This window comes from Lampetra fluviatilis, chromosome 33, assembly GCF_964198595.1.
Source record: "Lampetra fluviatilis chromosome 33, kcLamFluv1.1, whole genome shotgun sequence".
In the NCBI taxonomy this organism is placed as follows: domain Eukaryota; kingdom Metazoa; phylum Chordata; class Hyperoartia; order Petromyzontiformes; family Petromyzontidae; genus Lampetra; species Lampetra fluviatilis.
In genome coordinates, this window is record NC_136307.1 from 9,211,406 (window position 1) to 9,283,494 (window position 72,089).

Consider the following 72,089-nt stretch of genomic DNA (forward strand, 5'->3'; position numbering starts at 1 on the left):
CTGTATGTATGTGTGTGTATGTGTGTGTATGTGTGTGTGTGTATGTGTGTGTATGTATGTGTGTGTATGTGTGTATGTGTGTGTGTGTGTGTATGTGTGTGTATGTATGTGTGTGTATGTGTGTATGTGTGTGTATGTGTGTGTATGTGTGTGTATGTGCGTGTATGTATGTGTATGGATGTGGATGTATGTGTGTGTATGTATGTGTGTGTATGTGTGTATGTGTATATATGTGTATGTATGTGTGTGTATGTATGTGCGTGTATGTATGTGTGTGTATGTATGTGTGTGTATGTATGTGTGTGTGTATGTGTATGTATGTGCGTGTATGTATGTGCGTGTATGTATGTGTGTGTATGTGTGTGTATGTGCGTGTATGTATGTACGTGTATGTATGTGTGTGTATGTGTGTGTATGTATGTGCGTGTATGTATGTGTCCGGCAAAACAACCTCCTACCTCCACGCGGTGCCGGACGGGCAACACTGTCGTGGGCAGTGCTGTGGGGGGAGGGCCAATGCCCATTGGCCCTCTCCCCTCATGGCGTCTGTGACCACCACAGTGGCTAAACGGGGGCTCTGGACGGGTGCGAGGGGCTGGTAACCCCTCCACCTTCAATTAACCACCACTAAACTACGAATTAAACATAAACCTGTAATTAATAAGCTTGTACCGGAGGCCCCGGGGGGTCAGGCTTTTATGACGTCTCCTGACCAAACCCCATTTGGCGGAGCCAGGAGATTGAATTTTCACCCTCGGGGCTCCTCCAGAAACAACGAAAAACCATTGCGGATGGCCACGTGGAATGTTCGAACGCTCACTGCCGAGGAGAGGCTGCCACTCCTCTGTCGGGAGCTGGACCGGTACCGCCTGGATCTCTGTGGCATTCAGGAGGTCCGGTGGACCGGTTCTGGCTCCTGCAACCATGAGGGGTGGACAGTCCTCTACTCGGGGCAGGAGACTGCCAAACAACAGGGTGTGGCTCTTCTTCTGAACAAAAGAATGAAGGGGGCGTGGGAGCGTGGCGGTGAGGTGTGGGAAGCTGTAAGCCCCAGGATACTTTGGGCTCGCCTTCCCATCAACCAGAGGCGAGGAGTGGTGGTCGTGGTTACTTACGCCCCCACCGAAGACGAACATCCGTGGAGGGATGCAGGCAAAGCCGATGAGTCAGACGCTTTCTATGACCTCCTGTCACAGGTGCTGGCTAAAGTGGCCACTCGGGACAGAGTCATCTTGTTGGGTGACTTCAATGCCCGAGTTGGTCATGATGCTGGCACCTGGTCTGGAGTGATTGGAAGGCATGGGCCAGATCAGCTCAATAATAACGGTAGGAGGCTGCTAGATTTTTGTGCAGCCCATGGGCTTGTAATTACCAACACGCTCTTCCGGCATCGGCGCATCCACACAACATCATGGATACATGCCGGGTCCAAGCAAGAACATCTGCTGGACTACATAGTGACGGACCAGCGGATGCGAGCCCATGTCCTTGACACCAGGACCTACCGTGGAGCTGATCTGACCTCTGACCATCGACTAGTCATCTGTAAGATGCGCCTGCCATTCTTCCACTCCGGTGGTGGGTGTACACCCAGGACCCCATTCCAACCAAAAGTGGCCTGGTCTCAGCTAGCTGATGAAAGTTGCAAGCGAGAATTTCATCATTGCTTGCAGCTGGGGTTGGCATCGTCCCCCACTCCACCTGATGTCGAGGGTAAATGGGCGAGGTTTAAGACTGTGACTCATGCAGCTGCAATGGCTGCTTTGGGTACGCGGTCCAGACCTCCCCAGAAACCCTGGCTGACGGAGGAGGTGTTCAGGTTAATTGAGAAAAAGCGACAGGCGCACTCTCATCGCCTACAGCATCCCACGTCAGAGAATGAGGAGGTTTACCGCAGCCTTCGCTCGGAGGTTCGGAGAGCCGTGAGGCGCTGTAAAGATGGGTGGTGGTCGCGGGTTGCTGAGGAGATGGAGTCTGCCTCAGTGGCCCGCGATCACAAATCACTATTTAACTCCATCAAAAAAGTAACCTGCAGCGCCACACCTATTACCATCATTAGAGGAAAAAACGGTGATCCAATCTCCGACCCCCAGGAACAGGTTTGCAGATTTGCTGAGCATTTCTGTGAGGTCCTGGGGGAGGGAAAATCTCTCAGCCAGGAAAACATCATGGCACAAAGTGGGGATAACCCTGCTGAGGCTGCGGTGCCTCAAATATTGGAAGAGGTCACCCCCTGTGAGTGGCTGGCTGAGGTGCCAGTTGTTGAGGAAGTACTGAGGGCGATCCGGAGTCTGAGACCAGGGAAGGCACCGGGCAGAGATGATCTCCCAAGCGAAATGCTGAGGGAGGGTGGCGTTTGTGCACAGACTGCCCTACATGACATCATAACAACAGTCTGGACCACTGGACGGGTTCCGCAGGACTGGAAGGATCCCCTGGTGGTCCCCCTCTTTAAGAAGGGGGACCGTACCGACTGTAACAACTACAGGGGCATCTCACTCCTCAGTGTGCCGGGTAAGGTCCTGGCAGGGATTATTCAACATCGCCTTGCTAGGCACGCTGAGGAGAGGCTTGCGGAGCCCCAATGCGGTTTCAGGAAAGGGCGGTCCTGCACAGATGCCATATTTTCTGTCCGTCTGCTACAGCAGAGGTGTAGGGAATTCCAAAAAGACCTACATCTCTGCTTTATTGACCTGGTCAAGGCCTATGATACCATCAGTAGGACTGGGCTCTGGGTTGTTCTTCGTGCTTTCGGAGTCCCTGACCCTCTGCTCACGATTATTAAGGACCTTCATGATGGTGAGCGGGCCCGGGTAAAACTACATGGCCGGGAGTCGGAGCCTTTCCCTGTACACCTTGGGGTGCGACAGGGATGTCCTCTGGCTCCCACATTATTTAACATCTATTTCGACTGCGTAGTTCGTGAAGCCTTCAATAGCTGTACCGGGGGAATTTCCATTTGGTACAGATATAATGGGAGGCTGATCGACGCCCGGGTGCGATCAAGGGATGGCTCCCTATTGGTCAACCACGTTATGTATGCCGATGATTTGGTAATAGCTGCTCATTCAGAAGAGGAGTTGGAGACGCTGCTGCTGAGACTGGAGCGTGCCACTAAGAGGTGGGGCCTTACCATCAGCCCCACCAAAACTAAGCACCTGCCTGGGTATTTTGTACCATCGGACACTCCACCCCCACAACTCCCAATTGGTGATGGGGCAGTTGTGGAGAGAGTGGAGAGTTTCCCATACCTGGGCAGTGTGCTTATGACCGGCTCCAGTTTATCAGCAGAGGTCTCACTCCGAATCAGTCGAGCGGCAATATCTTTTCATCGGTTGCGTAACGCTGTGTGGAAGCTACCTGGTCTGTCGCTCCGCACGAAGCTTCAGGTCTTTTCGGCCACGGTCATTCCCTCCCTTCTCTACGCTTGCGAAACGTGGACCCCCCTAGTGGAGCATCTTCGCCGGTTGGAAACATTTAGGCTGGCCTGCCTACGATCCATCCTGGGTTTAACCAGGCTGGATTGTGTGAGGAGCTCACAAGTCCTTGAAAGATCTGGGCAAAGTCCCATCAGTGAGCTCCTCCGGCAGGCAAGGCTGCGTTGGCTGGGTCATGTAGCCCGCATGCCCAGCCACCGCATGCCTAAGCAGCTTTTGTTCGGCCGGATCGAGGGGGCTAAACGGGCGCGGCACGGGCTAGAGAAGAGATGGAGTGATGTGGTACAGGAGGACGTGGAGCTGAGTGGACTTGCCGATGACTGGTACCAGCGGTGTCAAGATCGGCCTCAGTGGAGGAGGCTCGTGAAGGACGCTACTGGGCAGTTGGAGGCAGTCGCCCTCCAACAACAACGGAGGGCGGAGGAGCGACGCTCACAACAACGAGCAGAGCGCCGGGTGGCTAAAGCACAGCAAGTTGGCACAGTAGGGGGCACAGGTGGTGCATCAGTCAGTCATCTCGGTCATCTCGGTCAGTCGACCCGTGGCACCTGGGTCTGCCCCGTGACCTCCTGCCAGCGGGCGTTCGACACTTCACGTGGCCTCAAGGTGCACATGGCCTGGCACAAGCGTCGTGGTGACGTCACCGCCACTTAGTGGCGAATGGCGGTTGTTGTTGTTGTTGTATGTATGTGTGTTTGTGTATGTGTGTGTATGTGTGTATGTGTGTGTATGTGTGTGTATGTGTGTGTATGTGTGTATGTGTATGTATGTGCGTGTATGTGTGTGTATGTGTGTATGTGCGTGTATGTATGTGTGTGTATGTGTGTGTATGTGTGTGTATGTGTGTGTATGTGTATGTATGTGTATGTGCGTGTATGTATGTGTGTGTATGTGTGTGTCCTGTTGAAATTCTTTCGCACCGTTACGCAGCCAACCGCGCTCATCGGAGGCGATTTCTTCCCTTCCCGCTCCTCCCCCCGTGCCCGAGTGACTGCCTCTCTCTTTGCAACCTCTGGGGTTTGTCGAGGGGTCGGGGTCGGGGGGTCGCGGTTGGGTTAAGCGACGTTTCGGACAATGAACCTTCTTCAAAGCACGTGATCTCTTTTTTTTCTCCCTTGTACGGCCGCGCTCGTGACGATTGTTGCGTGTTGCAGTTCTTGCCTAATAAAGTAGCGAATTGTTCAGTCAGCGGGAGGCACGCGTGGACAAATTGCACGATCCCCCGGGAGGGAGGGAGCGAACCCCGGTATGCCCTGGTCTGCCCTGGGCCCGCGATTCGATTTTGTTCAGATCGTCACCGACGCTCATTGCTTCCGTTCGTGTTCCCGTAAGCGAACGCTGCCACGAGGCTTGTTTCACCACCCCCACCCCCCATCCCGCAAAGAGAAATTACAACAACATCACCAACATCACCAACGTCACCAACGTCACCAACGTCACCAACATCACCAACATCACCAACGTCACCAACATCACCAACATCACCAACGTCACCAACATCACCAACATCACCAACGTCACCAACGTCACCAACGTCACCAACATCACCAACATCACCAACATCACCAACGTCACCAACATCACCAACGTCACCAACATCACCAACATCACCAACATCACCAACGTCACCAACATCACCAACATCACCAACGTCACCAACGTCACCAACATCACCAACATCACCAACGTCACCAACATCACCAACGTCACCAACATCACCAACGTCACCAACATCACCAACATCACCAACATCACCAACGTCACCAACATCACCAACGTCACCAATATCACCAACATCACCAACATCACCAACATCACCAACGTCACCAACATCACCAACGTCACCAACATCACCAACGTCACCAACGTCACCAACATCACCAACATCACCAACGTCACCAACGTCACCAACATCACCAACATCACCATCATCACCAACATCACCAACATCACCAACATCACCATCATCACCAACATCACCATCATCACCAACATCACCAACATCACTAACATCACCAACATCACCAACATCACCAACATCACCAACATCACCAACGTCACCAACATCACCAACATCACCAACATCACCAACATCACCAACATCACCAACATCACCATCATCACCAACATCACCAACGTCACCAACATCACCAACATCACCAACATCACCAACATCACCAACATCACCATCATCACCAACATCACCAACGTCACCAACATCACCAACATCACCAACATCACCAACATCACCAACATCACCAACATCACCAACGTCACCAACATCACCAACATCACCAACATCACCAACGTCACCAACATCACCAACATCACCAACATCACCAACGTCACCAACATCACCAACATCACCAACATCACCAACGTCACCAACGTCACCAACGTCACCAACATCACCAACATCACCAACATCACCAACATCACCAACATCACCAACGTCACCAACATCACCAACATCACCAACATCACCAACATCACCAACGTCACCAACGTCACCAACGTCACCAACATCACCAACGTCACCAACATCACCAACATCACCATCATCACCAACATCACCATCATCACCAACATCACCAACATCACTAACATCACCAACAACAAAACGTGCCGTCAACCTATTATGTCTGGGCACGCCGAGGGTCTAATTGGGCATTACAACCAAACATGATAATACTAATATTATACTAATAACATACACACACTGGTGGGCTAGGAGCCAGGCTCTATAGTGATAGGGGCTGGGTGGGCTAGGAGCCAGACTAGTTAGTGATAGGGGCTGGTGGGCTAGGAGCCAGACTAGTTAGTGGTAGGGGCTGGTGGGCTAGGAGACTAGTTAGTGATAGGGGCTGGGTGGGCTAGGAGCCAGACTAGTTAGTGATAGGGGCTGGTGGGCTAGGAGACAGACTAGTTAGTGATAGGGGCTGGGTGGGCTAGGAGCCGGACTAGTTAGTGATAGGGGCTGGTGGGCTAGGAGCCAGACTAGTTAGTGGTAGGGGCTGGTGGGCTAGGAGACTAGTTAGTGATAGGGGCTGGGTGGGCTAGGAGCCAGACTAGTTAGTGATAGGGGCTGGTGGGCTAGGAGCCAGACTAGTTAGTGGTAGGGGCTGGTGGGCTAGGAGACTAGTTAGTGATAGGGGCTGGGTGGGCTAGGAGCCAGACTAGTTAGTGATAGGGGCTGGTGGGCTAGGAGACAGACTAGTTAGTGATAGGGGCTGGGTGGGCTAGGAGCCGGACTAGTTAGTGATAGGGGCTGGTGGGCTAGGAGCCAGACTAGTTAGTGGTAGGGGCTGGTGGGCTAGGAGACTAGTTAGTGATAGGGGCTGGGTGGGCTAGGAGCCAGACTAGTTAGTGATAGGGGCTGGTGGGCTAGGAGACTAGTTAGTGATAGGGGCTGGGTGGGCTAGGAGCCAGACTAGTTAGTGATAGGGGCTGGTGGGCTAGGAGCCAGACTAGTTAGTGATAGGGGCTGGGTGGGCTAGGAGCCAGACTAGTTAGTGATAGGGGCTGGTGGGCTAGGAGACAGACTAGTTAGTGATAGGGGCTGGTGGGCTAGGAGCCAGACTAGTTAGTGGTAGGGGCTAGTGGGCTAGGAGACTAGTTAGTGATAGGGGCTGGTGGGCTAGGAGCCAGACTAGTTAGTGATAGGGGCTGGTGGGCTAGGAGCCAGGCTAGTTAGTGGTAGGGGCTGGTGGGCTAGGAGACAGACTAGTTAGTGATAGGGGCTGGTGGGCTAGGAGCCAGGCTAGTTAGTGGTAGGGGCTGGTGGGCTAGGAGCCAGACTAGTTAGTGATAGGGGCTGGGTGGGCTAGGAGCCAGACTAGTTAGTGATAGGGGCTGGTGGGCTAGGAGCCAGGCTAGTTAGTGGTAGGGGCTGGTGGGCTAGGAGCCAGACTAGTTAGTGATAGGGGCTGGTGGGCTAGGAGCCAGACTAGTTAGTGGTAGGGGCTGGTGGGCTAGGAGCCAGGCTAGTTAGTGGTAGGGGCTGGTGGGCTGGGAGCCAGACTAGTTAGTGATAGGGGCTGGTGGGCTAGGAGCCAGACTAGTTAGTGATAGGGGCTGGGGGGCTAGGAGCCAGACTAGTTAGTGATAGGGGCTGGTGGGCTGGGAGACAGACTTGTTAGTGATAGGGGCTGGTGGGCTTGGAGACAGACTAGTTAGTCCACTCACCATCCACTCACCCATCACTCACCCTCCACTCACTCTCCACTCACTCTCACCATCCACTCACCCACCACTCACCCACCACTCACCCTCCACTCACCATCCACTCACTCTCCACTCACTCTCACCATCCACTCACCCACCACTCACCCACCACTCACCCTCCACTCACTCTCCACTCACTCTCACCATGCACTCACCCTCCACTCACCCTCCACTCACCCTCCACTCACTCTCCACTCACTCTCACCATCCACTCACCCTCCACTCACCCTCCACTCACCCTCCACTCACTCTCCACTTACTCTCACCATCCACTCACCCTCCACTCACCATCCACTCACCCTCCACTCACCATCCACTCACCCTCCACTCACCATCCACTCACCCTCCACTCACCCTCCACTCACTCTCACCATCCACTCACCATCCACTCACCCACCACTCACCCTCCACTCACCCTCCACTCACCCTCACTCTCACCATCCACTCACCCTCCACTCACCCTCCACTCACCCTCACCCTCCATTCACACTCATCCTCCACTCACCCTCCACTCACCCTCCACTCACTCTCACCATCCACTCACCCTCCACTCACCCTCCACTCACCCTCCACTCACTCTCACCATCCACTCACCCTCCACTCACCCTCCACTCACTCTCACCCTCCACTCACCCTCCACTCACCATCCACTCACTCTCACCATCCACTCACCCTCCACTCACCCTCCACTCACCCTCACCCTCCATTCACACTCACCCTCCACTCACCCTCCACTCACCCTCCACTCACTCTCACCATCCACTCACCCTCCACTCACCCTCCACTCACCCTCCACTCACTCTCACCATCCACTCACCATCCACTCACCCTCCACTCACCCTCCACTCACCCTCCACTCACTCTCCACTCACTCTCACCATGCACTCACCCTCCACTCACCCTCCACTCACCCTCCACTCACTCTCCACTCACTCTCACCATCCACTCACCCTCCACTCACCCTCCACTCACCCTCCACTCACTCTCCACTTACTCTCACCATCCACTCACCCTCCACTCACCATCCACTCACCCTCCACTCACCATCCACTCACCCTCCACTCACCATCCACTCACCCTCCACTCACCCTCCACTCACTCTCACCATCCACTCACCATCCACTCACCCACCACTCACCCTCCACTCACCCTCCACTCACCCTCACTCTCACCATCCACTCACCCTCCACTCACCCTCCACTCACCCTCACCCTCCATTCACACTCATCCTCCACTCACCCTCCACTCACCCTCCACTCACTCTCACCATCCACTCACCCTCCACTCACCCTCCACTCACCCTCCACTCACTCTCACCATCCACTCACCCTCCACTCACCCTCCACTCACTCTCACCCTCCACTCACCCTCCACTCACCATCCACTCACTCTCACCATCCACTCACCCTCCACTCACCCTCCACTCACCCTCACCCTCCATTCACACTCACCCTCCACTCACCCTCCACTCACCCTCCACTCACTCTCACCATCCACTCACCCTCCACTCACCCTCCACTCACCCTCCACTCACTCTCACCATCCACTCACCATCCACTCACCCTCCACTCACCCTCCACTCACCCTCACCCTCCATTCACACTCACCCTCCACTCACCCTCCACTCACTCTCACCCTCCACTCACCCTCCACTCACCCTCCCCTCACCCTCCACTCACCCTCACCCTCCACTCACCCTCCACTCACCCTCCACTCACCCTCCACTCACTCTCACCCTCCACTCACCCTCCACTCACCCTCCACTCACTCTCACCATCCACTCACCCTCCACTCACCCTCCACTCACCCTCACCCTCCATTCACACTCACCCTCCACTCATCCTCCACTCACCCTCCATTCACTCTCACCATCCACTCACCCTCCACTCACCCTCCACTCACCCTCCACTCACCCTCACCCTCCTTTCACACTCACCCTCCACTCACCCTCCACTCACCCTCCACTCACTCTAACCATCCACTCACCCTCCACTCACCCTCCACTCACCCTCCCCTCACCCTCCCCTCACCCTCCACTCACCCTCACCCTCCACTCACCCTCCACTCACCCTCCACTCACCCTCCACTCACTCTCACTCTCCACTCACCCTCCACTCACCCTCCACTCACCCTCCACTCACTCTCACCCTCCACTCACCCTCACTCTCACCATCCACTCACCCTCCACTCACCCTCCACTCACCCTCACCCTCCATTCACACTCATCCTCCACTCACCCTCCACTCACCCTCCACTCACTCTCACCATCCACTCACCCTCCACTCACCCTCCACTCACCCTCCACTCACTCTCACCATCCACTCACCCTCCACTCACCCTCCACTCACTCTCACCCTCCACTCACCCTCCACTCACCATCCACTCACTCTCACCATCCACTCACCATCCACTCACCCTCCACTCACCCTCCACTCACCCTCCACTCACCCTCCACTCACCCTCACCCTCCATTCACACTCATCCTCCACTCACCCTCCACTCACCCTCCACTCACTCTCCCCATCCACTCACCCTCCACTCACCCTCCACTCACCCTCCACTCACTCTCACCATCCACTCACCCTCCACTCACCCTCCACTCACTCTCACCCTCCACTCACCCTCCACTCACCATCCACTCACTCTCACCATCCACTCACCCTCCACTCACCCTCCACTCACTCTCACCCTCCACTCACCCTCACTCTCACCATCCACTCACCCTCCACTCACCCTCCACTCACCCTCACCCTCCATTCACACTCATCCTCCACTCACCCTCCACTCACCCTCCACTCACTCTCCCCATCCACTCACCCTCCACTCACCCTCCACTCACCCTCCACTCACTCTCACCATCCACTCACCCTCCACTCACCCTCCACTCACTCTCACCCTCCACTCACCCTCCACTCACCATCCACTCACTCTCACCATCCACTCACCCTCCACTCACCCTCCACTCACCCTCACCCTCCATTCACACTCACCCTCCACTCACCCTCCACTCACCCTCCACTCACTCTCACCATCCACTCACCCTCCACTCACCCTCCACTCACCCTCCACTCACTCTCACCCTCCACTCACCCTCCACTCACTCTCACCCTCCACTCACCCTCCACTCAATCACAGCGGGGCAGACTGTGCCAGGAGGAGGAGCATGTGGGTGGGCGAGGAACGAGAGAGGAGGAAGAGGGAGGTGGATGATGAGGTGGATGATGAGGTAGAGGAGGAGGGAGGAGGACGATGTATGAGGAGGGGGGAGTAGGAGGAGGGAGGAGGGCCGGATTCCGCTGTGATTTCTTTCGGCAGCTCCTGACGTAATCCCCACGCGCACGCCGCGTTTTACCTTCAAATGGACATTGTCTTCACCAGCGCGTGTTGCGGCATTTTCTTAATCCCCCTGCCCACGTTACAGCTCCCCCACCTCCCACCACCACCACCACAGGCGAAGCCAAAGCCAGAGCGCATATCATGGACGTAGCGGCGCGCTGAACTGTTTATAATAACCGTGATGTGCCCTGGCAACGTGTACTTGGGTTGGGATGTGAAGTTATTTGCAGTTTCTCTGAACGGGTTACTTGTGAACCCATTGGCTGCTTGCGCGTGGCCCAAATAACCTTCTCGAATCGGCCCGATTTGGGAAGCTAAGCAGGGCCGAGGCTGGACCGTGCCCCGATGGGTTAAACACCAGACGCAAACAGGTCCAGGTTTATGTTTATGTATAATTTGTTTTGCCACGTGGGAGCTCAAAGGTGACGAGGATACATCTCGGACGCAACAGTGACCTGGGTTGCCCATGGACCGCGTGGATTCTTGTTGAGCAGAGCGGGAAATAATACATCCACGGTTGTATTGTACTCCTATGCTGCCGCGCCTATGCCCCCACCGATAAACAAACTAACGACCGGCTATTCTATTGTGGCAACAGAGCTGCGTTCAGGGCGGCCTTTAAACGAGAGACAAACACGTAACGCCGGCATAGGCACAGTGGCTAGACGGGTGTGTGGGTGTGTGCAGGCCACCACGAGGTCTGTAGGCAGGCAAGGTGGGCAAGCAGAGAGGCACACAAACACTTTGCGAATGTAAACAAAGAACCCTTGTGAATGTACAACCCTGGAAACACGTGGAAATTAGTCCACCTGCTGTAACGCCTTCTCCTAAATTATTCGTATTTTAGTTACAATTATTATTATTTTGCCACACTGAGTGATAGGAGGGTCCTGCTACTACATTGGTTTATTTTATTTTAATATATTTTCAGCCAATTAATCATGAGTTGTGTTTATTATTATGATTATTATACACGTGGGGAGGAAACCGGAGCACACGGAGAAAACCCCACGACTCGCGCGAGGGGGCAACACTCGATCCCCGTACAGATGGACACAGATGGCGATTCGTCCTCTTGCTGTACCGCCTCCTCGCCGCATCCACGGGAAGGGAGTTTCACCACAACATCTGTGCGGCGGTGATCCACCAACCTTCACTGGATCACAGGCAGCTGCCACGTGCAGCCGCGTAGCCACCATCTGGGTGCCCTCGCATTGATCTATCGGGTCACCGTGGTCAATCCACTGCTGGATGAGGGCCTCCCCACACACGACGCGCTGTCCATCGTGGGCCGGTGTTTGAGCGTATTTCACGGCGCGGCGCGGGAAGCAATGACGTGAGCCATGGCCGCGGATCGAACTGCCGCACCCACTGACAAGGGAGGCAGTTTAGTTATCGGTAATCACGAGTTAGATATTTGTAATCACGAGTTAGTTATTGGTAATCACAAGTTAGTTATCGGTAATCACAAGTGAGTTAGTTATTGGTAATCACAAGTTAGTTATCGATAATCACAAGTTAGTTATCGATAATCACAAGGGCGAGCGGGTGGGCAGGCGTGTGATTAATAACGGTCACACGCCGCCTGTTCGGGTAGAGCAGAGGTGGACGTGGGGAGGTGGATGCGGGGAGGTGGGCACGGGGAGGTGGACACGGGGAGGTGGACACGGAGGTGGACGCGGGGAGGTGGACGCAAGGAGGTGGACACGGGGAGGTGGACACGGGGAGGGTGACGCGGGGAGGTGGACGTGGGGAGGTGGACACGGGGAGGTGGACGCGGGGAGGGAGAGGTGGGCACGACCCCGCGCTGCCGCAGTTGCACGCGCGTTGCTTGGCCCTGGATCGAGTTACGAGAGCACGTGTGAATAATTAACCACTCTCTCTCTCTATTGTCTCTCCTCCCTCTACCAACAACTCTCTCCTCTAGCCCCCCCCCCATCCTCTCTCTATACATTCCCATACATCTCCCCCTCTCTCATCTCGCTCCATTTGCCTGCACGCACCACCAAATATCTCCACCCCGCCTCACTCCCCCCCCCCCCCCCCCGTGTGTCTTCTCCCTTAACCCAGCCTCTCACCCGTATCTCTCCCAAATCTCCTCTTGCATTTCTCTCGCACTGCTCTCCCCTCTCTTCTCACTCTCCTAACTCTCCCATCTCTCTCCTCTCTCTCTCCTTTTGTTTGCTGGTGACTGTGTATTTCATATTGAAATCGCCTCCAGTGCTTTTTCTGCTGGCGGCAATAAAAGTTGTTTAAAAAGTCTCTCCCTGCCCTATCTCTCCCTTCCCTTCTCTTCTATCGCTCCTACCTATCCCACCTCTCTATACTTTACTCGTCTCTGTCTCTCTCCTTAACTCTGTTAGGGGAATCACGCTTCGTATCCCCCCCCCCCCCCCATCTGTTTTTCGAGTTGTGACCAGCGTCGTGTCACGATATTGAGTGTTCGTGTCATTCGGAACGCTCTCGCAGGGCTATCTGTGCATCAACGCCGTGCGCTAGAAACGGCCCGCGGAAGGAGACATCGCAAAACTACTCCTGAGATCCCATCGACTCACACGCTGTTACAAATAAGAAGAGAAAATAATCTTCGTCGCATTGTAGACAAACGAACAAACTAAATTGTAGACACGTTACGTGAGAGGCATTGCGATGATTAATACGCATCGCAGATCTGGACTCGGAAAGAGCTGATTATTATATTCTGAAGGGGGCCACCTTTGCCAAAAAATATTCATAAAAAAAGCTCTCTCGCCTTCCCTTGGCCGTGTTCCCGAGCCACAACCTGCGCCAACGCGCCCCCGGGATTATCGCGCGCGGACCAGAGATTTGCAACAGCGACCATCGTACGGATCGACTCGTCTCCGTCACGAAAACGTGGGATTTTTCCACCGCGAGCAAGTGACGCAAATAAAAATAAAATCAAGAGTTGTTGTGCTGCACTGCGATCCCGACGTCTATGCTCCCCATCAAACCGGAGTGGTGAAGGATTATTTCTGACCAGCAACGCACGTGTCGTGTTCATCGACGCCCCGGACACCGTTGCCAACGGAATGTTCCATCGTCTCAGGAGATCATCCGGATTAAATATTTTAATGACTTAAATCAATTAAATGTCAGCACAAGTTTCCTCTCGCTTTGAGCGAAATCGCAGACAGTACGCACACCTTACACACGTGGTCACAATTCCGACAGCAAAAAGCCACACAACGAGTGAATTCAAACCGCATATAGCGAATTTTTGGGGAGGAAATATGTTCGCCTGCACGCACGCGAAATCGCACAAACCGAATCCGCGTAGAGGGAGGGAAACGCGTGCAATGTTTGAGCGAAGCGAATCAGCTGACGGGGGGGGGCGGCCGGGACTGTCTGAAAGCCGAGACACGTTCAAACATTCCAACTGATATTTATTGTTTTACATTTAACGTTCTGTTATTCTTATTCTAGTTTGGGGGCAGGGGTGGGGGGGGGGAGATGGGGGCGGGGGGTCGAGCGGTGGCGCAATGGTTAGCAAACTGCACTTACCAACCCGGCGACCTGAATTATCATCTCGGCGTCGGGGAACATCAGCGGCAAGTGAATTCTGCAACCGTTCCTGCGTGACGCCCCTCCCCTAAAAAAAATCGCACCAAGTTGTGGGGAATTCAACAGGAAGTGTCCTTTGGATATACTCTCCACCGCCACGAGAACGTGGAATTTCCACCAGTGGCTCAGGGCTGTCAGTAGAGGGTGAGAACTCGATGGGGAGACCGGCTGGTTCCAAGCCGACCACTTTCTTTATTTTGGAACTTCTATTGTAGTTGTTGTTGTTATTGTTGTTGTTGTTTGCTGTTGAAACGTTGCTGACCCGCCCACACTGGACATCTGTGAGACGAAAATAGAGCTTCATTGCTCTTCGGATTTCCTCCGGATTCTGATTCTGAGCACGTGGCACTGAGTGACCGGGGTTCGGTTCGCGGGGGGGGGTGGGGGGGGGCAGCGTCGGCGTTTGGGATTTGGGATCAAACAGCTCCGGGAGGTCTCAGGGGATGGGGGGGGGGGCTCAAGGGTGGGGGGGGGGGTTCTCGGGATTGTGATCTCCGTGTAATTTGCGGTTGATGAGAACCCGCCACAAGCAAATTGCCCCGCATGGAAATTGTATCCCCAACATCTCACCGTCCCCCTCCCTCCCCACCACCAACCAACCCCCTCTATAGCTTCCTCCCTTTGCACGGACGTTTGGAGCCAACGGGGCCACGGTTTTGTTGTTGGCCACGGTGGCGAGATGTTAACTACCTCGCCCGGTATACGGGAAAGAGGTCGTAGGTTCGATCGCGAACCTGACGCCTGCTGTATATTTGAAGTTTGTATTTTCTCTCTCTCCCCGTGGCCGCGTGGATTTTTGTCCGGGTCCTCCGGAGAATAAACATGCGGTTTAGAGTTTTTGGCTGCTATAAATGTCCATCTTCTTGGTTCTTTCGGTAAAGTCACGTAGAAGGGAAGTAATAAAATAAAAATAAAACATAATAACACTAAACACAAACATAATAAAATAATTCTCACAACGTTTCGGCCACAACGCAAGCAGCCATCCTCAGGTGAAAAATGAAACACCACCATCTTCACCTGAGGACGGCTGCTTGCGTTGTGGCGGAAACGTCGTGAGAATTATTTTATGTTTATTTTTATTATTTTATTACTTCTCTTCTACGTGACTTTACCGAAAGAACCAAGAAGATGAATCCCTGCAGTCACGAAAGCTTTAAATCTAAATTTATAAATGTCCACGCGATGCGCCACTGCGTTGGGCTCTAATTTTCGGCCAGATCCTTCTGATAAACAATTATATCGCTCAGTGGGCCTTACTTGGAAAAATAAAAAATAAATTGTTTTAATAGTTTAGAGAGTTAGCCAGCTTATAATTAGGTGCACGAGGCTATCGATCGGTCTTCGTTCCCTTTGACACACACACACGCGCACGCTCGTGCACACAAGACATCAACCAAAGATCCCCCATATAGGCCTAACAGAATGTTGGGTCAAGTGCTGTTAGCGAGCACCTATGAAGGCCGGCACAGCAGACAATGGGGTGGGTGGCCCGCCCGCCTTTGTCTCCCTAAGTGACGATGTTCACATATCGCACCAGGTACTCGTTGAAGACTGAGTCGACCTAGAGGAGGTCCAGGACCGATTCAGATAATTGTCACTGGTGGCCGTGAGTGGGAATCGAACTCGGGCCGCCGGGTCCAAAAGCTCAACGTTTGAAACCGGCGACCCACATTCGCTCGCGCGCGCGCACATAAATACATGCGCACATGCCACGTGCATGCATGTATGTACACAAAGACCCACGGACTGTTTTAAATGGCCAATGGGTACGGGCTGTTAGCGAGCACCTATTATTGAGTCAGCCACGGCGCACGTAGGGGTGGTGTGGCGAGAACCACGCCCGGCTGTCTTTGTCTCTCTCTCTCTCGAGCGTTCATGTGAATCATACTCAGAATCTTTATTTAGACAGCAGGCGGAATCCGATGAACTGTCCAGAATGGGCGGGTCAGCAAGTTACAACAACAAACAATACAACAACAACAAATGTTTCTTTATGCATCGCGAGAGGTGCTCATTTAAGTCTGAGTCGACCTAGGCGAACGTCGAGAACCGGTTCTTGATATCACTTTGATATTAGAAACCTGCTGTGTCCCACTACCGAGCGGTGGCTCAGTGGTTCGCGCACTGCACTACAAACCCAGTGGGACAGCAGTTCGATTCCCGGCCACGGCGGAAAGTCATATCTGGCGCGCTGTGTGCAAACACCATCGCTGGGGAAGACAAAGGCGGATGGGGAGGGGGGGCTAGATGATCTTGATAGGCGCTCGCAAACAGTACAGTACTTGCGCCAACAGTTCATATAGCTCAAAGGTCGGGAAACCAAAAGCAACGAGGCATTTTTTTTCGAATTCTGTAAAAAAAAAAACTCAAAATTTCAAGAGCCGCAATTCGCGTGATGAATACGAGACGGTGGTGGTCCTTGATACATATCGCCACGACGCGGTCCTTAAAGAGCCGCATGAGACTCATGAGCCGCAGGTTTTCGACGCCTGGTCGTGCTCAATGCGTGGGAATCTCTGTCTTTGACATTCGCTTGCCAACGCATAGACCCGTAACCAAGAAGAACACCCAACCACCACCACCAACACCACCACCACCGTTTTGCATCCAGCAGTAGATAGGCCATGGGCAGTGATGACGTTGGAGCACGTGGTCGATGTCTAATTGCGCGAGCGTTCACGCTGCGCTTCTATAATCCTGTAGTGATAATCATTTAAATAAAGCGATATTAAATGTCAACTATAAAAACTGTGGAGATTGCAGCAGCAACTGTTGTATGGATTGACTCGTCTCCGTCACAACAACGTGGAATTTCCACCGCTAGTTCGTGCAGCAATATCAATTGTTCAAAATAGAGGTATGTTTTTTTCTTTCAATTATTGTACTACACTACGATCCGACATCTATGTTCCTTCTCTTCACCAACCGGGACTGACCAGCGTACATCTTTACAACGTACATCACGTGTTCATCGTTAGGTATTATCCGGGTAAAATATTTTCACGAATAAAGCCAATCATTAAAAGTACAGGGGTGGCCTCGCTTTATGCGGTAGTAGATGCGCCCCAAAACAAGGGCCGCACAAAGCGAAACCGCACGAGGAGATAGCTGCTTGCCGAGTAGCGCACACAGCACACACAGTACACACATACAGTACACACACAGTACACACAGTACACATATACAGTATACATATATAGTTCACACAGTACACACATACAGTACACACAGTACACACATACAGTACACACAGACGGCACACACAGACAGTGCACGCAAACACAGGACGCACACAATGTTGTCCCACGTTTGACCGCATAGTCGCATATAGAGTGAATTCAAACCGCAGATAGCGAATTTTGGGTAGAAATAGGTTAGCTGCATGAACGCGAAATCGCACAAACCAAACTCTCACAAAGCGAGGGAAAAGAGCGAGGGGTGATCGAATCAGCCACATCCAGGTAACGCGCTGTGCACGGACATATACAGCGTTGGAAATTACTTGTGGTTTAACATTGACATGCGGAATATTCGCGTTACTTAATCCCGATAAGGATGGTGATGATGGGAGTGATGATGATGGTAGTGATGATAGTGATGATGATGGTAGTAATGATGATAGTGATGATGGTAGTGATGGTGATGATGATGATAACAATGATGAAGAAAGAATGATGATGGGAGTAATGATGAAACTCGCGATGATTATGGTATTGATTATGACAGTGATGAAGATCGTGATGATGATGGCGGTGATGATGATGGTGGTGGTGATGATGGTAGTGATGATGATAGTGATGATGGTAGTGATGGTGATGATAACAATGATGAAGAAAGTATGATAATGGGAGTGATTATGAAGCTCGCGATGATTATGATTATAGTATTGATTATGACAGTGATGAAGGTCGTGATGATGATGGTGGTGATGATGATGGTGGTGATGATGGTAGTGATGATTATAGTGATGATGGTAGTGATGGTGATGATGATAACAATGATGAAGAAAGTATGATAATGGGAGTGATTATGAAGCTCGCGATGATTATGATTATGGTATTGATTATGACAGTGATGAAGGTCGTGATGATGATGGTGGTGATGATGATGGTGGTGGTGACGGTCACGTGTGCGCATCGCTGGGCACATGGGCGAACACGTGCCGCCTTGTCTGCGAGAAATTGGGACAACTCGGAGCAGACAGCGGTGGCGTGGGGAGGGAGGCAGGAGGGGAGTGGTGGCAGGCGATGGGGAGGGAGGAGATGGGGAGGGAGGGGGGAATGATGAGAGAAAGAGAGGGCAGTGGGGTAAGGGATAGAAGGAAATGGGAGAGAGAGAGAGAGGGGATTCTTCTGGGGCAATGAAAGGAAATTAGAGAGGGAGGGAGGGAGTAATGGGAGGGATGGATTGGATGGAGGGATGAGAGGGCAGGGGAGGGACGGTTGGAGGGACAGATGGATCTGAAGAGGGGAAATAACAGAGAGGGGGGAGAGGAGTGGAGGGAGGGGGGGCTAGGGACGGGGGCTGGAGGGTGGAATAATCGGCCATGGACTGGAGGCACGGGGTGGGGCTGGTGGGGCGCTGCCGCGGGGATGGAGCACGGGGAGAGGGGAGGGAGGCGCGGGCTCTTCTGGAGGCGGGGCTGGGCGACTGTTGGTGAGTGGGGTGGGGGAGAGTGGGGGGGGCGGTGGAGGGGTGGGGGATGGAGGGGTGGGGGATGGAGGGGGGGCGGTGGAGGGGTGGGGGATGGAGGGGTGGGGGATGGAGGGGGGGCGGTGGAGGGGTGGGGGATGGAGGGGTGGGGGATGGAGGGGGGGCGGTGGAGGGGTGGGGGATGGAGGGGTGGGGGATGGAGGGGGGGCGGTGGAGGGGTAGGGGATGGAGGGGTGGGGGATGGAGGGGTGGGGGATGGAGGGGGGGCGGTGGAGGAGTGGGGGATGGAGGGGTGGGGGATGGAGGGGGAGCGCCACTGCGCAGCCGCGCAGTCGCCCCGTTTCAAAGGGGCCCCGCCCGCTCCCGTAGCCCCAGTCTGACGGGGCGGGGAGATGTGAGTAGACCCCCATCGCCAGAAAAGCCCCCTCCGCTCATCCTCCCCTCTCTGCCACCGCCACCGCCCTCGCTCGCCGCTCGATTCCAAGCGACGGCTGGAGCCGACTCAGCCCACCCGCGTGCCACCGAGACCGAAACATCACCGACAATGTCCAAGTGCCCGAAATGCGAGAAGACGGTGTATTTCGGTATGTAAAACCCGCTACGTCGCTCTCTGTCTCTCACTCTCTCTCTCTCTGCGTGTGTGTGTGCGTTCGTGAATTCATTCATTCGCACACCCAGCCTCTCATTCGTTATATTCATTCACTCACTCGGTCGCTGTATTCGCCGCGCGCTCAGTCGTACATTCAATTCATTTGCCAATCGACCGATCTCGCTCGTCCGTTCGCTCATCCGCGCGCGCGCCTCATCCGGCTGTCCATTCATTCGCTCCACCGTCAATGTCCGACCCGTCTACGCAATCACGGATTGGATCGCTTACTCGTGCATCCGTTCTCTCCCACGACCAATTCGCTCATTCATTCGCATCCGACGGCCGCCTCTCAGTCGCTCATCCGCCTGCGCGTGTGACTCATTCATTCGGTCTTTCGTTCGGTCTTTCATTCGGTCCGCGCGTGTCTGCAAGTGAGCGCAGCGACGTTGGTCAATTTTAGTTTTGTGTTGACGTGACGCGTCTCTGTATGTAGCGGGGAGCGGTCGTTAGTCATTCATGCTGGAGGAATACGAGGAGCTATAAAGATTTTTTTCACACATGTCCAGTAGGTCCTGGGCCTCCCCTGGGTTGACTCAGCCTCAAATGAGTACTCTACCTGGTGCGATGTGTAAACGTCACCACCGGAGGGACAAAGGCGGCCGGGCGTGGTGCTGGCCAGCAGTTACCACAGTAGTCTGTTAAGGATATACGGGGATTGTTTGTCTTTGTGCACAATTCACACACTCGTACACACAGTTTTCAGTTTATTTTCAGTTTTCAGTTTATTAGGTATAGCCCTGTGAGCCATTCGGCTCTTGAATCGGGTGCAACCGCAACAAACAAAAAACAAAAACATAAACAAGAAAACATCTTAAAGCGACTATTCGTCCGTGCATACGCACGTGTGTACACAGAGACAAATATCTACCCTCCCCCCCATAGCCTTAACAGACTTTTGGGGCAAGTGCTGTTTGTACACACAGACACACACACAACACGTTGCCGTCCGATTCCCTGGAACAAACCGCGTGTTTGTTATCGTCGAAGGTGGAGTGGTGGCGCTTCGCGCGCGTCACCACGAACCCGGCTACCTCGATGATGATGATGCGCGCGTCACGGCCAAAATCAGTGTCGAGCGATCTGTGACACCGGTATTCTGAACTTGCGACAAATAAAGCACCTCGTGTCAACAACAGCAGTGGGGAGACAAAGGCGGCCGGGTGTGGTGCCTTGCGACGCCACTGGCTCGTTCTCCGCGCCGGCATTCAAAGGGTACTCGATAACGGCACCTGCCCCCAATTGCCGGTGTGGGCTAGACGGGGCCCCTTTGTCTTTGTCACGTTGCGATGCAGAATTGGCCGATGCGTCGGAGGCGTAACCATGCACATAATCGATTTATTGTCGATTATTAAGCACCGTGGTGCATTAATCGAATCGCGAATTGCCATCCTAATTTTATCACATGATATGCATGGATGCAAATCGCATGCTCGTGTTACATTTAGAAAAGGCGAGTGATCTGAGATGCACAAACTAGAATGTGAAAGACAACAAAAACAACAACAAAAACTACAACAAAAACAATCAACAAAAACAATCAACAACAACAACAAAAACTACAACAAAATCAACAGCAAATATCGCAAACGAGCAATGGAACGCGTGCGGGAAAGGTCCCTTCCACGTGGAGATGGAGCAACGCAGTCAGATCGTGTTGGTGTCATTCCGTGCCCGGGTGGATGATTGATTTCCATCGCAGGAGCGTTAATGGTATCGACGGCATATGATGGGCAGGAGAGCATTCATCCAGCAGTGGATGGACCACGGCTTCAGGACGAAATAATGCGATACGGGCGAGATTGGTTAAACTAAAAAAAAACGCACGAATTGATAATTGAATGAATTAATCGAATAGCCACAAATGTATCTTATCGCCGTGTTTGAGAAGTCCTAACCCTTTACTATATATGGCCATGGGGAATGCGTGGGTCTCTCTCTGTGTGTGTGTGCGTGCGTTCACGGATGACGTAATTGTTTTTACGCATTAAAATCTGGACGAGTGGCCCCGCCGTTGGGGTGCTTGTAACGGTTCAGCAGCCACATCGGGGCGTTGCTTCGGCCATACTTCACCACGCTGGTCAATGCAGGTTGCTGAAGCGGTGGATGCGGCGTAGGGGAGGGGGGGGGAGGTGCGTCGGCTGTGATAGGGGTGATCGATATCGGTTCCAGACATCACTCGCCATTCATGTTGGCCGTGACCGCGAATCGAACTCGCCGGGTAGTTCGTATCTCACGTTATGATCATCGTCGTAATTTTTCAGCCGTGATCCATCCACTGCTGGATGATACCCCCCCCCCCCACCCCCGTGTTGTTTGTATTGCGTAATGCTGCATGGCTTTATTTGAGCCAGCTCGTCCCCGCGGGGCCACGCGTTCGTGTGGGCGCGGTTGTATGCGGCGCCCAATGTGAACACAGCAACCACCCAAACAATCACGGCCAATCAAGCTACGAGCACGAGCAATACCCCTATCCCTAACCACGTGACGTGCGATGTGTTCACTACGCGCATCGCCGCTTTCGAAATGACTGAGAATTTTTTGTTTATTTTTTACCAAATTCGAAAAAAAGTCTCTTCTCGTTATTTTGGTTTCCGACCTCCGTACGAGCCTCGAGCTCCATCCCACCGACTCTAACCAACTCGTCAACCAAGCCGCTCGAATTACCCCTACATAAATAAGCCATTGGTCCCACAAGTTCACGCCCTGGCCCGAATCAACAGTCACGAGTACTCGCCTCTAGCCCTCGCCATAACCCCCCGGCCAGGGTGACGAGTTAGGACGTAGCGACAACTGTGATCATCGCCTTACTTGACCCGGACCGCGCAGCGCGCACTGCGTCTCGACACCTTCCACCACGCCCCCCTCACCCCTCGAGGGCCGTTCGCGGTTCTCTTTGCGGAGCTGAGAGCGCACCGCCCGATCTCCAGTGGCGGCAGTCACCCCCCCCCCCACCCACCTCCTCCAGCAGCGAGGGGGTTGTTGACAGCGCACGGAGATCGAGGTGCCCGTGCGTCCATCAAGGGGTTAATCCAAACAACAACAACAACCTAAAAGAACAACAACAACCTGAAAATTAAGTAATACTAAATTTGGCTGTAAATATGAAAAAAAAGTAACAGCCACAGTAATACAACAAGCCACTGTAGTATTCCTTTGGGCGTTTACCGTTTGCATTCTGTGCCTGTACCCCAACCCCTCCTACCCTGCCTCCTTCCTCCACCCCCCCAAATTCTCCGGAAACCTACAGTGGGACGTGAGCTCATTAGTTTCGTAATTACAACGCCGTTGTGCGACTTCTGTGCGCTTTGAGCTCAGCGAGCCACACAGCGAGCTTCCAATTTGTGTCAGTTTCGTTCGGGTCACTTCTCGTTATTAAAAAAAAATGATGTTCCCAATATCCCAATTTGATTGTGCGGATACGAATATATTTATACACACGTGGGCACCTCAACCTCTTCCCGGAACGTTACGGGCAACGTGGAAGAGTAGGCCAAAGGTGCCCCCCGGACAGCGAGGCTCTTTTTTAAAGTTCGCTCTAGCGGAGGCCGCTTGCGCCAGCAGCAACGTGAGCCGGCAAGGCTGCGCTTTTAATCTCGACCGTGCATATCAACGGAGCAGGACGCCTCCTGAAAGTACATTGAGACCGACTTCAGAAGGGTTCCGTGCGTAAATGCTTCGAAATTCGCCATCAGCCACCACCGTTCGATCCACTGCTGGATGAAGGCTGCCCTCCCCCACGCCGTCGCCGTCTCTCGTCCGGCAACACTGCACACGAGCCCACTGCGTCGCTCCATCTCCGCGGCGGACGAAAAATGTGCTCTCATGCGCGTTCCCTCCTTTGTGGCTGCCACTCCATCCTTAGTCTCGACCCCGCCCGGCAATCACCACCATCATCATCATCATCTCTTTACGCCATGACGTGTCCTGCCAGAGCCCAACCACCTTTCCAAACAGTCAATTCCAGATGTCCCCAACTTGCGCGCAATCTCCACCATCATCATCGTCGTCTTCTTCTTCTCTGCGATGGTCAATGTTTTCTTCCTCCATGTTGCGGCGGAGTGATAACCTTGGTCTGAAGTCACATTAAAGATGCAGGTTATTTAGTGATGCTGCTGCGTTGGCAATGATTCACAAGTATAAATAACAACAAACTCACATTCATCAATAGGACTGTGATCTTAAAATAAGCATGTGTATAATAGGTAACGTGTCGTGCAGTGTCCATTCTTCATACCACACGCCTATCAATTACTTTAAGGCAGTGTTATTGTACGTATGTTGAACTTCTTTCGCACCCTGCGTACCCAACTGTGCTCATCGAAGGTGCAGGTTAAGGACAACCAACCTAAACGGGTTGTATTTTATAGACATGCCAATTTTCCACAATTAAGTTCAGTTTGTATCAATACCACTCCAACCTCTCCGTGTCCACCTCTCCACTCGTTCGTGGTGCATTTGCCTTGGAGCAGTATTATGAGTCAAACTAAAATCATCTGAAATGCGCTCTGGGTCTCGGCGTACAGCAACGTCGCTGTGGTCCGTCAACCTATCGGCTCTGCAGACCAATCACAGTCCGACGCACGACGCTCGAGCACGAAAACCCTGTGCCCGGCGTCAGCATTCTGGGCCTCGTCAGCGGAGTGAGCCTTTGAATTCGTCCTTTGGATCTGAGTCCGCCTCCCCCCAAATCAAGTGCCCGAGGGAATTCAGGGAATTCCCGCAGGGATAGTCACAGGGCATTGTTCGTCTACAGAATGGGCCGGTGGTGGTAGTGGTGGTGGTGGCGGGGGGTGGGGGTGGTGGGAGAGACACTCGCATGAATTTGAGAAGCTCACACGGGGAAGTCCTCAGTGGGAGCGCCGGGGAACAATGCGACGAGTGTTTGTGGGTGGTGGCTGTGGGAGCCCGGGAGTAAGCGGTTCGGGGGGGGGGCATGGGGGATATGGATCGGTGGTGGTGGGGTGGGGAGGGGGGGCTGTGTTTTTGGGGGAGTTCATTCATGCACGACGCTTTGTTTTGTGTGCGGCGACAGGGTTCAGCGCGAGCAATGTGCAACGTCAGGTTTACGAATTCAAGTGCGGCAAATAAATAATGGAACGCAAATCGCGCAAGAGGAACGAAGCCGCACCAAGCGAGTGGAGCGCTCCGAGTTGGGTTACCCCGGACATCTTCTTGGTTCTTTCGGTAAAGTCACGTGGAAGGGAAATAATAAAATAATACAAATACAACATAATAAAATAATTCTCACGACGTTTCGGCCACAACGCAAGCAGCCGTTGTGGCCGAAACGTCGTGAGAATTATTTTATTTTTTATTATTTTATTACTTCTCTTCTACGTGACTTTACCGAAAGAACCAAGAAGATGAATCCCTGCAGTCACGAAAGCTTTAAATCGAAATTTACCCCGGACACTTTGCCCACAGCAACCCTCCGCTGCCTGGCGTGGGTGAAGTATGGCCACACGAACAACCCCCCCCCCTGCCCCCCAACCCGATCGACACGGCGTGAGTGGAGGCCATCATCCAGCAGTGGATTGATCATGGCTGCTGCTGTGCTGCTGCTGCTGCTGATAATAATGATGATGATGGTTACTCTAATTTCCTCCCGCACGTACCAACTCTGAACGTAAGACATTTGGGCCAAACATCTCAATGCGATGCGCAAGACCCCCCACCCCTAGGCGAGGCTTCTACTACGAACCCCCCTTCCCCTCGCCCCCCCAAAAACGCCAAGTGACCAAGAACAAACAGCACTGTTAAAGTTGCACCACAGCAGCAGCGGGTTGGGGTTTATGCGCCGTCCGTCGTGTCGTGAACTGAGCACGGGTTGCCGACGAGCTTCGGGAGAAGCGACGATGGGAGGGGAATTCCATCGTGGGGAAGAAGAGGCGTGACCGTGCTAAACTTTGTTTTAAATCCTTTATATTAAGTTCACTTGCTTGCTTGCTTGCGCGCTTACGACCGTGCAAATCTTTCGGTCGTTTTTTAACCCACTTCCCGTGATCCAATCGAGCTGACATTTTGCACACAGACTCGTTGTGCGTGACAATTTATATTCGTGAAAATTTTTTTCCTAAATGTTACACTTTTAGGAAAAAATAAATTTCATATTTAATTTAAAATACCAATGTGATAAAAATGAAGCTCTTATTTAAGAAACACAGAAATGAATAATAAAATAAAACCAATGCCACGCATATAAAGGATTTATAGTGAAAAACTTTGTTTTTACGGGTTAATTTTTTATTTTACCAGGTAAGGCCCACTGAGCTCTATGGCTCTTTGTTTGAGAAGCGACCTTGCCACCGCAAATGAAAGCTCAACGAAGTGACGGCTAATTATCATTGCGGGGGAATTTATAGCAGCCAACGACTCGAAACGCACGCTGATCCTAAACATGGACGGACAACTCGGAAGACCCGGAGAAAAATCCACACGGCCACGGGGAGAACACGCAAACTCTAAATATACAGCAGGCGTCAGGGTCGGGATCGAACCCACAACCTCATTCATAAGACGCGAGCGAGTTAACATCTCGCTGCCGTGGCGTGCTGGGCGTGTGATGGCCAACCATCCTCTCGTTGCGCCGTGCCGGCCTTCATAAATGCTCGCAAACAGCACTTAACAGGCTGTTGGGGTGGGGGGGTGGGTGATGCTTTGGTGGTTGAACGCAGCGTGGATGAGACGCGAAACGGTTCAGGCTGCTTGACCCGAGTCTCATCGCGACCCACGGGGTCACCTTCTCTCCCAGTGAGATAGAAATCCACGCGTGGGCATGGTTGTTCTTCCTTGTACAGAATGGTGGGGGGGGTGGTGCAACTTGGATTGAAAAACATCTGTCCCATCTGTGTAATTGTAAGATTCTAATCATCCACCTCCCCACGACTCCTCCCCCTCTTTATCCCCCCCCCCTCGCCCCCCCCCCCCATATTTGCCCCCCTCCCCCACCGCCCCCCACAGCCGAGAAGGTGACGTCACTGGGCAAAGATTGGCACAAGTTTTGTCTCAAATGCGAGCGCTGCAGCAAGACGCTGAGCGCCGGCAGCCACGCCGAGGTGAGACCTCCTCCCACAGCCCCCCCCACCCACTCCTCTAGCCACGTGCCACACAAAGACAAAGATCCCCTGCATAGCCTCAACAGACTGTTGGGGCAAGTGCTGCTTGTGAGCACCTGTGAAGGCTGACCGGCACGGCAGGGCACGGGACGCGACGGGGTGGGTGGGCCAGAACCACGCCCGGCCGCCTTTGTCTCCCCAGTGACGATGTTTATTTTTTCCACAAACGACACCGGCTACTCGTTTAGGGCCGAGTCGACCCAGGGGAGGCCCGTGGCCGGTTCAGATATTCGCTGTCACTGTTGGGTGTGAATAGTAACATTGCAGGTTCACTCCTAAGTGACACTGACGACGCAAGGAAAACTAAACTATTTAAACTATATTTCGATTTAAAGCTGTCGTGACTGCAGGGATTCATCTTCTTGGTTCTTTCGGTAAAGTCACGTAGAAGGAAAATAATAAAATAATAAAAATAAAACATAAAAAAATAATTCTCACGACGTTTCGGCCACAACGCAAGCAGCCGTCTCCAGGTGGAGAACAGGTCTGTCGAGAAGGCAGAGTCTGAATGGCTGCTTGCGTTGTGGCCGAAACGTCGTGAGAATTATTTATGATGTTTTATTTTATTATTTTCCTTCTACGTGACTTTACCGAAAGAACCAAGAATATTTAAACTTTGTTTTAGTTGACCAGGTAAGGCGCACTGAGCTGTCTAGCTTTTTTTTAGAAGCAACCTGTCCACAAATGATATCACAACGAAGTGGCTTACCACGTGGAAATTTCTAGTAGCCAAATTTTCTTAAACGCATGTTTCTAAATGTGGAGCTAAAAAACGTGCTCACGTGAAATAATCCACGTGAGCACGGGGAGAGAGGCGCCGTGAACTCCAAATATACAAACATCGTCAGGATCGAGATCGAGCACACCACCTCCTGTATACCAGGCGAGGGAGTTAACATCTCGTCAGCGTGGCAAGGCCCCCTCCCCCACTCGCACCGCTTTCCCTGTAGCCCCCCCCCCCTATCTGTGGTGAAATTCTGACCCCATCCACGAAACAACAACCACTTACATCTTGACTTAAAGCTTTCGTGACTGCAATGATTAATATTCTTTGGGTCTTTCGGTAAAGTCACGTTAGATAGGTTCAAAGAAAATAACACCGCTCTTCCTGATGACGAGCGCTTGTGTTGCGATCGAAACGTCGTAGTTTTTTCTTATTTTCTTGTTATTTTCTTTGAACCTATCTACGCGACGTTACCGAAAGACCCAACGAATATCAACAACCCCCTTGTTACCCAAGACCACCCCCAATTTCTAGCCCTCCCCCCTCCCACCAGACCCCCACCTGTCAATCACGACTCCCATCTCCACCGCCTTTGCTTGCGTCATTCATGAACGGCAGCAGCAGCAGATGTTGCGCTGTGGCGGTTGACGATGCTAATCTATCCAGAAGCAAGGCCTTCAGATACAGCTCATTGCTCAATGGCAATTTCTAATTTCACTCTCAAGCAAAATTGACAACCGTTCCACGCCAATGTACGACTCACTGAGCATAATGACACTTCGTGGAGGAGTCAGCGGGTGGCTGTTGTCGTCCTTTGGATAGACTCGACCCCGCCATACGAATGTGGAATTTCCACCACTGGCTTTGCCGGCTGTAGGCGGGAGATGAGCACCGATGTCACGATGCTCGTTTGAGCTGCAGGACGTCACTCTGGCGTTGACTTTCTTAAAGTCCCAAGTGTGGCTCTTGAACCCCGCTTGAACGCCGGTGTCAATCCACTGCTGGATGAAGGCCTCCCCCACGTCGTGCGGGTTGTCAGCTACATCTGTCCATACTTCACCGCGCTGGGTCAAGTGCGTGTTGGCGACGGTTGATGCATCGATATGGGATGTGCTTTCCCCAACAGCGCCCCCAACATCCCCCCCCCACCCGTACCCCCCTTCCCCCCACCACCACCCCCCCTTCACTCAAAACGTTTAAGGCAGCGGATATGAGCGCAATGGGCGAGATTAATGCGTGCACTCAAAACACGTGGCGTGATTCCTCGTGCGGCTATTGAAAAATAAGAGCAGCCGTCTCCGCTCATCCCCGTTGCACGCGCGACAGATTGTCGCAGATGTGTGTGTGTGTCCTTGTGTGTACCCGTGTGTGTGTGTCCTTGTGTGTGCCCCTGTGTGTGTCCTTGTGTGTGCCCGTGTGTGTGTCCTTGTGTGTGCCCGTGTGTGTGTGTGCCCTTGTTGTGGGGAGCGATAGTGTAGCTGTTAGCGCGCTGCACTACGAACCCAGCGACCCGAGTTCGACTCCCGCTCACGGCCAACACCAGTGGCGATTATCTGAACCGGTCCTGGGCCTCCCCTAGGTCGACTCAGCCTCAAATGAGTACCTGGTGCGGTGTGTAAACATCACCACAAACGAGACAAAGGCGGTCGGGCGTGGTGCTGGCCACCCACCCCCTCGTGTGCCCTTGCGGCCTTCATAGGTGCCTGCTAACAGCACTTGCCCCTACAGTCTGTTAAGGCTATATATGGGATCTTTATCTTTGTCTTGCCCTTGTGTGTGCGTCCTTGTGGATGTGTGCCCTTGTGGATGTGTGCATGTGTGCATGTGTGTCCGTGTGTGGCTTTGTCTTTGTTGTGGCCTTGTGTTATCCGCGTGTGTGTCCGCGTGTGTGTCCGTGTGTGTGTCCGTGTGTGTGTCCGTGTGTGTGTCCGTGTGTGTTGTCCGTGTGCGTGCGTGCGGGAAAGCGGTAGTGTAGTGGTGGGCGCACTGCGCTGCAAACCCGGCAACTCGAGTTCGATTCTCACGGCCAACACAAGTGGCGATTATCTGAACCGGTCCTGGGCCTCCCCTCGTTCGACTCAGCCTCCAATGAGTACCTTGTACGGTGGCTTGTAAACATCGCCACCCACAGAGTGGAACAACGTGGACGTCCAGAATAAACACCTCATCCTAGACCTAAACATTGCACCTCCTGCCTTTGATATTCCTCCCTTTCTCGGAGACACCGATGAAACTATATCATCGATGCCAGGCCGATGCGCACATCTCCTTCGTACGAGCCACAGTAGTACGACTGTAGTGGGCACGTGTATGCCATAGAGAGAGACACACGTAGACAAATGGAGATGCATAGACACACAGAGACTCGTACAGATACATAGAGACACACAGACACACATAGATAAGCCAGAGGAATGTGACTGTGGCCTTTAAACCCCAACTATCATCTAGTAAACCCATAGAGACATATATAGCTAGAGACACGTAAAGATGCACAGAGACACGTAGAGATACATAAAGACACATAGAGACGCAGAGATGCATTAAAGACAAACCACAGTAGTGCGCTTGTGGCCATGCAACCAAATCTATGGACCATACGGTGAACCCAGCTTCAACAGAGGAGGAGTCAGAACAGCAAAACCGCACGAAGTCTCTCTGCTGAAGCCCTCTCGCCGTAGCCAGGAGCAGGCCTCGACATCGGACATTGAGTTATTGAATCACATTGCTGCTGCCGCCACACTCAGCGACAGAATAGAATATTGATTTGAAGCTTTCGTGACTGCAGGAATCCATACTTTCTGGTTTTTTCGGTAAAGTCACGTTGGTATAAGATAAAATAAATCAGACGTTTTGGGCGCAACACAAGCGTCCGTCATCAGGTGGGAAAGCAGGACAGAATAGAATATTGACATTGTTGTTGTTGTGTGGTGTGGTTTGTTTGTGCGAGCAGCACGCTGGCAAGCCCTACTGCCACAAGCCGTGCTACGCCACACTCTTTGGACCCAAGGGTGAGTTCACGCGACGAAGGGCCTCGCCACGCCGTGCGTGTCCTGGCGGGTTCGTTTGACCGTACTTCACCGTTCGCGCGCGGTCGGTGCGGGATGGTGGCGGCACGTGGCAGCTGCCTGTGATCCAGCGCTGTGGAGGCAGCAGCAAGGGTTGGTGGATCACCACCACAGCACTGATGTTGTGGTGAAACTTTCCTTCCCGTGGGGGTCGAGGAGGTGCCGTACCCTGGCTCGCCAGGAGAAGGCAGCACAGCAAGCGGACTAATCGCCATCTGTTGCCATCTGTATGGGGACAGAGTGTTGCACCCTAGCGCGATGCGTGGGGTTTCTCCAGGTGCTAGCCCGAACGCATTGGCCAAAACTGTTTTAAAATGAAGACCCAGTGCAGGGCCCTCCTGAAAATGAGCCCTAACGACTCAAGTTTGGCTCTCTTGGATAAACTAGATAAATATTTATTGATGCATTTTACAGCAATGGAGTTGTCTGCACTGCCCTCTGCTGACCAAAACGCAGCCTCAGCAGAAGCAGCAGCAGCAGCCTATAGCACCTGTGTTATACCATAAAAACATCTCGTCTAAACGATTATTGTACCATCTTGATTTGAAGCTTTCGTAACTGCAGGAATCCAGACTCTTTGGTTCTTTCGGTAAAGTCACGTAGGTAGAAAATCAAATAAATCACGACGTTTCGGGCGCAACACAAGCGTCCATCTGATGAAGAACCATCTGATGAAGAACCAAAGAGTATTATTGTACCAAGTAAGGGCCCACTGAGCCATGTAGCTCTTCTTTCAGAAGCGACCTGGCCACAAATGATATCTCAACGAAGCGGTTTATCACGTATACATTTATAGCGACGCAAGTTAATTCTAAACGTGGAGGGAAAAACCAGAGGACCCAGAGAGAGAAAAATACACACGACCACGGAGAGAGAGAGAACATGCAAACTCCAAATATATAGCAGGCGTCAGGGTCGGGGTTGAACGCACGACATCCTGTATACCAAGCGAGGTAGTCAACATCTCGCCACCGTGGCGCCCTACACACAAGGGCCACCCATCAAAGCACCATTCAGGCACTATCCAGGCCAAACCCCTGCTTAGCTTCCAAACCCCTACGAAACTCGGCGAGGTTTGGCTATCGGTGCACGTGATCAGATGACGCTCACAGCGCCGCACAGACAGGCTGGTCAAAGTCAGAATGTTTATTTATACCGGCGGAATTCCATGGCCCACAAAGCTCTTTTCACATATGTCCGGTAGGGACACGGGGTCAGAACTTTATAGCAACAAAACAATAAAAAAAAACACGACACGAGTGCAAAGTGTATGGGAAAGGTAAACAGTGACCCGCGTGAGATTTGAAGTTTTCGCGACTGCAAAATTACTGTAGCGTATGCTGGAGCGGTCACACATGATGACGGATGCTTGTGTTGCTTCCGAAACGTCGTGATTTAATTTAGTTGTTTTATTTTTATTTTATTTTGTTATCACCTACGTGACTTTACCGACAAAACCAAAGAGGATGTTGATCCGCCTGCTCTACTGCCACCTGGTGGCTCACGCTCAAAGCGATCGTAGTCAAGACCCACCGCTCCTCACGGCGACCAAGACCACCTCCAGAACTTGGCTCGCCACAAAGACCATCACCACCACCACCACCACATCGGCCAGAGTAGCGAGATTGCTGGCCGTCGACTCCGGCAGTCTGACTCCTTCAGCTCCGATTTCTCCGTGGTTGTTTTTGCTCCTATTTCTCTTTGCTTCTTTGTTGTACTTTTTTTTGTAACGCTTTTTTTCCTCTGTTATTTTTGTAACGTTTTTAACTCTTTTCTTATTGTAAAGTTTTTCGTAAAAAAAAATATCTTTACTTTTTGTGACTTTTATTCTCTTAACTTTTTACAAAATTTTTTTCTCTTTTCTTTTCGTAACGTGTTTTTGTCACGCTTTCTTCTCTTTACTTTTCGTGACTTTTATTCTCTTAACTTTTTACATTTTTTCTCTTTTTTTTAGTAACTTTTTTTTCACGTTTTCTTCTCTTTACTTTTCGTGACTTTTATTCTCTTAACTTTTACAGCGGTTTTTTTCTCTTTTCTTTTCGTAACGTTTTTTTGGTGTTAGGCTTTTGTCATCGCCGGCGATCCCCAGGTTCCTCTTGCAAAACGACGCTCGATCCTGGTCTCTCTTGAGCTCCCCACGTGGTTATTGACAATAAACTTGAAGAGAGAGGGGACCATCTTCCTTGGATGTCGAAGCAATGAGAGACTCACTGTGACTTGCACCATCGAGTGGCTGTCAAGTTTCAAAGATCAGCGGTTAATGAAGCCGTTAATCTCGAGCACCTGCAGTCTGTTGTATAAGACGCCTCGAGCGTCTTATACATCAGCGGTAATTGACGGTGAATTAAATAGACAAGAAAATAATCCGTCTCTAACGCGTAAAGAATTCAGCTATTGCAAGAAGAGTCTTTACCCATTCTGGCAATGACTCAGGAGATGTTCATATGTTCAAACCGTCAATAGACAACACATTTTTCAAGGAGTCAAGTTTCTCTCTCTCTCTCTGCAAACAAAGCATGCTCTACTATTTGGTTGTTTCGGTAAAGTCACGTAGAAATAAAATAAATAATAGAATCCACGACGTTTCGATTGCAACACAAGCAACCGTCATCAGGTGTGAAAGAATGCAAGCTCGGAGAGAGACACATACAGAGAGAGAGATAAAACACAGACACGGAGAGAGACAACACACACACAGAGAGACACACACAGAGAGAGAGACACACACAAAGAGAGAGATAGACACACACACAGAGAGAGACAAACACACAGAGAGAGACACACACAGCGAGAGAGACAAGCACACAGAGAGAGGCACACATGGGGGAGAGACACACAGAGATACACAGAGAAACACAGAGAGACAAACACACAGAGAGACACACAGAGAGAGACACACAGAGATACACACAGAGAGAGACACACAGAGAAACAACGCCTCTGAGGTGAGGCATTGTATAGAGAGGGGGGGGGGGGGCAGAGAAATAAGCAAGTCAATTCGTCCTCCGTTGAAGGGGCTCAGACCACAGTGGGGGTCACTGTGTTGGTCCATAGCCAAGGTGACATAGCTATACTCCCACGACCGTGCCTCGTGTTTTTAATGTATCTCTATGGGTCTCTATGTGTCTCTACGAGTCTCTCTACGGGTCTCTATGTATCTGTATGCATCTCTACATATCTCTATGGGTCTCTATGTGTCTCTACGGGTCTCTATGTATCTGTATGCATCTCTACATATCTCTATAGGTCTCTGTGGGTCTCGATGTCTCTACGGGTCTCTATGTATCTGTATGCATCTCTACATATCTCTATGGGTCTCTATATGTCTCTACGGGTCTCTATGTATCTGTATGCATCTCTAGATATCTATATGGGTCTCTGTGGGTCTCTATGTCTTTCTACGGATCTCTATGTATCTGTATGCATCTCTACATATCTCTATGTGTCTCTATGTGTCTCTACGGGTCTCTATGTATCTGTACGCATCTCTACATATCTCTACGGGTCTCTATGTAGTATCCCTCTGCGTCTCGACGCGTCTCCATGCGTCTCTGTGCGTCTCTGTGCGTCTCTGTGGGTCTCTGTCGCTCGCAGGCGTCAACATCGGCGGCGCGGGCTCCTACATCTACGAGCCGCCGGCGGCGGCGGCCGCCACGGCAGACGGGGGCCCCGGTTCGACCCCGGCTCCTGACCCGCCGGCCGCGACCTCGGCCGCCAAGGGGGCCGCAGCCCCCTGCAAGACGGCGAGCAAAGGTGAGGGGCGGGGGGGGAGGGGGGCACTGGGGGGGGGGTACAACAGCCCTGCAGTGGGGGGAGGGGTAGCATTGGCAGGGGGGGGGGCTGAGCCCCGCCCCCCACCCTCTGACTCACCCCACCCCAATGGCAGCTGTGGTACCAGCTGTGTTTCACGCGTTGTGATGATGGCAAAATAAAGTTAAAGACAAAGGTCCCCCCGATAGCCTCAGCAGACTGTCGGGACAAGTGCTGTTAATGAGCACCTATGCAGGCCTGAATGGCACGTTAAGCATGAAGGTGTTGGTGTGGGCAACACCACACCGGGCCGCCTTTGTCTCTCCGGTGCTGATATTTAACACAGCGCACCAGGTAATCATTCAAGACTGAGTCGACCAAGGCGAGATCCACAACAGGTTCGGATATTTCGCCACCGTTATTGCTTTTTTTAAACGGGAATCGCTCGGTCCGTTAGCACACTTGCAGCGCTAACCACGACACCGCCAGACGTTGTACTGTATTCCTTCTATGCTCCCCACCTTCACGAGCCCGCAGTGATAATCGCGGTGAAGTATGGTCAAGAATAGCCACCCATTCAGGACATGGACGTGGGGAGGATGTCGTCATCCAGTCGTGGATTGACAAGAGGGCCTCACATCAACAAGGATGGAGTTCACGGTCCAAGTCAAAGTGATTACCTGCCGCAATTAGCACTGAGCCATTGGTGCTCACCCTCCCGTGTCTACAGTGGTGGCAATTCCATATTCCTATGGCGGGCGGGTGAGTCTATAAATGAGTCAGCCAGTGTTGTATCGACATTAATCAGCTGTAGAGCCAGCACGTAGGGCCGCAGGGTCACACAGCCACAGTTGAACCCTCCCCCCTCCCCACAAAGCAGTACCTATTTTAACCACCGCGCAGGGATGATGGGGCCGAGTCGACCAACCAAAACCAGGATTTAAAAAATAATCGCAACCCTTTCCGATTCCGTCAGCGAGCCGTTCGCCGTGTAAACCCAAACACTGAACAAGAATCCAACAACATCAACAACAACATCAACAACAACAAGAAAGAACCCAGACGAAACACGACGGCGTTATCACGACGTCGTTAATCTCCGCCGCAGAGAGGGGGGGGGGGCTACGGGCGATGGGGGGCAACGCACCTCGCCGCGTGTTCCCGTGGCGACTCGTGCGCCGCGTTGATTGAATCGCGGCGCGCCAGACCACAGGGGAGTGATTCTGGCTAAAGTGAACGGGAGTTGGTTGGGAGGGGTGAGGGGGGGGCGGTTGAAGAGTTTGGGGGGGGTTAAAGAGTGGGGGGGGGGGCGGTTGAACAGTTGGGGGGGCGATTATAGAGTGCGGGGTGGGTGGTAAAAAGTGGTGGGGGGAGCGGTTGAAGAGTGGGGGGGGGGTGAAGAGTGGGGAGGGTAGCGGTTGAAAAGGGGGGGGGCCGTTGAAGGGTGGAGGGGGGGGCGGTGGAGGGGGGGCGGTGGAGGGGGGGGGGCGGTGGAGCGGGGGGGTGAAGAGAGCGGGTGGAGCTGGCTTCCTATCGGCACAGTGGCGTAAATGATCTGAGTGAAAACAAAACGCTCTCTAATCAAGTCCGCGTACGAGCAGCGTGACGTGCGCTGGCAGCAAGGGAGCGTTTGATGTAATGGTCCGGATGCACTCAACGGTTGAAAGGATATTTGGACAGATTCCCACCCTGGAAGGAATCTGGGTTATTATAACGATTACTATAACGATGATGGTGGTTGTAGCAATGATCATCATCAGACGTGGTCAATCCACTGCTGGATGAAGGCCTCTCCAAACCATCACCATCATCACTACACATACCACCTCAAAGACAAAGATCCCCCGTGTAGCCTTGAACAGACTGTTGGGGCAAGTGCTGTTAGCGAGCACCTATGAATGCCGGCACGGCACAAAAGGAGGTGGGTGGCCAGCACCACGCCCGGCCGCATTTGTCTCCCTAGTGGCGATGTTTACACACTGCACCAGGTATTCATTCGGTGAGGCCCAGGACCGGTTCAGATAATCGTCATTGGTGTTGGTGGTTGTCAGCGGGCATCGAACTCGGATCGCCGGGTTCGTAGCGTAGCGCGCTAACCACTACACCACCGCTCCCTACCACCACCACCACCGCAGCAGCAGCACACGCAGAGGGACGGCGTGCTAATCAGGACTCTGTTGTCTCAAGTTCGTTCACCCCTCTCTCATAGTAAAGGGACTCCCTCCCCCAACCCCCAAACCTGCCCCCCGCCACCCCACCCCAGTCTTTGGTGCTTGGCGCAGAATGCAAGTGCCGCGCTGCCACCACGGAAAGCTAACACGATACACAACAAAGGCGATGATCCCCCGTGTAGCCTCCGCAGGCTTTTGAGCCAAGTGCTGTGTGAAAACATGTGTGAAGGCTGGAGCGGTGCACGAGAGGTGGGGGGTGGTGTGGCCAGCACCAAGCACGGCTGCCTTTGTCTCCCCAGAGGCGATGTTTTTTTTTATCTCACACACAAACGGCGCCAGCGACTCGGTTACGGCCGAGTCGACCTAGGGGAGGCACCAGGACCGGTTCAGATAATTGCCACTGACTTGTGCCATGAGCGGGAATCGAACTCGGGTCGCTGGGTTAGCAGCGCAGCGCGCTAACCACCACTGCGCCACCGCTCATAGACACACGCACACACATTCACAGACAAAGATCCCCCGTATAGCCTGGACAGACTGTTGGGGCAAGTGCTGTTAGCGAGTAGCACCTACGAAGGACGGCACGGCACACGAGGGGTGGGTGGCCAGCACCACGCCCGGCCGCCTTTGTCTCCCCAGTGGCGATGTTTACATACTGCACCAGGTACTCATTCGAGGCTGAGTCGACCTAGGGGAGGCCCAGGACCTGTTTAAGCAATCGTCACCGATGTTGGCCGTGAGCGCGATTCGAACCCGGGTCACCAGGTTCGTAGCGCAGCGCGCTAACCAGTGCACGACCGCTCCCCACTACTGCTACCATCACCATCATCATCACCATGGTTGGCACGCACACACTTTCACACGCCCACGCACGCAAACAGGCGGGCGAGTGACGTACGCGCACGCAGAGAGGATTCCCAAAGCCGCCGTTCTCTCGACGCCCATCTCCGCTCCTCTCCCTGCGACCCACGCGCCCTGCCAGCTGCAGCTGCGCGGGGACACTTGCCAGGCTTTTAGTGGACCACATCACGGTCTCCGAAAGCCCCTAATGGGGTCGGTCAATTCGCGCCTTCCGGTCGTGCCTAGGGACTGATGAAGATGATGGTGGTGGTTATGATGGATGTTGATGATGATGGTCATGACTATGATGGCGATGATGATGATGATGGTGATGGATGGTGATGATGATGGTAATGACAATGATAGTTATGATGATTATGGTGTTGATGGTGATGATGGCGATGATGGTGATGGATGGTGATGATGATGGTAATGACAATGATAGTTATGATGATTATGGTGTTGATGGTGATGATGGCGATGATGGTGATGACAGTGATGATGAGTATACGCGTTGGCATGCGGGACCTCGCAGGTTGCATTGCCAAAGCCACTGGGTGGCTCAAAGGGCAGAGCGATCAGCTGGCACCGCCGTAATCCTGGGTTCGAATCCAGGTTTCAGCCGCCCATGATTGAACCGGGCTCTCAAAGTGAAGCGGGCTGATGGGGTCAGCCTGCTCATCAGCGACTCGCATAGCGGCTCACATAGCAACTCGCGGACTCACATTCACCGTGAGCCGCGATGAATTTGGACTCGCAAGTGTTGTGTGATTTCATGGAGGGTCACTGCCCGCTCATCAATAATGAAAAAAACTCATCTAACGAAGAAAAAGTTGTTTTGCACTGAATTTGGCTAAATTCCAGAACTGGGGATTAAGACACACGGGCTTAATTGTCACGTGACGAACATTTTCCCGTTGTGGCGGGGCGGTCCCGTGCACTGCGACGAGCAGAGGTCACTCGAAGGCATCTCAGAGGTCACTCAAAGGAATCGCAGACGCAGCCTCTGCGGTATCTGCCTCCGCGGGCCGCTGTATGACGAAGCGTTAACGCGCGCCGACGCACACGCGCCCTCAAATCGATCGTTCGCGTGAGCGTGCCGATGTGGCATTTTTAGACTAACGGAGGGAATCAACAAGAATCGCACAGACCGGGCAGAGAAAACGCGAGAGCCGCCACAAATCGAGACGGTAGATAAAAACGACAGTCGGGAGTGGCCACCCTGAATCTCGTGAGTGGGCCAATCCCTCCCACAATGCCCAGCCCATTACTAAATTACCGCCGTGATCCAATGAATACACGAGCGACCGAATGAATGAACGAATCGATGGAGCGTTGCGCTCCTTTGTCGGATGCATTGCTGCCGCGACTGCTGAGTCTGACAGTAGGGTCATGACCCCCCCCGTGTGTCTATCTCCCCCCCCCCTGCCCCCCCCTCCCGTGTGCTCTATCTCCCCCCCCCCACCTCCCCCCTGCCCCCCTCCCCCCGCTGCCCCCCACCGCTCTCTTCTTGCAGTGAGCACCAGCATGACCTCGTTTGCGGGGGAGGTGTCACTCTGCCCACGCTGCGGAAAGAAAGTTTACTTCGGTGAGAGACAAACAACAACAACACGAAACAAAACAACAACAAACAAACAACGAACAACAACAAACAACAACGAACAACAAACAAACACATTTTGATTGAAAACGTTCGTAACTGCAGGAATTCATATTCTTTGGTTCTTTCGGTAAAGTCACGTAGATAGAAAACAACAAAATAAAAAAATGTAAGAATATTTAACAAACAAACAACAACAACAAACAACAACAACAGCGACTTTCACGTCCGCGCGCATCGCCCGCTCCCCTCACGGAGTTGGCACTCCGCTTGTGGTCAAACTCCACGGTGGCTTGAGGGTTGACCAGAGGTTGCAACCAGGTACCCGATACCCTTACCCTACCCGATACCCGGCTACCCGTACCCAGTCGGGTACGGTTACCGGTACCCGTTTGCGACCCTGGTGCGGCCGGGTACGGGTACGGGTAGGCCGTGAGTCACTGGTGAGTCACTGTTGGCCACTCATTTCCCAACGTCTTGTCTCTTCTCACAATTCAAGTTCCTAGAATCAACCCACCCGCGCCTGCAACATGGCTTCATCCCAGAGGTCGCAATCAGGTACCCGATACCCGTACCCTACCCGTACCCGGCCGGGTACGGGTAGGGTACGGGTACGGCCGGGTATGGTTACGGGTACCCGTTTGCGACCCTGGTGCGGCCGGCTACGGGTACGGGTAAGGAATCAAAACCCGTTTGCGACCTCTGGGGTTGACCCACTTCCCGGTGATCGAACTGAACTTCAGCTCGCCACGGTGTGGAGTGGGGGGGGGATGTCCCCCTTCAGTAGCTACCTTCAGTAGCTACCTTCCCACCTTCCGAAGCGCCGTGAGAATCATTCAAAGTCTACGGGGGCACTGCGCACTTCACTGGAGCACTTCGTATCTGCACGCCCCAGTCCCGACTCCCATTGCAGCATCTCACTTTGTTTCCACACTTTTCCTGCGGCGCAGCTGTTGTTGTTGTTTTTTTGTTGTTGCTGCTCCCGATTTTTTTCGGCTTCATTGTTGTTGTTGTCCATTGCTTTGCTTTCATCAATATGGGCGCCACGGTGGTGAGATGTCTCCGTAGTCAACCACATGTATTAACATTTCCAGCCATTTCGGTCAAATCCACTGCTGGATGAAGGCATCTTCCTCCACGCCGTGTCAATCACGGAACGCTATGAACTCTGCTTACCGGGTGCGACTCCTGGCCCCGCCGTGGCGAGATGTTAACTACCTCGCCTGGTATACAGGAGGTCGTGGGTCCGATCCCGACCCTGACGCCTGATGTATATTCTGGAGTTTGCGTGTCCCGCTCTCTCTCCCCGTGATCGCGTGGATTTTTCTCCGGGTCCTCGGGGTTTCCCCCCCCCCCCCCCCTCCACATTGAGAATGAACATCACGCCGCGTTCAGAGTATTTTGGCTGTTGGTGCTGCTGTAAATTTCCGCGTGATAAGCCACTTTGCTGAGCTGTCATTTGTGATCGCCAGGTCACTTCTGAAAACAGCAATGTAGCTCAGTGGCGCCTTATCTGGTAAAAGAAAAATGAGTTTCTATTTATTTATTTGGTGACCCAGGTCTTGAAATCTCAGCTGGGTCAATGAAAATCACCGAGCGCCCCACCCTGGTGATTGTTGCCGAATCAGCGCCACCAACTCCACCCACTCCATGTGTTGCGCGTATCCACTGCTGGGTGAGGGCCTCCTCCCCACGTCGAGCGGCCCGTGGGGGTTATTTGACCGCGCGTTGGTCATTGCGGTAGGGCGCTGAAGGCGGTGAACATAGAAGTACAATACAACGACCCTGTGCATTTTTATTAGCTACTGCTCTGCGGCCCACCACAGCAGCAGCAGCAGCAGCAGCTGATGCCACCCAATTAATTGGACACCTGTGAAACCACTGGACATGTGTAAAGAAAAAGGAGGGCTTCATAGCTCATCTGATTCCTCCAGTATATAAATATATAAATCTTCTGATTTTGATTGGTCGCCCAACGAAGCACAATCCAAGCCAGAGCCTTCTTCTCTCGCGAGGCCTAATGAGATTGGACGCATTGCGGGAGATTGGACCGTCGTCGTCAGGAGATAAATAAATAAAGCGCTCGACCACAAGCGTCAGCGCAGTTCAATAACTCATCTCGCAATTCACTCCCCAATGCCCCAGCACCCCCAGCATCTCCCGCGGTGGCCCCCCTCCCTTACCGCGTGGCGTCTGTGCGGTTCAGAGACCATTCAATTGGGCAGAGAGGTCCCATTACACGGCGGAGCGCGCGGGCGCATTGGATGTGACTGCGCAATGCGGAGAGAGACGTCGATTGCGCTTAGGGCGTGACGCAGCAACAAACAATAGCAGCAAGAGCAACAACAGCAGCAGCAGCAGCAACAACAACAACGCAGCAACAACAACAGTAACACAGCGGCAAACAAAGCAGCAGCAACAGCAACAACACAGCAGCAGCTACAGCAAGGACAACAACAGCAGCAGAAACAGAAAAACAACAACAACAACAACAGCAACACAACAACAACAGCAGCAACAGCAGCAACAACAGCAACAAAAGCAACAACAATACAAAAAACAGCAATGCAACAACAGCAACAATATCACAGCAGCACACACAAAACCAAAACAATAAGAGCAGCAACAACAGCAACAAAGTAAAAACAGCAGCAACAACAACTACAGACTGCTCCCACCAGCGGTGGTGCGGTGTGGTTGGCATTGGCCCAGGGGCAGTTGCATCGCCTGCACTCTCTAAACATTATTCTACCCGAGCCGACGGGAAAATTATTATTCATTGTTGCGCAATATTCACGATTTTTACGTGATCACGTAGAGACCCATATACTCGTATTTAAACCCATAGACTCATATAGAGACCCATAGACTCGTAGTGAAACCCATAGACTCACATAGAGACCCATAGATTCGTAGTAAAACTCATAGACTCGCATAGAGACCCATAGATTCGTAGTGAAACTCATAGACTCGCATAGAGACCCATAGATTCGTAGTGAAACTCATAGACTCGCATAGAGACCCATAGATTCGTAGTGAAACTCATAGACTCGCTAAGAGACCCATAGATTCGTAGTGAAACTCACAGACTCGCATAGAGACCCATAGATTCGTAGTGAAACTCACGGACTCGCATAGAGACCCATAGACTCGAAATGAAACCCATAGACTCGCAAAGAGACCCATAGACTCGTAGTGAAACTCACGGACTCGCATAGAGACCCATAGATTCGTAGTGAAACTCATAGACTCGCATAGAGACCCATAGACTCGTAGTGAAACTCATAGACTCGCATAGAGACCCATAGACTCGAAATGAAACCCATAGACTCGCAAAGAGACCCATAGACTCGTAGTGAAACTCACGGACTCGCATAGAGACCCATAGATTCGTAGTGAAACTCATAGACTCGCATAGAGACCCATAGACTCGTAGTGAAACTCATAGACTTGCAAAGAGACCCATAGGCTCACACATGGACCCACTGACTTGTATTGGAACCCATGAAACTCACATAGGCGCACATGAGCTGTGCTCAAACTGAGTTCCTCAAGTTTAGCGAGTTGATGGGCTGGGCCCAGTCACCGGTGACTTCATGATGAAGATTCGGAGACCCGCGCAGAGGGCCACGCGCTCACTTGGATCGTCCGCGGTAAAGCTGAGCACACATCATCACCGCAACGACCTCAACGAGCCATTCTCTGAGTGTCACCCTATGGACACTACGCCCCTTCAGTTGGCGGTCCGCGATCCTGGCGTCTTTGCGCTTATGGCCGTGGGAAAAATACAAAAATGTGCCGCCTCTGTGTGGAATCTGTCACGGCACGCAACCGGCGAACAAACAGAGAACGAGCGGAGAACATTCACAAGTTTGGAGGCGTCGTGTTGACGGGTTAAGACATGCAAAGAGGGGCTTTGGCGCGTCACGGCCACAGGCGGGCAAGGGGAGCCGCGAAGACCCACGGTCGAGAATGGTGACGGAATGGCAGCCGAAGGGTGGGAACGGCTCCCGAGAGGAAGGACGGCCACGGCGGAGATGGGAGCAGGAGATGGGAGCAGGAGATGGGAGCAGGAGATGGGAGCAGGAGATGGGAGCAGGAGATGGGAGCAGGAGATGGGAGCAGGAGATGGGAGCAGGAGATGGGAGCAGGAGATGGGAGCAGGAGATGGGAGCAGGAGATGGGAGCAGGAGATGGGAGCAGCGGTCTTGTTGTTTCTCTGCCCTGGGTTGCCCCTGGGTCGCCTCTGGGTTGCCCCTGGGTTTGCCCCTGGGCCTCGTTGTTGTTGATGCTGCGCTGTGACTCCCAAATATCCTACACATGGGCCCCCTCGGCTACTCCACATGGGAGCCCCTTGGTGACTCCGCACGGGCACCCTTCTCCCCTTCATCCTCCTCCCACCCTCCTATTCCCCGACCGCTTTCACCCACCTCCTCCCCATGACTGGAATTCCCCAGGAACGCAGATTGTGAATTTGTTCGTGAACTCCCCGTTCCTGGTCTCCCATTGTGGCGACGCGTCACCACTCGTAGCGGTTAGCGCTATGCTGCACTACGGACCCGGCGATCCGAGTTCGATTCCCGCTCATGGCCAACACTAGGGCCCCCTCCCCTAGGTCGACTCAGCCTCAAATGAGTACTTGGTGTGTAAACATCGGGCATGGTGCTGGCCACCCACCCGAACGTGTGCCATGCTGGCCTTCATAGGTGCTCGCGAACAGCACTTGCCCCACTAGTCTGGTAAAGCTATATGGTGGATCTTTGTCTTTGTCACCGCGTGTGTCATCAACTGTTGGCAAATGGACTGACGTGGTTCTCCTCTACCCCGTGCCCCCACCCCCTCACCATCACAACCACCAACATTACCTTGACCACCACCAACCACCACTATCGCCACCACTGACTGACATCGACATCACCACGAACTACCACCAATCATGCTCATCACTACCACCACCACCCACATCACCACCTCCAATCATCATCATCATCACCACCACCACCACCTGATATCGTCATCACCATTCTCCACCACCACTACAACCACCACAAATTTCACCGAAACACCACTTACATCATCGTAATTTTCTTTTCACCATAACCACTTTTAACACCACCAACTCTACTCCGAACACCACCCCCATCATCATCATCATCCATTCACCACAACCACAATCACCTTTTAATACCACCAACAACCACAACTATCGCCACTTGCACCACCATCCACTCCCAACTCCTAACGCCACCTCCATCATCATCATCCATCCACCACCATGCCCCCCCCCTCCCCCTCCTCTGCCCCCCCCCCTCCCTCCACAGCGGAGAAGGTCACGTCTCTGGGTCACGACTGGCACCGCCCGTGCCTGCGCTGCGAGCGATGCAGCAAAACCCTCGCTTCGGGAGGTCACGCCGAGGTCAGTGCCCTGGCCAGACATTATCGGTCAAAGGTCAAAAAGGTCATCACGGGCCCCGTGTCTGTTGGTGACACGGATCGGCTACCTCCCTTCCCCCTGCTAGATTGCGTCGGATCGCCGGACCCCCATCATGTAAAATAAAACCACTGCCACCTCGTCTCTCATCGATTTACGAGGTGGCCGGGTGGTGGCTCCACTGAGATCTTGGGTTCGGATCCGGGAGATAACCGGCCAACTACAGTGACCTCAGCCTGGTCACTGCTAAGTCCCATGCAATCGCACAGATCTCCTCAACTCAGGGAGACCCATAGACTCGCACAGAGACCCATAGACTCACGCAAAGACCCATATAATCACATATATACTCATAGACGCACACAGAGACCCATTTTGACTTACACAGAAACCCATAGACTTATATGAAGACCCATAGACCGACACAGTCCCATAGACTCACACGGAGACCCATATAATCACATAAAGACTCATAGAATCGCATAGAGGCTCATAGACTCACACATAAAGACTCATAGACTCCCACATAGACGCATATCATCACATAAAGACTCATAGAATCGCATAGAGGCTCATAGACTCACACAGAGACCCATAGACTCACACAGAGACCCATAGACTCACACATAGACGCATAGACTCAAAGAAACTGAGTGACGATTAAGCAGTGAGTCGGTTGTCTCTGGTCAGTCATCAATGTCTGCACACACACCCCGCATATTGAATGTTTTTCACTTCATTTACTTAAACCCTGATTCCAAGAATTACACAAACATCAATGTGTATCTATGTTGAACTTGTTTCGCTCCGTACGGAGCCAACCGTGCGAATCGGAGGTGCGGCGTCGAGGTGAAGATTTCTCCGTGAAGGAAGTGTTTGCACAAAGCATGTCACTCGAGGAGATCTCTGCAGTAGTTCCATGACATCTCCTTCCACGGGCCGTTCTCAAACACAGGGTCGACGGCACCGCTGAGCGAGAGTTCCGACTGGATTCGCTTGGAATTGGATTGGGTGAAAATACCCCGAGGTCACATCGACAAAGAGGCATGCGGCGCGATTCAACATGTTTCTGGCTATCGCCGCCAATCGGTTCAAGAATCGATGCATTGCGACGCGCCTCGAGTGGTTGTGGGGGTCACGCGAACCCGTTGCATGCGACGTTCGCAGAGCAAATCGACATCAACGTGCCATCGTTGCACACCGAGGCTTCTCAGCGTTACCAAAAAGCGGATGAACCGTCTCTGTTCATGACAGGGAACACACACCTTGCCTATGAACATCTGGCAGTTCACCAGCATTGTTGGTTCAAACGAGCCAGACTCTACCGATGAGACACTGAATGTCGAAACCGTGCCGGAGCGTTGCTTGCGCTGAATCGACGCGGCTGAAATAATGTGCTCTCAGAAGAACGATTTAGCTATTTTTATTCAGCGTAGAGCACTTTTTCAGAAGCGACCTGGCCACTAACGATAGCTCAAATAAGTGGCTTTTCGCATGGAAAGTTTTAGCGGCAGCCAGATACTCGAAACGCGCGTTGATTCTGAATGTGGAGGGACACATGGGATAGAACATGCAAATTCCAAATATACAGCAGCAGGCTTCAGGGTCGGGATCGAACCCACGACCTCCTGTACACCAGGCGAGGTAGTCAACATCTCCTAGCCACCGTGATGATGATGAGAGAGAGAAAAACGCAAATTCCAAATATGCAGGCTTCAGGGTCGGGATCGAACCCACGACCTCCTGTATACCAGGCGAGGTAGTCAACATCTCCTAGCCACCGTGATGATGATGAGAGAGAGAAAAACGCAAATTCCAAATATGCAGGCGTCAGGGTCGGGATCGAACCCACGGCCTCCTATATACCAGGCGAGGTAGTCAACATCTCCTAGCCACCGTGGCACGAAGGCAGGCAGTTGGGCCGACGATGGGTTGTGTAAGATTGATTTTTTATATTCATTCGGAGAGACGGTTATATGAAGGGGATCCATTGTCTCGCTCGTCTCGCCTGCTATTTATATTCTCACCATGACGACGCTCCTCACGCCGGCTGCGAGTTGCTCGTCGTCAGCGAAGGCGCTTGCATTCCCACCGGCCACAAACGCCGCGGCGCGAGCCTCCAGGCGGACGCAGCGGTCGTTGAGCGACGGCCGTGATCGCGAGCTCAGCGACGGCTGCAGAGTGCCACGGTGTCTCGTCTTCCGTGGGAGGCTCAGCGGACGACGACGACGACGAGGATGACGAGGAGCTGCATCCTGCGCCGGGGGTAGACTGCACGTGACGTTGGAAATCGCCGCGGGCGTTGACCCTTCCGCGATCGTACGAGTTGGAATTGAGCTTCGTCAACAGCAGCGGCAGAAGCTCGCGTTGGGAATGTGCCCGTAACGTCGGATGTGTCTCAGCGTGCAGAGATATTGAGGAGGAGGGGGAGCGGAGGGGAGGGGCGGGGCTGAGCATGGAAAGGAGGGTGATGAAGTGACTCGTTCACTCACTTTTCACCCTATGTGTCCTGACTTCTGGGCCACCCTGTGTGAGGTTGAATAACTGCAGCCAGACGGACACTCATTCATGATTCAATGCGGACCTCTCTTGGTCAAAGGATACCGCCTCTGTGGGCAACGGAGAACAGTCGGCACGCCACTTACAAACAAACAAACTCAAGTTTATCTTCTCGGTTCTTTCTCGTAGAATGAAAATAATAAAAGTATTCATTCAGACTCTGTCTCCTCGACAGACCTGTTCTTCACCCGAGGACGGCTGCTTGCGTTGTGGCCGAAACGTCGTGAGAATGATTTTATTATGTTTTATTTTTATAATTGTATTATTTCCATTCTACGTGACTTTACCGAAAGAACTAAGGAGATGAATCCCTGCAGTCACGAAAGCTTTAAATCGAAATTTAAACTCAAGTTTAGATTGTAACTCGTCCGCCTGCAGGAGCTATTATCTATCCACTGCTGCATGAGCGCCTCCCAGGAGCCGGAGCCGCCTCTCGCAATGTTCCGCAATGCGGTTGTCGATCTGTCCGGATCGTGCACACGCCGAGATCGCTGCGTGGTTGTCGGTCACGGGGGTTGCCTGACCATACTTCACCAGGCTGGTCAACGCGGCACGGTTCGGATATCATCAGCTGCCACTGATGCGAGCCGTGGTCAGCCCACCGGGATCGTCAGCGATCACGTGTGCAGTGTTATCAATTTTATTTTGCAATGGATATCCTATGGCGAGACGTGTTCCTGTCATGTGAATGCGGCTCAGCTAAGCACGCTGTTTGGATGGGTGACCACCACCACCACGCACAAACAGGTTGCCATAGGTGAATGCAGGGCAACGTTGCTTGCAGCAAAAATCCATTGTTGTACCGTACTTCTATGCCCTCACGTTTATGGCCCCCATCCCTCGCTCACCAACACGTGGCGAAATAGGGTCAATATTGCAGCATGCATGTGTTTGTGCCTGTGTACGGGATGTGGGGAGCGGTAATGTAGCGGTTAGCGCTACAAACCTGGCGACCCGGGTTCGATTCCCGCTTCACGGCCAACATCAGTGACGATTATCTGAACCGGTTCTGGGCCTCCCCTAGGTCGACTCAGCCTCAAATGAGTACCTGGTGCGATGTGTAAACATCGCCACTGGGGAGACAAAGGCGGCCAGGCGTGGGGTTAGCCACCCACCCCCTCGTGTACCGTGCCGGCCTTCATAGGTGCTCGCTATCGGCACTTGCCTCTACAGTGTTACGGCTATACGGGGGATCTTTGCCTTTGTACGAAATGTGGAGTGTTCACCATGAGCCGTGACGCGACTGCATTCGTCACGGCATTCATTGATTGCATTCGTGAGTGGCACGTTGCTCAACCCACGGAGATCGCTGCGCAAGGATGGGGCGTCACCTAGCGGTCGCGCGCGCTCTCAGGGACTCGGAGAAGATTGGACTCAACGAAGATAATTAGTGTTTTTATTGGACCAGGTAAGGCCCACTGGGCCTCTTTCAAAAGCGACCTGGCCACAAGTGATAGCTCAACGAAGTGGCTTATCGCGTGGCAATGTATTGCAGCCAAATACTCCAAACGCATGTTTTTAAATCAAGTTCAAGTTCATTTATTAGGTATAGCCCTGTGAGCCATTCGGCTCTTGAATCGGGTGCAACCGCAACAAACAAAAAACAAAAACATGAACAAAAAACATCTTAAAGTGAATATGTGACTGAGTGCAAACAGAAAATCCAAGAAAAGACAGCAAAATATTGCAGAAAAAAACACCGTACACCAACGCTGTGTGCAAAAATTCCAGTGGGATGCAAGTCAAACAACAACAACAACAAACACAAGACAACTTAGATTAATGCCATCAGTCTAACTCTGTACTACAACAAACAAACACGGCTAAACCAATACACTTTTCGAAATCACCAAAATGTGGAGCGGGGAGGGGGGGGAAATCGGAGGACCCGGAGAAAAATCCACACGACCACGGGGAGAGAGACACGCAAATCCGAAATATACAGCAGGCGTCAGGGTCGGGATCGGGATCGGGATCGAACCCACGACCTCCTGTGTACGAGGCGAGGCAGTTAGCATCTCGCCCCTCGATTGCCAATGAGTTTGATTGTCAAGCGAGGATCGGTGGATCGCACGCACACGTTGGGGAAATTCCTCTACCGTGCAAGTCGAGGGAGGTGCCTTACCCTGGCTCGCCAGGAGAAGGCGGTACAGCAAAACAAGGTGGACTCCACCCGTGTCTCGTGTGTTGCCCTTCGCCCGCACCTCCGATTATCACGGTTGTTTGCGTACGGTGCGAAAGAAGTTCAACATACATACGTTCCGTCTGTACCTGATAGAGTGTTTCCCCCTCGCGCACACGTGGGTTTTCTCCTCCGGGTGTTCCGATTTCCTCCCGACGATAAACGCTCGTCAATTGGCTGATCACACCTTAATATGTAGAGGCTCGCAGAGCTTGGAGAATCGTTGGTAGCGACGGCTCCTCGCCACCGCGTGGCTGCTGCCTCCCCGCTCGTCTGTGGCTACCTCCTCGCGCCTCTGAGTCGCGTCCCCTCCTGCTAAAGAGCGTGGAGCCATCCTCGTTTGTGTGGCGTTGACGTTCATGATATTATTATTTATTAGATTTTTTTTTTCTCTCTCAAAGTCAAAGCAATTTCATGTTCGAATGAGCATCGACCCCGTGCTCATTTCCTGTTTACATCCCTGAGCCAGATGTGTAAATTCCACATTGCTATGGCGGAGGCGAGTCTGCTGTTCATAAGGCATACACCGTTGAATTTCCCACAATAAATTTATACTAATTCTATCTACCCTGAACGGATGATGGGCTGAGTCAACAACCCCCAACCAGGATTTGAACTCGCAAGCTTCCTCTTGCGAGCTGCTTCCTCTACATTTGAGCCACCCGGCCTCATTACACTATCATCATCATCATCAATGAGTAATAATTTACCGCCCCTTTGACAATCCACTGCTGGATGAAGGCTGTCCACGCTTTGTCGGCAGTGGGGGTTGTTTCACCATACTTCACCAGCCTGGTCGGTGCGGCTTTGAGAAATACAACGATGCACCCACCTCGCGTGATTAGACAAACTATCTCCTTTATATTGTCTCGTTTGTATTGTCTGCCTCGTTTGTATTGTCTCGTTTGTATTGTCTCGTTTGTATTGTCTCGTTTGTATTGTCTCGTTTGTATTGTCTCGTTTGTATTGTCTCGTTTGTATTGTCTCGTTTGTATTGTCTATCTCGTTTGTATTGTCTCGTTTGTATTGTCTGCCTCGTTTGTTCCGTGTCACGTGTTCCATCTCGCACTACCTCATTCGTCTCCATCAGCGAAGAGGTAACATTTGCGTACAGTCCACCACACATTCTGACGCATACGGCTTGACGCGTGCGTCCTGAGCAGAAGCATCTATCCCGCACAAATTCATCCTTGGCCTTGATGAACGTCTCAAGTTTCACGCCCCCCCCCCCCACCAAGCCATCCACCCGGTGGCGCTATTACCAACGAGGACTCAGAAGCGATATTTAGCCTGCAAAGCGATTCTATGAGCGCGGGACAAATCTGACCCGTCGGATACAATGTCTGCCCAACGCAGTGGCTGAGCGTGCCAAAGGCGAGTAGTCGCAGTGCTCGCCATGCAAGGCCCCCTCGTACCCGATCAGTGCGGCCAAGACGCGCGGTGACGGACAATCGCCGTCTGCGCCGCTACGGTATTCCTCAATGTGGCCGCGTGGCCCTTGGGGTGAAATGAAGTCGTGGCGATCGCGCGGCAGATCCACACGGCCGTCGGGCATAGGCAGGGAACCCCGTTGCGGGTGGGCACCAGCTGGTCGGTGGGTGCAGGTGTAGGGTGCGGCAGCGTTGCGTGAGAACGTGCCGCTTTGTCTAGGCCAACAACAACAACAATAATAATGACTAAAACATCCCGTGGAACAAATCCTGCGGCAGGCGCGTGCGTGCGTGCGTTCATTATTTAGAACCGCGTCACAATCGACCAAGTGGGCAATTGACGCGCAGTGACATTTCTGCAGGGTTCGAACACGCAATGGGGTTTCGCGATTAGTAACCGGTGCCAGTTAGCAACTTACTCCATTAAAAGCCTCGCTGAGTCTCAAGACTGTTGTTGTTGCTGCTGCTGCTGCTGCTGCGTTGGGCGTTTGGGGATGTTTGGCTTCGTGAGAGAGGACACCACGGAGCCCAAGACCCAACGCAGAGAGAATTGATGTTCGGTCGAACTTCTGCCACCCATGTAATTGGAAGCGGGAGAAATTGCTCGGCTCATTCAATTATTAAAGGAGCTCGTTTTTCTTGACCACAGTGTGCTAGGAGATGTTAGCTACCTCGCCTGGTATACAGGAGGTCGTGGGTTTGATCCCGACCCCGACGCCTGCTGTATATTTGGAGTTTGCGTCTCTCTCTCTCTGTCAGTGGTCACGTGGATTTTTCTCCGGGTCCTTCAGTTTTTTTCCCTTCCACATTTAGCATGCGTTTCGAGTATTTGGCTGTTGTACATTTTTCAAGTGCTAAGTCACTTCGTCCAGCTTTCATTTGTGACCAGGTCGCCTCTGAAAAACAGCTCAATGGGCCTTACTTGGTAATTATAAAAAAAAAAAACTAGCTTTTAGTCAGTTTAATTTACATCCTGAGAGTGAATGTATTGTAATGTCTAAATTGCTGGCCTTCTCGTCAGCGAAGCAGGCTAGAGCCTCGGAACGGTGGCAACAAGACACGGCTGCTCGAGGCAGCGTGGTCAGTGTAGAGGGCAGCGTAGTAAAATCTATAATTGTCCATTATTGATTTCCACCACCACCTTCAACCGACCCACACTGACCGGCGTGGTGAACTATGAGAGCTCTGACCCCACCCACGTGGTGTTGGAAGAAGAGGCCCTCGACCAGCAGCGGATTTCAATAATAATTTATATGTCTGACTGTGTCGGGTGGCGAAGGGTCTTCACGACACAACTTCGACTCGATCATACACATGGTCTGACCCCCCCCCCCCAACTCTCCCTCCTCCAATAAATACATAATTAATCATATGTCCTTCAATGACAACGATCAGAAATAGGGATGTCATAGGGCTGCGTGGAGTGGGCAGCAGATGACAGCGGAGCGGAGGAGTAAGGGGGGGGGGGGATTGGGGTGCGGGGGGGCGCTGTGGTGGGGGGGCTCAGAGAAGATATGGGGGAGGAGGAGGGGGGGTCACATTTCACACGACTCGGATATCACTGACCACTAAGCGTGGCGACCCAGCAAAAGCCACCACCACCACCATCATCATCGCCACCGTCGTCATCGTCCGAGCGCGGTCACGGGAGAAGTGTTTGCCCGGCGTTCCTGACAATCGCCCCGACCGTTGACACAGACACGCGAGACGCGCCCGGCACCAGGACAGGTGCGCTCCAGACGACACAATAACGCCGAGGCAAATAACGCGAGCGATTAGCCCCCTGGGCCCTGGCTATGTGTGGAAGCCCCCCCCTGGGAAATTAGCGCGCATTGTAGTTTCGTCCTCCCCCTCCACCCGGTAGCGGTCGTGTCGGGCACGTCCTTTGGAGATCGTTCCTCCGCATTCACGAGTCACGCGGCGAACATCTGCTCGCTAAATCGTCCCCCTAATCGCCGACCAAGTCAATGGGAGTGTCACGCGCGGCAACAAAGGGCAGCGCGAGCTGTTGTTGTTGTAAACACAACCATCGTCCTTGCCCTCCACTCCGGCCAGGTGTGGTCGGTGACATCACCTGTCCTGGGGTGTTCTAATTACCCCCCCACCATAACCCCCCCCCCGTAACCCCGCCCCCCGTAACCCCGCCCCGCCACAGGTGTGGAGGTCACCTCGCGCAATTACAGCCAAGGTGGTGGTGGTGCTGGTGGTGGTGGTGTTGGTGGTGGTGTTGGTGGTGGTGCTGGTGGTGGTGGTGTTGGTGTTGGTGGTGGTGTTGGTGGTGGTGGTGGTGGTGCTGGTGGTGGTGGTGTTGGTGGTGGTGTTGGTGGTGGTGTTGGTGGTGGTGGTGGTGTTGGTGGTGGTGGTGGTGTTGGTGGTGGTGGTGGTGTTGGTGGTGGTGGTGTTGGTGGTGGTGGTGGTGGTGGTGTTGGTGGTGGTGGTGGTGGTGCTGGTGGTGGTGGTGTTGGTGTTGGTGGTGGTGGTGTTGGTGGTGTTGGTGTTGGTGGTGGTGGTGTTGGTGGTGTTGGTGGTGGTGTTGGTGGTGGTGGTGGTGTTGGTGGTGGTGGTGGTGCTGGTGGTGGTGGTGCTGGTGGTAGTGGTGGTGTTGGTGGTGTTGGCGGTGGTGGTGTTGGTGGTGGTGCTGGTGGTGGTGGTGTTGGTGGTGGTGGTGCTGGTGGTGGTGGTGTTGGTGGTGGTGGTGGTGCTGGCGTTCCGTGTTCCCGCGGTGCGGCTGTGTCGGGCAGGGCCCACACTCACCAACAGCGTCCCGTCCCACGCTACAACCGGCGCACGACGCGTATAATACAGAGCTCAGGGGGCCTTACGCGGTTAAATAAAATGAAACTGATTATTTTTATGTTACATTTACCACCCACGATGACATCAACGGTATGAGACGTTGAACCCCGATAAAGAGAGGCTCACAGAGTTGATTTTCTGACGCGTAACATCTCCACTTCTCCCCTCTCACCCTGCCTCCCCCCCACCCCCGTTCCCCGCAGCACGACGGGAAGCCTTACTGCCACGTGCCGTGCTACGGCCTCCTCTTCGGCCCCAAAGGTTCGTCGCCTCGCACGGCATCGTCCGTCCACTCGCGCGTTCAAAAGTGCCAACGTTACGCGCCCGCAGCGAGGCACTCGTTTGAGGCCGAGTCGAAATAGAGGAGGCCCAGAACCGGTTCAGACATTGTTGCATCGCCGTGCTGTTGGCTGTGAGCGAGTGTCGAACTCGGATCGCTAACCACTACGCTACCGCTCCCCACAAGCAGTTGTACTCCACGGGGCGCCGCGGTGGCTGGGAGATGTTAACTACCTCGCCTGGTATACAGGAGGTCGTGGGTTCGTTCCCGACCCTGATGCCTGCTGCTGCTGCATATTTGGAGTTTGCGTGTCTCTCTCTGTCATCATCATCACGGTGGCTGAGAGATGTTAACTACCTCGCCAGGTATACAGGAGGTCGTGGGTTCGTTCCCGACCCTGATGCCTGCTGCTGCTGTATATTTGGAGTTTGCGGTGTCTGTCTCCCAGTGGTCGCGTGGATTTGTCTCCGGGTCCTCCGGTGTTTCCATCCACGTGTAGAATCGACAAGAGTTCAGAGTATTTGGCTGCTAAACATCGCCACGTGATGATGATCCACTTCGTTGAGCTATCATTTGTGGCCATGTCGCTTCTGAAAAAGAGCTACATAGCTCATTGGGGCCTCACCTGGTGAAATAAAATAAAATGTTTACATGATGCGTCGTCGCACACGTCAAAGACACGCACATACACCTGTGGTGGCTGTGCGTGTCTGCCTGTGAGTGGGAGCGGTTATTGTAATAGGTGCTCGCTGACAGCACTTGCCCCCCCGCTCAGTCTGTTGAAGGCTACACGGGGGATCTTTGTCTGTGTGCGTGTACAACCCCCCCCCCCCCCCACCCCACCCCACACAGGAGTGAACACGGGAGTCGTGGGCTGCTACATCTACGAGAACGAGAACGGCACTGCCGCGGAGAACTGAGAGCCAAGCCAACTCCAGACCACCCCCCCCACCACCCCCGATCCCTTACCCCCCCCACCATCCCCCCCACCATCCCCCCCACCATCCCCCCCACCATCTCCCCCACCCCCCCCCACCGACCAACCCCCCCCGCCCCCGGCGCCGTCTCCCCCCCCCCCCCGCTCGCCCCCGCCACTTCCATCACAATCACCTGCAGTGGAACATTCACCTTGGAGGGACCCCCCCACGCCCCAAACCCCTCCAGCCCAGATGTGCGTTCTCGAGGTTGCGCCACGTGTTGTACGGCACGATGTCCTGCGACGTTTCGTACCACCACCACCACCGCCTGCTGGGAGAGAGCTTGCCACCTTGGGGAATTGGCGTCTGCGTGTCGCACGGTAGGAACTGATCATCTGTTACCGAGACCTGGTGCTGGCATTTGCGTCGCAATTTTTGTTCCGGTAGTGTGGTGGTGGTGGTGATGATGACAGACCTCACGCTGACTTGAGACATATGTCCGGGTTTGGTCTAAGGTGGACAGGGTGGCAACAGCCAACGCTGGGAGCTTCTTCAGTTGAGTACACGTAGAAGCTCTCTGCGCGAAACGTCGGACATCGTGCCCAGACCACACGCGGCCCGGGCATCGGAGAGCTGTACCGGAGCATGCGCTTATCTCCTGCTGCGTGGATGGACAGCCAGCAACCGCCCACGCAGTTCGAATGCAGGCACCAGGCTCGCACCACGGCCTACATAGAAACACCACTCACCCGCTCCAATCATTCGGAGGCAGCGGTTCAGTTCTTCACCAGGTTGTGTGAGCGCGTGCTGTGAGTCTGTGCAGAGGGAGCGGTAGGGTAGCGGTGAGCCGCGCTGCGCTATGAACCCCGCGAACCCGAGTTCGATTCCCGCTCACGGCCAACACCGGTGAGGATTAACTGAATCAGGTCCTGGATCTCACCTAGGTCGACTCAGCCTCAAATGAGTACCGGGTGCGATGTCTGATAAGCATCGCCACTGGGGAGACAAAGGCGGCCGGGCGTGGTGCTGGCCACCCACCCCATCGCGTCCCGTGCCCTGCAGTGCCGGCCAGTCTTCACAGGCTCTCACGAGCAGCACTTGCCCCAACAGTCTATTGAGGCTATATTGGGGATCTTTATCTTTATCTATGTGTGTCTACGGTTATGCATGTACGTCTGTGAATCTCCACGTGAGTCTACATCTCTGAGCGTGGACCACGTGGACACACCACTCACTCGCCTCGATCATTCACCGGGAAACGTTTCAGATAGTCACAAAGAGGCCCCTCCTGAAGATGAGTCTGTTCAAGTCGCTGTTTTATTAGTGTTCTATCCAATGGCGTCACTCTAGATCCCAGTCTAGCGACTGGTGGCCGCTACATTCACGTTTGCAAAATAATGGATTATTGATTCGGTTAAATTCAGAACAAAATCGATTCAGTTAATCGACCACTAAACTTAGACCGACAGGCAGACTCAACTGCAGGAGTCCACCCTTAATAATAGATACAACAAGTCCGATGGGTAGACGAATAGAAACACTGACTCTCGCCATAGGAACGTGGAATTCCCACCACTGTATCGGGCCAGCGAATAGTCGATGATCATACTATAACGACAAACATTTCAGCAACAAAACAACAATAACAACCCGCTTCGTGTTTTTTTTTTGTGAGAAAATGTTCAGTCGTCACAGCCCACGTATTTCATCAAATCCGCTGCCGGGAGACTTTTTTCCTTCATAGAGGTGGGAAAAGTTCGAGCGGAAATTAGTTTTTTTATTCCGTCAGCCTCTGCTGACCGTTTCTCTCTCCAAGATCTGCGGCTCCACCCCATAGACATCATCGCCATCATGGGAACTCCCTTGCCAGTATGAAAATATAAGAATAGGTTTTACCCTTTCTGGCTATCATGATCTAGCTGCTCAAGCCGAGCTATCAATGTCCTGAGAGTGGCATTGTCGTTGTGCTGTTCGCCTTGTGGCGTCCTCGGGTCTGACACTGTTTGAAACTCGGCTCTAAAGAAATCTGTCTCTGGTGTGGACCAATCAGTTCCAAAGACAATTCATCATATACTATCAGAGCATTATATTATTGGTTCTTTCGGTAAAGTCACGTAGAAGGGAAATAATAAAATAATATTCATATTATATTATTGTTTTATATTTATATCATTTTATTATTTCCCTTCTACGTGACTTTACCGAAAGAACCAAGAATATGAATCCCTGCAGTCACGAAAGCTTTAAATCAAAATTTATCAGAGAATTGTTTTTGTTTGCATGTTCACCACAAGTATGTGTGTTTAATGCGGACATGATTCCTTGCAAAAGGTTCCAGTTTGGTGTTTTAACATCTTAACACAACTGTTGTATTGCTAGAAAGGGGAAAACATTCTTACATCGTCGCCACGTTGTTAAAGCGACCACACCTCCCTTGCATCCGTGTGCCACATCTTCCCGGATCTCGGAAGATTGCTACGCAAGGCTGTGACTATTTGTTTGCTGCTGCTGCCGGTGCTGTGTTGGCAGTGGTGCACAAGCACAATTAACAACAACAACAACACTCAACGCATTCATCAATAACACTGGGGCCTTAATAGGGAAATAAGTAACATTAAAAATTATTTTAAAAAAACACGCTTTAATGAAATGTACCGTACTAGTAATGGCAGAACTCCACGACTCCAGGAAGTGGCCCCGAGGCTTGCCGCATAACGTCAGGGGACCGTGGTGATTTACAGGCAACGTCAGTTGAGCATGGACAATGAGACCCAAGCCGAAACATAACATATAAAAATGAATGTTTAAAATACTTTTTTTATATAGAATATAGTATTGTCATCATTATCGCATCAGTATACCAAGTTTGCAGTCGATACCACATTGGGAAGTGGGTTAAAATTGAGTTGCGAGATTTGAGGATACGACAACAACAACAGAGTGAGTTAAATAAAAGCGTGTAAAAAATTATTAAAAGCGACTGGGGCAATTCAAAACACGTGCTGTCAATAAGTACCATTGCCTCTAGCATCATGCGTGTGCTATGAAGAAGAGTCATTGCCCGAAACGTCAACTATTATACATGTGTTTTTTTTCCTTTTAAGGCCACACGCAGTGTAATTGACGCATGTGTCAGAAACGTCTTGGTCTAGGTATGCTTGAGACGCGTTGGTTCTTGGGTGGGTGGGTGGCCGCCACAAGACCTTGTCACGTGTCGCAGGGTGCGGCCGAGTTTGTAGACCGCGGCCTACGCAGCGTGAGCGGGGGGGGGACGTGGGGGGGGGGTCTCCTGGGTTCCTCCCGCACGAAGTCAAACTCTCAATGAATGGATTTGGTCAAATATCTCAGCATGCCAGGGCCCCCTATCTTCGAACAAGTGTTGAGGCTTTCGCGGGTAAAACAAATTAAGGGCATTACTGTAGTACTACTATTATTATTATAATAACAATTATATTTCCTCTTTAAGCCCCAGGGCGTGGGGTGACATTTGACAAGTGCGGGCTATTTTGAAAGAAAAAAAAGGACAAAAAAGTGGACCTCTCCCCAAACTCCGCTGACGTTTAGAGCGCTCGCCAGAGTCTGGTTGAGCAAGTGTTTTGTAGAGGACATTCAACGCAAAAAAAGTTAGCCCGTAAAAACAAAGTTTTTCACTATAAATCCTTTATATGCGTGTTCAATGGGCAACAACCTAGCCCACATTGGTCTTTGAAACGGGCGGCTAGAGTCCTCTCGTCCTCTGGCTTGAGATGGCTGCCACTTATGGGTCAGATGATTGCCTGCCACCATTAAGCAATTGGTAATTAAATATAAAAAAAAATACCTAAAAAGTGTAAAATTTTGTTTAAAAAAATTTCACGAAAAGAAATTGTCACGCACAACGAGTCTGTGTGCAAAATGTCAGCTCGATTGGATCACGGGAAGTGGGTTTAAAAAAACGACCGAAAGATTTGCACGGTCGTAAGCGCGCAAGCAAGCAAGCAAGTGAACTTAATATAAAGAATTTAATAACACGAAGCCAACACGGCGCTGGGCACCTGATTACAGCCATTCACGGTACTGCCACCTCACCACTGTGGCCCACAGACACACACACAACAACAGCAGCATGATGTATGTGGATTATCCTACGAATTAGCCCAACCGTTAATGGGTATCCATTGTAATTTCTATGTACACATTAACCCCTCTCCCCCACGCCTCTGGCCTTCGCACCTGCTTGGCTCAGCAGTAACGACATCACATTTATCCCTCTATTTAAGACCGCAACAGGAGGGTTTCTCCACAACTCTGGCAGTCGCCTGATGATGCTCGTTGTAAATACTGGCGAAACGTCGTGCTCGAATTGTTAACGCTGTGGGTTTGCTCTCCAACGCACCGGTGTGCTGAACTAGTAACGAATTGGCCACGTTCTGTTGGCGTGACAAACCTTGACTAATTGACTGTGTCGAGTGATGGCGGGTTTAACGGCGCATTTATATTTACGCGCTCGAACCCACACGCCTCACCTATGGACAACATCAACAACAGAAGCAGCGACGTCACCACGACAGCGCTTGTGCCAGACTAGGTGCACATTTGAGGCTCGGAGGCCGTCACGTGAAGTGTCGAAGGCTCGCCGCTGGGCAGGAGGTCACGGGGCAGGCAACGTCCCAGGGGCTGCATCGTCACCCTCAGTCACTCCCCCAGTGGTGCCAACTGGTGGCTGAGTCGGCCCGACGGGTGTAGCCCTGCGCCACCAACCCGGCGAGCCGAGTTCGATTCCCCGATGTGACGATGGGAAATCTGACCCGAGATGACCGGCAAATGCATCGCCCACACCTGTACTACCCATTCACACAACAGACAAAGATCCCCCGTATAGCCTTTAAGAGACTCGTGGGACAGGTGCTGTTAGCGAGCACCTATGAAGGCAGGCACGGCACACGAGGGGATGGGTGGTCAGCACCACGCCCGGCCGCCTTTGTCTCCCGAGTCGGCGATGTTTACACATCGCACCGGGTACTCGTTTGAGGCTGAGTCGACCTGGCGGAGGCACAGGACCGGTTCGGGTAATCGTCACCGGTGTCGTTGGTAGTGAGGGGGAATCGAACTCGGGTCGCAGGGTTCGTAGTGCAGCGCGCTAAGCGCTGCGCCACCGCTCTCCACGCACTCGTTCGCACGCGCGCACGGACAGCTCACAGCCACACACCGACCCCTGGGAAGCACATGAGCCTCTTGTAAAAAGAGAAAGTCCAGAGGCAGAATTAGGCTTTGGTATAAATACATTTTATTATTGCCAGTACGCATGATGAATTGTGTAAATAAGTACGGCTACACCGCGGGCATGTTCAGGCGAAAGACAAAAGAGATGGGAAGTCGCTCACAGCGCTTGCCAAGACAACGTCCGTTGCTTTTGTCAACTCGGGGACGCACTCACCCGCATGCAAAAAGATACTTGCAGATACCTACAAAAGACAAAGGTACCCCGTGTGGCTTTCTAAAATGTTGGGGCAAGTGCCGCCAGCGATCGCAATACGTGCACACGCGTGCCTAGCACGCGTCTCTCCCACCACTCTCCTCTTCATGAAGATGGAATGACGATACTTTGGCCATAGGCAGCCCATGCAAATAAGACAAAGATCTCAGTATAGACATAACAGACTGTTGGGGCAAGTGCTCCTCCACACACGCACACGCATACATACACACGTGCATATGCAGAGACGCGCAAACACTCTGAACAAATCCAGTCGCATAACCTGAAATGTTTCCATTCGCTATCGCTAAGGGACAAACTGAAGATTTAGCCAGACGGCGTAAAAATGAACAATCACAAACCCAGATGCGCCACAAAGATCTCCCCCCGTATAGGCATGAAGGAAGCTGGGGTAAGTGCTGTTAGCCAGCAGCACTTATGAAGGCCGGTACGGCGCAGGAGGGCGTGGGGGAGCTAGTACCACGCCCGGCCGCCTTTGTCTCCCTAGCGGCGATGTTTACACATCGCACCAGGTACTCATTTGAGGCTGAGTCAACCTAGGGGATGCCCAGTACCGGTTCAGATAATCGTCACTGGGTGTTTGCCGTGAGCGGGAATCGAACCCGGGTCGCCAGGTTCGTAGTGCAGCGCGCTAACCGCTACACTACCGCTCACACAGATCCGCACACACACCCGCACACACGCTCACACAGATCCGCACACACACCCGCACACAACCTCGCGTCACCCCCGGGGTGTCCTTGCGCGCAGGGTCAACACACGCGGGCGCATTCGGGGTCTCGAAGTGGCCGAGCCGGGCAGGGCGAGCCAAACTCCACGACTCAAGTCGTGCCAAGGCGACCGCACCCACGGTCGCCCGCGTTCAACGACTGAACACGATTTGGCGCGGCCGACAATTTAACCAAGACTCGACCACAAATTAACGCCGCCCACTCAAGGTCTCTCGGTGTGTGTGTGTGGAGCCGTTGGCGCGGTGTGTTTAGAGAGGACTGCTGTGAACCCCAGTGCTCGGCTCATTTCGATTCCAGGCCACGGCTAACGTCATTCGGGCGAGCGATGTCTGAACTGGTCCTGAGATTTTCCCTCCCTTCCCCTTCCTCCACCCCCCACTGACATTTTCACCATCATGGTCAATCAACTCACATGACCGACACGGCATGGGGTGGAGGCGGTGGTTATTCATCCAGCAGTGGAATGACAAAGACACGTGGATTATGATTATGATTGTTTTTATATGGAGAGGTTTATGTATCTCATTCCGATGAGATCACTTTATTTGGTAGATTGAGATGGATCGTGCCATCGCCTTCATTCATTCATCAGTGAATAGATGATGACGATGACGATGATGATGCTTTCAACCAGCAGTGAATAGAAACGCTGGTCCTGGCTGGAGATTCCCGTGGCTGGACCCTGTCCACCTACACCAATATAATTGACACAACGACTGGTGGTGAGATCGCCATCTCGCAGTGCAAGACGCCCGCGCACGAAACGCCGCGAACAGACATCGAAAGAGGGCGCAAACGTTATTTAAAAGTATTTATTCGGACAATAGTTGCCTGGAGCAGTTGCACCGCCTGCACACTCTACATCACATCGCCGCCCGACTCCGCATCACCCCCTCTATGCATTCTACACACTGCGCCCGGACAGCTGTGCACTCCTGTCAATGTTGTTGTCGTGATCTGTGCAGTTGCTATACTTTCCCCCCAAAAACGCGCTACCCATCGATAAATCTGCACCGGCTTGCGTATTGTGTACTCGTACTACTACTACACACGGTGTGCGGTGACACACGTTACAGAATCGTATACCCACCCACCAACCCTCCCGCGCGTGTGTCGTGTCATTTACACCCGAGTATAAAACTACTATCTCCTGTACCTGTTTGTGTGTGTGTGTCATGTTTGTCGCGATGTACCTTGAGACCGTTCGAACGATCAGTGATGATTGCCAAGGACACAGTGTAACAGGGGTCTGATCTGGTGGTGGTGGTGATGATAATGATTATAGTGGCCAATATTTAGACCGCTAATGGGCCCCGCCTAGGTCGACTCAGCTTTAAATGAGTAAATGGTAGAGTGTGTAAACATAAGCACTGGGGGGACAAAGGTGGCCGGGCGTGGTGCTGGCCACCCACCCCCCTCGTGCCCCGCACCTACCTGCACAGGTGTTCGCTAACAGCACCTGTTCCATGAGTGCGTTAAAGGCTCTACGGGGGCATCTTTGTATTTTGTGTGAGTGGGTAGCAAAGGTGTAGTCGTACAGTTGTGGGTGAAAGTGTTGGCCACACCAACTTCTTCGTGTGCCGTTATCGACCTTTGTGGGTGCTCGCTAACAGCACTTGCCCCTAACAGTGTAGGGTAGGCTACACGGGCGATCCCTGTCGTTGATGATGATGGTGATGGTGGCCATATAAGGACGGGTCCACTGTGTAAGACGATGGCGGGGGGGTGGTGAGACTTTAACATCAAACCTTGGATTGAGGCCCCCTGTCGGCTGTGTGCAACTGCTCCCGGTATCTGCGACAGGGGAGAGATGCAGGCAAGGACGGTGCCGCTCGAGTCAAGTGCACCTAGCCTGGCACAGCACTACGGTGACGTCACCGCCACTGTCTGGCGAATGACGGCTGTTGATGAGCCGCCTCTGAATGGGGCCCGTCTTAGGAAAGAGGGGGGGCGCTCTTCATTAGTGGGGGGGGCATTCGTTTTTTTTTAATAGGCACTCGAACGAAGCATTGTCTGAGACTCACAACGCTTTTGTTAAATGAAAAGTTGGAGCGAGGGCGAGAGAGAGGTGAGGGTGGGGGGGGCAGCTTCTTGTCTACGGACATTTGTGGAGAGGATGGGGGGGGGGCTGTGTGAGCTGTCACGCGCGCTCAGCCACCAATGGCACGAAGTGGTCAATGGAAAAAATCATCAGCATCACCATCATCATCGCCATTGGCATCACCATCATCGCCATCGGCATCACCATCATCATCGCCATCATCATCACCATCAGCATCACCACCATCATCACCGCCATCATCATCGCCATCAGCATCATCACCATCATCACCATCATCATCGCCATCAGCATCACCATCATCACCACCATCGCCATCACCATCATCATCGCCATCATCATCATCACCATTAGCATCACCATCAGCATCACCATCATCATCACCATCATCATCGCCATCAGCATCGCCATCATCATCATCGCCATCATCAACATCCCCACCATCATCACCATCATCCTCACCATCATCATCACCATCATCATCACCATCATCCTCACCATCATCATCACCATCATCATCGCCATCGGCATCACCGCAAGCTCCGGTTGGTGTCACGCGCGCGCGCCGGGCGTGGTGATGTCCACTGAGTCACGCCACGGTTGGCGCCATAGCGACACAAACACAACAATTAGAAACCGCCAGTCGCCACTTACCAGCGGTGCTTGTGCCAGGCTGGGTGAAAACTTTGATACAGAGGTCCCCCGTATAGCCTGAACACACTGTTGGGGGAAAGTGCTGTTTGCGAGCACCTATGAACACCGGCACGGCACACGAGGGGGTGGGTGGCCAGCACCACCTTTGTCTCCCGAGTGGCGATGTTTTACGACACACCGCACCAGGTACTCATTTTGTCGGCTGAGTCAACCTAGGGGAGGCCCAGAACCGGTTCAGATCATTCGTCACTGGTGGTTGGCCGTAAGCGGGAATCGAACTCGGGGCGCCGGGTTTTGTAGCGCAACGCCCTCTCCACACACAACAACAGCAACAAGCGCCATTCGCCACTAAGTGGCGGTGACGTCACCACGACGCTTGTGCCAGGCTATGTGCACGTTGAGGCCACGTGAAGTGTCGAACGCCCGCTGGGCAGGAGGTCACGGGGCAGACCCAGGTGCCACGGGTCGACTGACTGAGATGATTGAGATGACTGGCTGATGCACCACCTGTGCCCCCTACTGTGCCAACTTGCTGTGCTTTAGCCACTCGGCGCTCCGTTCGTTGTTGTGAGCGTCGCTCCTCCGCCCTCCGTTGTTGTTGGAGGGCAACTGCCTTCAACTGACTGCCCAGTAGCAGCGTCCTTCACGAGCCTCCTCCACTGAGGCCGATCTTGACACCCCTGGTACCAGTCATCGGCAAGTCCACTCAGTTCCACGTCCTCATGTACCACATCTCCACACACTGACACCCACACACGCGCGCACAGACACTTACACACTCAAATACAAACACGTCACACGCATACACGCACCCCCGCCTGTTCCAGCCGGACTACATGACACACAACGCAGTCGGGACCAGAACCACGCCTCGGTTACGCCGGAATTCACGACCCCTGCGTCAGACACACACTTAAGGCTGAGTCCACCTTGGGGAGACCCAGGGCCGATCCAGTATACTCAGGTAGCCGGTTTTGCAGCGCAATGCGCTGCTAACCACTGGACCACCGCTCCCCACGATCAATCAGCGTGCGATGTAAATGGATCACACCTGCGGTCAAATATGTAGGTCGCATGTGATGGGGTAAAGAAAGAGTGGTTACTCCGATCACGAAACAGACTTCTGACCAGCCAGAGGTCAGGTTGAGTAGATGACAATAGCAATGTTGTGTCGTCACTCCCTCCCTCCCTCCCTCCACCCGACAGAGCCGCAAACTAAAGTGAAGTTGTCAAGCCAAATGTCTCGTCGCTTCAGCACTCCGGTACGTTGGAGAGTAACCCCACGCGCGCCGAACAATCACCGCCGTACGACGTAGCCGCTGGTAACTGCATGCGCCACCATCGGTGAAGGTGGTGGTCAGAATTCAACTCGCGCAGTGACGCAACAATTCAAGGCGAACATATTTCGAGAGCTTCCCCTTCCACCAACAGTGGCGTGGACAGGCTATTGCGGGGGCTACGCCTTTATCTTCATTTACGTGAACGGTTCAAACAGACGTCACAACAGACTTCACAACAAAGCATCACTCGCTCCACGGTCAGGCCTTACAGCGACCTTTGGATGGCCATTAGACAAAGACGGCGGCGGCCACCGCCACGCGCTCCTTCAGATGCGCTTCTGCGGCCGTCTGGAACGCTCCTCGTTCCCATATTCGTCAGTCACTGGGAGCTGTGACACTTTCAAATAATCTCGGGGGGGATAGCACGTGACGGATAGGGAACGTGTCGTGCGCTAGATGAGACCCCCCCGCCCTACCCATTTGTTGAGCCGAGAGCCTCTGTGGCAAGCGAGACCGGGGCGTGGCTGCATGGTTCTTGACGACGCCGATCAAACACGCGCCTTTCTTGTATCCGGTAGCGCATTACGTTATTTTATTTTGGCCATAACACATTCAAAGGCAAAAGACAAAGATCCCCCGTATAGCCTTCGGTGGGCTGTTGGGGCAAGTTAATTCTAGATTTGAAGCTTTCGTGACTGCAAGGAATCATCTTCTTAGGTTTTTTCGGTAAAGCCACGTAGAAAGTAAAATAAAATAAAAACAAAAATCACGACGTTTCGGAGGCAACACAAGTCTCCGTCATCAGGTGGGACCGTCACAGCCAGATTAGCTGTATCAAGTGAGGCAATGATTCAAGATGTAATCCCTTAAAAGCGAGTTGAGGGGGGAGGGAGAGGGAGGGGGGAGCTCATCAGACTATGGTAGCCAATGAAAGGAACGTATCGGGAGGGAGGGGGGGCGAGGCCAAAAGGGTGGGCGATGGACGTGGAAGCGCTTGTGCGCAAGCGGCCAATTACTGCACACGCCAACACAATGGAGCGATTGTGCGCAAGCGGCCAGCCACTGCACCCGCCAACACAATGGGCAGAGAGGAGGAGGGGAGGTCTAATACACATGATAGACAAAAGAACGAAAATGATGATGGGTACAAACTTAGGGGGAGCTCATCAGACTATGGTAGCCAATGAATGGAACGTATCGGGAGGGAGGGGGGGGGCGGGGGGGGGCGAGGCCAAAAGGGTGGGCGACGGACGTGGAAGCGCTTGTGCGCAAGCGGCCAATTACCAGAGGTGTGGACTCGAGTCATGTGACTTGGACTCGAGTCAGACTCGAGTCATGAATTTGATGACTTGCGACTCGACTTGGACTTGCATAACAATTACTTTGTCCCACCTATGAGATGTGGACTCGAGTCATGTGACTTGGACTCGAGTCAGACTCGAGTCATGAATTTGATGACTTGCGACTCGACTTGGACTTGCATAACAATGACTTTGTCCCACCTCTGCCAATTACTGCACACGCCAACACAATGGAGAGAGAGGGGGAGGGGGGGTCTGATACACATGATAGACAAAAGAACGAAAATGCCCATGTTTATACCAATGCTGGCTGAACAATGAAGAGAGTACTGTTAAAATAACTGGGGATGTTAACACTCGGTAAAGTACAGTAAAATAGTGCCTGTCAGATAAGTGGGGCAAGTGAATTTAGCGAGCAGCGCATATGGAGGCTGCTACGGAACACGATGGGGTGGGTGTCCAACACCACGCCCGACTGTCTTTGTCTCCCCAGTGGCGATGTGTTTTTTCTAACCGCACCAGGAACTCATTTGAGGCTGAGTCGACCTAGGGGATCGTCACTGGTGTTGGCCGTGAGCGGGAATCGAACTCGGGTCGCCGGGTTCGTATCGCAGCGCGCTCAAGCCGACAGCACCGCTCCCCATTCACACGCACAAAGACAAAGGTCCCCTGCATAGCCTTTGACTGTTGGGACAAGTGCTGTTGGCGAGCACCCATGAAGGCATGCACGGCACAGGAGGCGGTGGTTGGACAACACCACGCTCAGCCGCCTTTGTCTCTCCAACGCTGATGTTTTATATGCACCGCACCAGGTACAAAGACAAAGATCCCCCGTATAGCCTTAACAGACTGTAGGGGCAAGTGTTGTTAGCAAGTGTTGTTAGCGAGCACTTATGAAGGGGATGGGTGGCCAGCACCACGCCCGACCGCCTTTGTCTCCCCAGTGGCGATGTTTACGCATCGCACCAGGTACTCATATGAGGCTGAGTCAACCTTGAGGAGGCCCAGGACCGGTTCAAACAAACGTCACTGGCGTTGGCCGTGAGCAGGAATCGAACCCGGGTGGCGGGGTTCATAGCGCAGCGCGCTAATCGCTACACCACCGCTCCCTACTACAACAACAACAACAACCGCCATTCGCCACTAAGTGGCGGTGACGTCACCACGACGCTTGTGCCAGGCCATGTGCACCCTGAGGCCACGTGAAGTGTCGAACGCCCGCTGGCAGGAGGTCACGGGGCAGACCCAGGTGCCACGGGTCGACTGACCGAGATGACCGAGATGACTGGCTGATGCACCACCTGTGCCCCCTACTGTGCCAACTTGCTGTGCTTTAGCCACCCGGCGCTCCGCTCGTTGTTGTGAGCGTCGCTCCTCCGCCCTCCGTTGTTGTTGGAGGGCGACTGCCTCCAACTGCCCAGTAGCGTCCTTCACGAGCCTCCTCCACTGAGGCCGATCTTGACACCGCTGGTACCAGTCATCGGCACACACCCCCACACGCACACACACCCACACGCACACACACACGCGCCCTACTGTGAAAGTCAACAACGTTGACAATTACATCGCAATGACTTCAACCAGAACAACCGGCCAACCACCGCACTGCCCTCACCACACCTACCACTACCCACACACGAGCACCCACTGACCGGTTATACGACCCTTCTGAACTCGGATGTCATTAATCATATCAACCCTGCAGGGGTACGATACGTGAGTGATGAGTGCGTGTGACACTGTGTTGGGGTTAGGCCTTCGTAGGTGCTAGCTAACAGCACTTGCCCCTCGTAGTCTGTAGGCTATACGGGGGATCTTTGTCTTTGGGTCAGTTGGGGGTGAGTGTGTGCGGGACGGTGCTTAGCGCGCTGCGTTACAAATCCGGCGACCCGAGTTCGCTTCCTGATCACGGCCAACACCACTGACGATTATCTGAATCGATCCTGGGCCTCTCCTAGGTCGACTCAGCCTCAAACGTGTACCTGGTGCGGTGTGTAAACATCGTAGCTCGGCAGATAAAGGCGGTCGGTCGTGATGCTGGCCACCCATCCCCTCGTGTGCCGTGCCTGCCTACATTGATGCTCGCTAACAGCACCTGTCCCACGAGTCTCTTAAAGGCTATACGGGGGATCTTTGTCTTTTGTGTGAATGGGTAGTACAGGTGTGGGTGATGCATCTGCCGGTCATCTCGGGTCAGATTTCCCATCGTCACATCGGGGAATCGAACTCGGCTCGCCTGGTTGGTGGCGCAGGGCTACACCCGTCGGGCCGACTCAGCCACCAGTTGGCACCACTGGGGGAGTGACTGAGGGTGACAACGCAGACCCCTGGCAGCACCTGCCCCAAGCGTTTGTCTAGGCTGGTCGTTGGGGAGTGGTGGCGCAGTGGTTAGTGCACCGCGCTATGAACACGTGCGCAGGGTGTGGGAGGGCACGTGATCGAGGCGGGCACAGGCAGTGGCACCCAGAGGCCGGGGACCAAGGGCAAGGGGTGGTGGTTATTATGGTGGTGGTGGTGATTGTGGTGGTGGTGGTTATGGTGGTGGTTATGGTGGTGGTGATGAGAGGGCCTTCAAGGTCAAGCCACCTTCGCAACAAGAGGGAGACCACAATCCAGATGGAGACAGCGGCAGCGGCGATTCGACTGATTTAAGAGTCGGGTCTCGACTCTACAAACCCGCTACGGGACATAGGGCAGAAGGAAGGAAGCGACGGCGGTGAGTGTGGTGGGGGGGTGTCAGGAGGGAGTGGAGGAGGCAACCTCAACAGTCTTGCCCGCGACGACCTCTTAAAAGTGTGACGTTGACCCTTCGGTAATCAATGACAGCTTCAAAACAAACGATAAAGGGAGAACGTGCGTCATGAAAAACCAGAGATCGTGTCGGGCCAGGAGAGAGGGGACGACGAGAGAAAGAGAGAGATAAAGCGAGATAGAGACATATATGGAGAGAGAGAAAGATAGACAGAGAAAAAGATAGAGAAAGGTAGAGAGATAGGGAGGGAGGAGTGGCTGTTGATGGCTGGGGCTGCTGCATCTGCCAGCCAAAGTCCTCTCCCGACGGTGGCGAGAGAAACGTCTCGTAACGCGTGCCACACGCCCGCGCCTTTTAACCCCGAGGTCGAAAGCTCCGTTCGGGTTCGGCTGCACTGCGCTCTGAACCCGCCCAAACCTGAGTTGGATTCCACCGGCCGTGGTGAGGGTGCTGCATGGTGACTCCAGGCGGCTGATACAGCAGCCCCTGCATCGACAGGCGATCTCTCTGTCTATCTCTCTCTCTCGTCTTCTCTCTCCTAACCTCAGTTAGATTCCCGTTACAGTAGAGGTGGTGCATGGTGACTCAGGTGCGGGTCTCCCCAGGAGGTCGTGGGTTCGATATTATCTCGGGGAGGGCCCAACGGTGGTGAGATGTTAACTACCTCGCCTGGTGTGCGGTAGGTCAGCGACTCTACACACACCAGCTATCGGCAGCAGAAGCTATCGTGGATCATGTGGGTGCAGACATTCAACATAGGATAAGGCTGAGTGCTTGGAATTTCGCGGAAGGACAGAGCACTCAACCTCGACGTTCGACGAAAAGCTGACAGCGAAGGAATATATACGCAGTAGGTTGTCATGGATAGGGTGCGTGTGTAGGATGCATGATAAACCCTGGATGTCCGGTGGTATTTCGTGGGTTTGATCCAGAACCTGACGCCTGTTTTTATTTTTTTTCACCGGGTCCTCCGGTGTTTCCCTCCACATTTAGAAACCCGCGTTTGGAGTTTTTGCCTGCTATACATGATAAGCCACTTTCATTGGGCTGTCATTTGTAATAACCAGGTTGCAGCTCAGTGGGCCTCACCTGGTAAAATTTAAAATAGTTTAGTTCAGTTTCATCTCCCCCACTCTCTATCTCTCTCCTGGTTAAGCAACTTAAACTTGGAACCATCTGGAAACGCGGCAACTGGAAGCGCATCGCCACCACCCTCCATTTAAACGAAACCCGCTCCGACCAGCGTGGTGAAGTATGGCTCCGAACAAGCAACACTCGTGGGCCGACAAAGCGTGGGGAACCCCTCATCCAGCAGTGGGTTGTCACGGGCCACTGCACACTAAACATGCAAGCAGTGCAATGCAAACACGACTTGAATACATTGATTGAGAGTGATATTTGTTGAAGGTGGCGCTGAAACAGTTTTGTTAGCACTCTGCGCTACGAATGCCGTGAACCGAGTTCTAAACTAAACTTAAATACTGTTTTTTTATTTTACCCGGTAAGGCCCCAATGAGCTATGGAGCACTTTTTTCAGAAGCGACCTGGCCGCAAATGATAGCTCAACGAAGTGGCTTATCGCGTGCAAATGTATAGCAGCCAAATACTCGAAACGCACGCCGATTCTAAATGTGGCCAGCTTCGGGTACTACATGTGTAGCTGCTACACGTGTAGTAGCTACACGCGTGTAGCTGCTACTACATGTGTAGTAGCTACGGTCCCCGCACTTTCAAGGGCCCCGCGCTAAACGCTTTCAAGCTATCAATTTCGTTTCAGTGATTCTGCACTTGATCTATTACTACAGTACTATACCGCCTTCAAGTTTTATGAACGACTGGGTGTTTGAGGTTAGCGATTTGTCGTATCATCTGGCTGTATAGTAAATGAAAAAATACAATTACTCTACTATGCAATAAAAAAATTTGTGTTTCAATATTTACGTGTTTTTTTAGCATTTAGGGCCCCTTTATAACAACATATACCACAGGCCCCCACACGAGCTTGATCCGGCGCTGCTGGGGGGGGGGTAGGGAGCAATGTTGACGGGGGGGGGGGTGCAGTGAGTCGCGCCGAGACCACGAACGCCCCGACACTCGTCAACGCGGTTTTTAGGCACGGGGGCGACTGCGTTGAGTGTCGCCGATTGTGTGAACACGCAATGCGCACCGCGTAGCGATCAGCGCGCCACGCTACGAACCCGTCGCCCCAACATCCCGCTCACGGCATACCAACACCGGCGTGACACTCTGTCTGAACCGGTGCTGGGACTCCTCGAGGTCGACTCGGCCTCGAATGAGTACGGTGCGACAGCAAAGTCGGCATGCGTGCTGTGAGTACATTTGGTGCGCTAGGTTCAACATCGGTACCGTCAGAGATTTAAACAAGTATAACCTGTAAAAACAAAGTTTTTCACTATAAATCCTTTATATGCGTGTCGGCTAGAGTCCTCTCGTCCTCTGGCTTGAGATGGCTGCCACCTATGGGTCAGATGATTGCATGGCAGCATTAAGCAATTGGTAATTAAATATAATTTTTTTGTCCTAAAAAGTGTACAATTTTGGAAAACAAATTTCACGAACATTAATTGTCACGCACAACGAGTCTGTGTGCAAAATGTCAGCTCGATTGGATCACGGGAAGTGGGTTAAAAAAACGACCGAAAGATTTGCACGGTCCTAAGCAAGCAAGCAAGTGAACTTAATATAAAGGATTTTAAAAAGGCGGCCCGGGGTGGTTTTAGCCACGCGATTTTCTCGTGCGCCACGCTGACTTTCCGGCGTTCTCGTTCAACAGCACTTCACCCAACAGCACTTCACCCAACAGCGTACAAGGAAGCTATGCGGAGGAGCATTTATTTATTTATGTGGGGGGGAGGAGGGGTGACGGTTGTGGGGTGTGGGAGATTAAAAGAGGAACGAGGTGGTCAATAGCTCAGCTCTTTACAGTCAGGAGTCGGAGAAGATGGAGAAGGCCTTGTGAGTTTGAGGTTGAACAGGGATCGGACTTTCAGTCGTGCGCATGGAACAGATTGGCGAACGCGTGAGTAGCGAGCACCGTGATTAAGTGACGCGCACGCCGCGAGAGACTC

At 52.9% G+C, this 72,089-nt stretch overlaps 1 protein-coding gene across 1 annotated transcript; it reads left to right on the forward strand.

Moving 5' to 3' along the window:
- The first annotated feature begins 19,516 nt into the window (after positions 1-19,516).
- On the forward strand, positions 19,517-56,886 carry LOC144944039 (cysteine-rich protein 2-like). Its single transcript, XM_078872060.1, has 8 exons — positions 19,517-19,819; positions 26,845-26,939; positions 30,677-30,734; positions 34,386-34,544; positions 39,069-39,140; positions 44,474-44,568; positions 53,754-53,811; positions 54,683-56,886. The coding sequence occupies exons 1-8, from the start codon at positions 19,780-19,782 to the stop codon at positions 54,748-54,750; spliced, it is 645 nt and encodes a 214-aa protein (XP_078728186.1). The 5' UTR covers positions 19,517-19,779; the 3' UTR covers positions 54,751-56,886.
- Positions 56,887-72,089: the final 15,203 nt, after the last annotated feature.

Bases quoted from the DNA above. Each gene is read 5' to 3' on its own strand.
- LOC144944039 (XM_078872060.1), top strand. From the start codon at position 19,780: ATGTCCAAGTGCCCGAAATGCGAGAAGACGGTGTATTTCG. The intron at 26,940-30,676 runs GTGAGACCTCCT...TTGTGCGAGCAG, and splicing joins GCGCCGGCAGCCACGCCGAG to CACGCTGGCAAGCCCTACTG. The intron at 53,812-54,682 runs GTTCGTCGCCTC...CACCCCACACAG, and splicing joins CCTCCTCTTCGGCCCCAAAG to GAGTGAACACGGGAGTCGTG.